This window comes from Caretta caretta, chromosome 5, assembly GCF_965140235.1.
Source record: "Caretta caretta isolate rCarCar2 chromosome 5, rCarCar1.hap1, whole genome shotgun sequence".
In the NCBI taxonomy this organism is placed as follows: Eukaryota; Metazoa; Chordata; order Testudines; family Cheloniidae; genus Caretta; species Caretta caretta.
The window spans coordinates 109,004,357-109,076,445 of NC_134210.1; the positions used below are offsets into that span (position 1 = coordinate 109,004,357).

At 42.5% G+C, this 72,089-nt stretch overlaps 1 protein-coding gene across 3 annotated transcripts; it reads left to right on the forward strand.

Moving 5' to 3' along the window:
- Window positions 1–30,749: 30,749 nt before the first annotated feature.
- On the forward strand, window positions 30,750–43,780 carry TYRP1 (tyrosinase related protein 1). Of its 3 annotated transcripts, none has more exons than XM_048850044.2 (8): window positions 30,750–30,921; window positions 31,262–31,726; window positions 33,765–34,087; window positions 36,384–36,588; window positions 37,644–37,811; window positions 40,929–41,108; window positions 42,689–42,835; window positions 43,414–43,780. In XM_048850044.2, the coding sequence occupies exons 2-8, from the start codon at window positions 31,345–31,347 to the stop codon at window positions 43,617–43,619; spliced, it is 1,611 nt and encodes a 536-aa protein (XP_048706001.1). In that variant the 5' UTR covers window positions 30,750–30,921; window positions 31,262–31,344; the 3' UTR covers window positions 43,620–43,780. The 3 variants fall into 3 exon arrangements, with proteins under 3 accessions (XP_048706001.1, XP_048706000.1, XP_074984886.1); XM_075128785.1 differs by having other exon boundaries at window positions 30,767–30,856; XM_048850043.2 differs by having other exon boundaries at window positions 30,750–31,726.
- The last annotated feature ends 28,309 nt before the right edge of the window (window positions 43,781–72,089 follow it).

The following is a 72,089-nucleotide window of genomic DNA, read 5'->3' on the forward strand; positions in this document are numbered from 1 at the left end:
CCTCCCCCATGCCCACAGAGTTTTCATGCACACCCACTAAAGCAACAATCTGATCCCCCAGAGCCATCCCAAGGCTCAGTGCTCCCATCACATATTACCTACTTGGGTGACTTAATGTCACATAGGCAGAACACATTTTCTGTTTTAGATAAAACCAGGTAGTCACAGAGGTAAAGAAACGTTTAAAATATCTTGTACCTTATCAAGATCAAATTACATTTTGATGCAAGTTCTCCAGTTTTGTTGATAGTCTCTAACTGGTCATCATCTCAAGATAGGTAGAAACTTAATTAAGTTCCTTGTGTCATTATAGCTATCGCACTTTCTGGTATCAAAAGTGGGTTCTTAACGGCTGAGAAAGGAGAAGAGTTAATAACAAGCCCTCTGGTCACAGGTTTTTCAGATGGCCTCTTCAGAGTGCCACCATGAATCTCCATTCTTTTACACGAGATCCAAATGGTTCTTCAACTTTTAACACCTTAATGTAGCCAACAGACACAAGTGAAAATGACTTCTTGTAAACATAAAGCCAAATCCTCAAGCAATGACATCAAAATGACCATGAAGAAATAAGATTATGCTTCATAAATGAAAACAAAAAGATATGTCCGACTTTTCTAATAGAACATCTGATCCACAAAGCATGCTTTATAGGCTGATTACTAAAGGATTTTTTCTTGAGATGCCCATACATGCATCTTTTCTAAGATAACATATCAGTGCTCTCATGAGACAAAAAATAGCTATAGAAACCGTAAAAGGTCATAGCAGGAAACAGTTGTTCTGTCATCAGCATCGTGGTTAATGAGAAATTGGCTTTTAATATGCCACAAGTAACTGAGCTTCAGTTTTTTTAAAAATATTGACTTTTAACAATCAACATTTGACAGACGCTAGACACATGGTTTAATTCATCCTTCCAATACTCTTAAATACCATGTTCCTGTACAAGGGGTAAACCTGAAGAGAAGAAAAATATTATTTTAAACAATGTTTATTACAAAGAATATAAGGAATGTTTAAGATTTTGTAAAACGATATATTAATAAATTATATTTAATTCATCATTTTATTCACTGTGTGAGACTACTGTATAATTCACCTTCAAAGCACACCACATACAGTAAAAACAGCCTTGTACCAACCGGAATGCTCCATAAACCAGCATTTCTAATCTTCATAGAAAGTCCGGTTTAAAAGTCCAGTTGGCATGGGGCTGGCAGGCTCCCTACCTGGCTCCACGTGGCTCCCCAGAAGTGGTGACAGGTCCCTGCTGCTCCTAGGTGGAGGAACAGCCAGAAGGGGTTTGGAGTGCAGGAGGGAGTGTGGGATGCAGGCTCTGGGAGGGAGTTTGGGTGTGGGAGGGGGCTTAGGGCAGGGAGTTGGGGTGCCGGGTGGTGCTCACTTAGGGTAGCTCCCTGCAAGCGGCAACCTATCCCTGCTGCTCCTAGGCAGAGGTGCGGCTAGGCAGCTCTGTACGCTGCCTCTGCCTGCAGGTGCCTCCTCCACAGTTCCCATTGGCCGGGAATCATGGCCAATGGGAGCTGCGGAGCTAGCACCTGGGGCAGGGCAGGTACAGTCACTGGTGAAACTTGAACCCTACTTACAGGGTACTCAATCTGACCAGCTGGCTAAAGTAGCAACATGGCAAGAGGCAAAAGGGCAAAGACTCAAACCCTTGTACCAGGGAGGTCACACTGGTCAAGGTAGCAAAGGTCTCAGTATGTGCCCTAAACAGAGAGGCACTGGACATGCACATTAATTACAGATTTGTCATGCTGATTAGACTGCCAACAGAGACCTGAGCCCTCATCACAGGTCAGATGGCTCAGGGTTCCAAAGAGCTCAATATCCCCCATAAGTTGTGGGAAGGTGACTTGCACCCTAATTACAGGGTAGTCACTCTTGCTAGTCAGCTACAAGAGCATAATGTCAAGAGGCCAAAAGGGCCGACCTGAATTCTCATTACAGGGCGGTCACGCTGCTCAAGGTATCAAAGAGCTCAGTCTTCCTCACATGTGAGGAGTAAGCGACATGCACCCTCATTACAGGGTAGTCACTCTCTCTAGTCAGCTGCAAGGCAGAGACCTTACCCTGAATTACAGGGAGGCCACACAGCTCAAGGTATCAAAGGCCTCAATCTATCCCATACAAGAGAGAGAGGCTTGTGACATGAATCCTCATTACAGGGTTGTCACGCTGACTAAGTTGCCAACAGGGCATAATGCCAAAAGGGCAAGAGGGCAGAGACCTTACCCTGAATTACAGGAAAGTCACGCTGCTCAGGGTTCCAAAGAGCTCAATATCCCACATAAGCTGCAGGACAGTGACATGCACCATAATTACAGGGTAGTCACTCTCACTGGCCAGTAGAAGGAGCATAATGTCCAGAGGCTAAAAGAGCACAACCTTAACCCTCGTTACAGGGAGATCACACTGCTTAATATATTAAAAGTTTCAATATTCCCACAGAGTACAGCTACATGACTGAAGCCCTAATTATAGGTGCTCACTCTGTCCAGAGTCCCATTCCTTCTCCTCCATCTTCAGTGACTTGTTTTTCTCTGATGTGCTCCCCATTTCTTAGATGCTTCCTTCTTCTTGTCCATTTGTTTTGGAAGTTCCTGGAGCAGAGAGAGAGAGTGTGTATGTGAGTTAAGGGAGCCTTAAGACATAACTGAGCTGAGTTCATGTCTCCAACACAAACTGAGAATAAACCAGAGAACCAGCATTGTATCTCCTGGGTTTTCAGCAAACCTGGAACTCTCACTCCAAGACAGTTCTCACCCCTCTACCTTACCCATAGCTACCCCCTACCTCAGCGCACCCCACCTCCGCCAAAGTCCCCCAACCCGAGCCCCACCTCAGCCAGATCCCCATCTCTCTTCCACTCTCCCAGCCTAAGCACTTCCCGCCTCAGCCATAGCCCAGTCTCTCTCTCACCCCCTGACTCAGCACTTCCTGCCTCAGCATGACCTGGACCTCTATCTCATTCTCCATCTCAGCCACCTTCCCTCACCCGCTGCCTCATCCCTTCCCAACTGTCTGAGCTGGCTCTCTGTCATCCCCTGCTTCTGTGCTTCCCACGTCAGCCTGAACCCCCATCTCTCACCCCCTTATCTCAGCACTTCCCCCCCTCAGCCTGAACCCCCATCTCCTACCCCCACACCTCATCACTTCCCACCTCAGCCTGAACCCTCGTCTTCCACCACCTGCCTCTGTGCTTCCTGCCTCAACCTGAGCCAGTCACAGCCTAAGCCCGCTAAATCTCTTACCCCAAATCTCAGCCCCCTTCTCTCACCCTCCACCTCATCGTTTCCCTCCTCAGTCTGAGCCCGTAACTCTCCCCATGCCTTCACGCTTACCTCAGCAGTCTTAGTCCTCTTCTCTCTCACACCCCTGCCTCTGCACTTCCCACCTCCACCTGGGCCAGGTATTCCTTTCACACACCCCACCTCAGCCCCTTTATCTCAACCCCACCTCAGCGCTTCCAGCCTCAGCCTGAGCCTCCCGGTCTCTCCGCCGTCACCTCGCCACAATCCCTCCAAGCCCTTTTACATTCCCCTTCTCAGCCTGTGTCCCCCCATCTCTCATCCCCAACTTCAATGCTTCCTGACTCAGCCTGAACCTCTTGTACCTCACCCCCTGCCTCAGTGCTTCCCGCTTCAGCCTGAGCCAGGTATCTCTGTCACTTACCCCCGTCTCTCAGCTGTCCTTCAGAGCTTCCTGCCTCAGCCTTAGCGTTCCATCTCTCACCCCTATCACAGTGTTTCCCACCTCAGCCTGAACCCCTGTCTCTCACCCCGTGCCTCAACGTTTCCTGCCTTAGCCTGAACCAAGTATCTCTCTCATCCCCCACCTCAGCTGCCATCTCTCATCCCCTGCCTCAGAACTTCCCACCCTCAGCTACTGCCACCTGTCTTTGAGACCCACCCCCAGCTCATTCATGTTCCTGCTTCCTTCTAAGCCCTGCCCTTGGCTCGTGCCTTTTCCATGTCCCCCTCTAAGCCACTCCCCTGGCTCGTGCCTGGTCCATGCCTCCCTCTAAGCCCTGCCCCGACTTATGCCTGTTCAGTGTATCCCTCTAATTAAGAGAGACAAGGCCATTGAAGAGAAACTAAATGAATTAAGGAACACAAGACCATTGCAGAAAAGCTAATTGAATTCTTTGCAGTGATCATCACTGCAGAGGATGGGAGGGAGATTCCTACCCCTGAGCCACTTTTTTTAAAGGCAACAAGTCTTAAAAACTGTCCCAGACTGAGATGTCCATAAAGAAGATTTTGGAACAAACTGATAAATTAAGAACTAATAAGTGCCACAACCAGAAGATATTCACCCAAAAGTTCTGAAGGAACTCAAATATAAAATTACAAAACTGCTAACTGTGTTATGTGACCTATTGATTAAATCAGCTTCTATACCAAATAACTGATGGTTAGCTAACATGACACCAATTTTTAAAAAATTGAGTTGAATTAAATGGCCAGTTATTGCACATTGGACAATCCACTTTGAAAGTGGATTAAGTTAATTTTGGAGTGAGTTAATGCAGAATAAGTGGTGTGGATGCATCTATATTTTGCAATGACTTGACAGTAATCCAACCGCTATCCCATGCTACATTGCATCACACCAAGACTGACCTATTTGTCTACCCATGTGTCTTCTAGTATTCTGAGGTCATCTTGACTGGATGTGTCCTCCTCATTTTAAGCTGGCCTGCAGCCAGGATCTCTCCCATTTACTATTGGGAATATCTGAAGTTGCATATATCAGCATTATATCACTGTTATAGCAGTCATGCCTTGTGCATCTGAATGGAACCATGTAGAAGTCACAGACTTCTCACCATCTGGGGAGAAAAGATGTTGCAGGCATGCTTTAACATCAGCCACTGTGATAAGTAAATACACACATTTCTGAGCAAATGACTGAGGGGGTCACTCCAGGTACGCTGCTCAGTGCCACAGCAAAGGCAAGGAGCTCCATCAGCCTTGTAGAAAAGCAAAGGGTGCAAATAAAACCTCTGGCAGCATTCCAATTATCTGTCCCTATTTCAAGAAGTTGGACAGGATTCTTCCTCATAGGTCAACACCAAACCCTGTTTGATTGTGAATGCCCATATACCATCTGGGCCTGTTTTTTGTTGTTGTTGTTGTTGCTTTTCTTTTTAATGTATCAGTTTGCTCCAGAATCTCTTCTTTTGACCCCTCACTCCCTGACAGTACCTCATCTTGGTTACAAGAAAAGAGTAGGAATCTCCTCAGTATCAGCAATGTCCTCTTCCTTAATTGCACCATTTTACACACACACACACACAGGTACTATCCTCTTCTTCTGGAACAAACTATGTTGTTCATTTTGCTGGTAAATTAATTTAGTTTTAATTATTTAGGACGAGATAATACATCATAGAATACATGTTCTAAAATTAGTGTAGTCTTGGTAATATAGAAAACCTCACTACAGCACTCTTACTGTTATTTTTTTCTTTTGAGAACTGTGGAGAGACTGCAGGTCTTTAGGTATGAAATGAAAAGTGAACAAATTAGTGAACTGTGAATAAATCACTTTGTTCTGTGATGGAAGTTTATCTACATAACATTAGTAAGATAACCCTATTTAAAAAGCACAGACTTTGTGTGGGAGTGTGTTTGAGAGCTTCATTTTTACCAAAGGCTGTCAAAAATCCATCACATATTCAGGTTAGTGAATAAGTCAAAATCATTATTTCCAGTTGCCAGCAGTCTGGTGATTTTTCCACACATGGTTAATAAAAATGTAACTTATTTCAATTATTATTACAGTTATACCTATCCCCTGCCCTGGACGCATTATACAATTTAAAACAAATGTTTTTTTCATATCAACTAAACCTCAAATAAAAAAAGACTCCTAAAAAGTTATTCCCTATCCCCTGATACAGTTTGCTGACAAGTTATCCTAAGACGCTGAGTCATGGGATTTTTCTGGTAGACAAAGAAATTAGTTGACCATAGTGTTGCTTCTGCGTATGCCAGACATGGAGCCCATACTCTAGAGATATTATCAGCTGTAGGCTATCTTTGGTTTTTATTTTTTAAATTTTTTCCAAGCTCAGAAAACAGGATGTTCAAAAGTTTAAGCTGATGACTTTCATGTCATATGACCCAAACACAATATTGCTTTCATCCACTTATAGCTCATGATTTACTTTCACATAGTATATTGTATTGCTGCACATCACTTGATGGTTAACCAACAAAATCAGATGTTCAGTACAGTCATGAGAGACCTTCTATTGTGCTTTATGCTCTACCAGCATCCAATTGTTAAAATTTCCTATGTCTTTTCCTTTCCCCCCATAATTAATTTGGGAGACTTGTTAATTTTTTTCCCTGTTCCATTGGAAATATTTTAGCCCTGAATAAGGCTTCCTAAAGTGGAAAAATATTTTTTTTAAAAAAGACAGAAACCTATGTATCCTTAGTGCTACAGACATTCATCAGTACATTTTTCGTTCAGCACACAGGAATTATTTGGATAAATGTCATTGTTTTAATTAAGATTTTTTCACATGCAGTACAGTATATAGAAAACAAATAATAAATCATTGCACTTTTGGGGCCTGATTTTCAGAGTTGCTGTGCCCCTCTGTCTAGAGTTGCTCAGAAACTTTTAGGGAAATTTGTTTTCATTGTAACATGCTGTTTCACCAAAGCTGAAATGTTTTGCAGAAATATATCTGTTTCAACAAAGTTTTTGACAAGGAAGGTTTCTTGGATCCAGGTGCTCTCTGGTAACTTCTATCCCCGGAGAGAGAGATCCAAATCAAAAGCCCGACCTTCTTGGTCTGAAAACTGATGTTTTGACATATTTCCATTTTTCATGTCAAAGTTTTTTTTCATTCCATTGAGGAAAAAAACAAAATTTGAAATATTCAAAGGCATTTTAAAATAGAATTGATTTCTCATTGTAAGCCATATTTTCTTTTCCAGATCACAAATCATTCTCATAGCTTTTCTCATAAATTTTTTCCAATTTTTTAAATATCCTTTTTGAAATGTGGACACCAGAACTGGACATAGTAGTCCATTTGTGGTCTCACCAATATCATATACAGAGACATGACCTCTCTACTCCATCTTGATATTCCTCTGTTATTATGTTCAAATATCATGTTAGCCCTTCTTACCACAGTATAACACTCGGTGCTCTTGTTGAATTGGTTTTCTTCAATGACCCTGAAGTCCTCTTCAGACTGACAGCTTTACAGAATACAGATCCCCTGTCCTGTAAGTGTGACCTACATTCTTTATTCCTAGATGTTGACTCTACATTTGGCTATATTAAAATATACATTGTCCAATTGCTCCCAGATTACCAAATGAACCAGTTTGCTCTGTATCAGTGACCTGCCCTTTTTGTTGATTATCACTTCACCAATCTTTGTGCCATCTTTGTTATCAGAAATTATTTTTTTCAGATTATTTTTGAACATGTTGGATAGCATTGGGCCTAAACTAATCCTGCAGAACTCCATGAAAAGTACACTTACTAATTGATAATTCCCCATACTGCCTGCATGTTGAGATCTATCCTATATCATATCCATACACCTATGACTTTTGGAAAAATTTGAAATCTAGATTTGAACTTTGTAGCTGTCCCCTATCTCTACATTGTATTGAACCAAAACTCCAGAGCAAAATACCTCACTCTTTTGGTATAGATCAAATCCAAAGTCTGAGACTCAAGATAACCTTTAGGTTTGGGGAGAGAGAGCGAGTGAACAGCACATAACAAATTCTATTCGGGGAGGGGGAACACCGTTGCAAGACTTCTTTCCTGAGTTTATTGTTATTATTATTTTAACAGCAATGATTAACCCTTATGATCATATCAGAAGTGGCATGATATGGATTTTTCTTTTCTCCTAAGAGCTCAGTGATTTATTTTAATGAAATGCATAGTGCTGATTGCCATATATGAGATATAAATAGTGAAACTAGATTTTTGAAATATATATCACTGAAATCTGAGACTAAGGACCAGATTATTGGTTCCTTTTCCAGTCACTCAAGCAGCATAAACCAGCTGTGAAGACACTTTGAAACGGAAGTGAAGGATCCTCCTAGTATAGGAGACATGTTGGGTGGGGAAAAGGGTGTGTTGGGGCAGCAGGGTATGGGGCTTCAGTGCACAGTTCCTCCCCTAATCGCTACCCAATGAAGTAGTCATATGGGACTCCTGTAGCCAGTGCAATTTTTGAAATATATATAAAAATATATATATAACATCATATTTTCATTTGAAAAGATGCACTTCTTAAACATTCCTTGTACGATGAAAGCACAATCTATCTTTTCTATTCAGCGGATATAGTACCTGACATTTTTTCCATTTAAGTTGTGGTAAATGTAGGTTAAAAAAATCTGATGGCTTCTACCATTTAACTTTCACTTCTCCCGTCCCTGTCTATCTGGTTGGAAAAGGTCTGTGAACTTAGCTTTCATATGATGAAGCCCATTTTGTTTTTATTATTTATATTGCAGTATAAATTTCCTCAGTGTAGAAATGGCAGAAGATTGCTGCAGGCTGTCCTCTGATGACCCCTCCGCCAACCCCTGGTTAAGGAGTGTGATGGGGTGGAGCTGCAGTAGGTAGTAGCTCTTAGAGGTGCAGTATGGGCTGTCATATGTAAGTAGGGCTAGCAGGAACATTTTCTGTCAAAACTGTTTTTCAACAGAAAATAAAGTTTTTGAGTAATTTTTTTTTCCCAGAAAATATCTGCCTTCCACAAAAAACTTTGATATTTTGATGTTCACATGCTCAGTTTATTGATTATTTGTTCTTTGGCTGAAAACTGATTTATTGACCAAAACTGATCTATTTATTTTTTACCAAAAACTGAAACATTTCTATTTGAAAATGTCTCATGGAAATTGTAGTAAGGTGATTCATGTCCCCATTCTCTTTATAGGTAAGTTCCTCTATGATCTCCTATGATGCATCATGGCCATTGACTCCCATGATGCATTTCAGTTTCTCAGTAATAGGGGAAGCCATGGTGCATCATGGGAGCTGTAGTACAACTAGGAAGACCAGTCCCAGAAAGCAAAATGGAGGAGAGACACACAAACTATAAATAGCACCTTGCACGAAAGTTTTTCAATTTCTTGTTTAAATTTTCCAAGTGAAAAATAATAAAAACTTCAACTAGCTCTACCATATATTTAATGTATTTTATTAATTATTATTATTATATTATTACAAATAAAGCAAAAACCAGTTTACAGCTGCTGCTCAACATAGATATAATAGCTTTTCTGGTTTCTCTAAGGTATCTTAAGAATTGAATAGAGATATGAAGGGGGTAATGTACTGGAGGAAATAGTCTTACAGATGTCCTCAAGGAGGGAGGTCAGTACATGTATAAGGGTAATACATGTGTAAGGGTATGTCTTAATTGCAACTGAGAATGTGCTTCTCAGCACAGGAAGACAAACAGATGCTATTTCTGCTCAAGCTAGCAAGCTAGAAATAGCCATGTAGTTGTGGCAGCTTGGGCTACCTGTCTGATATGTACTAAGGTGGCTAGCCCAAGCCACTTCCCATGCTGCTATGGCTACACTGCTATTTTTACTGTGCTAGCTTGAGGAGAGCTAGCGCATCTGTCTACCTGTGGTGGGAAGTGCACTTCCAGCTATCATGGAGATGTACCAGAAGAGGCCCCGTGGAAGCAGGTGAAATGATGTTTGTGTGAGAAGCAAGTGTAAATACAATGCATCTTCAATAACCGTTCCTCCCATTAGAGCTAATTAAGTCCTCATTTACTACTGATCCACCATCAGTGAACAGACTGTTAATCATATATGTCCAAATCCTGAAGGCTTCATTCAATTTCTTGCTTGGGGTAAAAACTTCCCTTAAGTCAATGTGGATAAGGCGCTGTACTCTGTAAGGACTTCAGTATATGGCTATTACATTACCAAAGTTTTGAACTGAAAGTGAAAATCTTTTCTTCCTGTTTGGTCTTTCGTGTTTACATTTTACTTTGCTTTTTAATTAGAGACCTGTTTCATTAAAAAAAATTGTTTGTACAGCAGTGAAGCCAAAATAAATATGTTGTTTGGCATCTCAGTGAGAATGTGACTGACCTACATTATTCTGTGCCAGAAAATTGCCTAGAGGGACATAAATGGCTCACAAGCACAGGACATGAAGACATGCCGAAATTATAAAATGGCTTCTGAGAACAATAAAAGGATGAAACTCTCTCTAAACAAGTTCAGACAATGAGGAGCCAGGGGGTGATTCTACACTGGTAGGTAATATGGACATTTTAGAAATTGTTTGTAAAAATGTCATACAAAACACACATCATCATCAGATGGTCTGCATTGAATTACACATGCTACACATTAAGTTAGAGATACAGATTTGAGCTCAAAATATGCTGGGAAATGAAAAATAAAAATTTAATTGTTTTTACATTTTTTTTTAGGTCACTGGAAGAAATGGGGGTCCTCACTCAGGAAAACATCCCTAGTCAGGAAGGACAGTTAAGTCTGTGAGGTAATATTTTCTAAAGTGCCTAAGGGACAGATTTTTTTAAAAAATGGTTTCAGTGGGAGTTAGGCACCTAAATATCTTCCACAAATTTAATCCTAAGTGATTTAGAAGCATAAATCCCATTTTTAAGAGTGACATCACTGCTTAGGTGCCTAAATCACATTGAAATTCAGTTGTCAACAAATTGCCTATTTCTAAATGCCATGAAATTCTCATGCTAAAGTCCTTCCCAGTACAGTACATCTGTGTATAAGTAAAGTATAAGACTCCTGGGACCAGACTCTTAGCTCATGTAAAACTGCATAACTTCATTGAATTAAATGGAGTTATACTGTTTTACCTCATCTGAGGATCAGAAATTAAAAGTATTTTTTCTTCTTGTATTCTTAACAAGAAATCCATCTTTTTGCTTCTGGGAGGGATTATGTGCTTAAGTAGTATGATCAATGTTTCCTATTGAACTCATGGTCTTGATGTACAGAAAATCCTCTGTAGTAAGATCACGGTATTGATGTTAATCCGCCACATTGGCCCAATTTTTGCTTCTGCAGAATAATATATATATATTCAATGGCAGCTCTTTGAAAACCAAACATTTTTAATTGATCAGTATTGCCTCTTTGTATAATGTTGCATTAAAAATTGTACACTGGAACTACCAAGTAAAATCTTTTTTTCTTGTTTCTGTGAAGAATGAGTATATTTATAAACTGATTGTAACAGTCACATGTTTGACATCTTATAAACAGAATATTTATTTCCAGACCACATTGTAAACACAGACCAGAGAAGCACCATTCCAAATGAGATCCAGATCTGAGTCTTTCCAGTTTGGGAGTATTTGCATCCATTAGTTTGGTTCAGACTTATCTCTTTTTTTAAAATAAAGGCTACTTTCTAGCCTTTCTATGCAATACATATTTATTAGACCATTACCTTCAGCATCTCTGAAAACCAGACCATCAGTGTCCTTTAGGGAAAACAAAATAGCACACTTTATAGATTGAAATGCCAATTAAAGCAGTCTCAAATAATAAGCAGCCTGTAAGCTTAATGTAGCAACAGGGAGTTTGATGGCTCAGAATCAATGTTTTCAGTTCCCCAGTTATTATATTAGTAGCTGCTGCTTAGTTTAATAAACTCACTTATGAAAATAATGTGAGATCATATCATAAGAAATGCAATAATGATTTTGATTTCAAGCCGCTTTGTCATCAAAATAAATTTGTGGCTTTATTGCATTTATTTTCAGTGACAAAAGAATATTTCACATTTTTCCTGTTTTCTGTACTGTATGTAAACTCCTCCATGAGGTAAACTCATGACTGGTGTCACAGCCTGCTCTTAGTTATTTTAATACCTACAGGAATTCTGATCTCCTAATCTACCCATCACATGACTAGAAAGAATTCAAACATCTGATTTTTACAGTGAGTACATCTCACTTGCTGCCAGTGATCACTACATAAAAGCAAGTGATGGTAGTATTCATACAGAGGGCCAGGAGTGCAGGGTGGGGAAACAGCCGTTTGAATTCTAAAGCCGTCTTAAATATTTAAGAAAAAAGAGCCCTGAAATACTTACAGAAAGAAAACAAAGTTCCCTTTGTTTTTTCCAAATCAAGCTAAAGTGCTACATATTCTTAAGGCTGTAAAGAAAAAAAGATAAGCATTTACTAGTTATTTTAGATTATCAAATTATATTATTACTATTTTATAGTACGCTAATTTAATTAATATAGATTTTGTACAGTGTATTTAGAGAATAAACAAACATTATCCTGGTTTGATGGTTGAGAAAGCCAAGTCTAATTGATTCCCTGAAATTAAAAAAATGCAGTTCTCTCTCTTCTTTTGGATGGAAACAATTGAAGCATCCAGAGCCTGACTGTAATAGGCAATATAATAGTCAGGCTCCACACTGTTTCCCCCACTATTCCCTGCTCCTTATCTACAGGGAATGGGTATATTGCAATTGTGTGCTTGCTTCTGCCGAACGTCTACTCCAAGGATGATTGTAGATTAATTGGGTATATTGATTTTGATTTGATAGTCAGATGTTTTTCCATACATTGAACCAGATCTTTGGGTCTAGCTAAGCTACACTTGGCACAGAATGTTATGGACAGGAGAGGGAAGGAAAAGTGGTGTTGTGTCATCTTTCTGACTCCTAGCTGAGCGCCAATTTGGCCTCCAGCACAAATTAGTGTAGCCTCAAGGCTCTCTAAATTGCACCAGCAGTGATATCCCCTCGGCGGCCATTTCACCAGTAAAGGAGTGCAGCAGTATAGCCCACTCTGCCCAGGCATAGTCCCAGCATTTACTTTAAATGTCCGCAGTAGATTTCGATGAGGCTAACCTTCCTGAAATTAAAAATCTCTTAGTCGTTATGTAGCATTTACTGCATCTCAATCAACATTCCTAGAATCTATTATCTGTATCAAACTTCCTCCAACCAGCTGTTTTTGTCTCTTACTTCTCCAGTTTCCAGCTTTCAAGTCATGTGTTTGTGACTAAGAACAGAAACAGATCTAGAATTTCCTTTACTTCCCCATATATAAACATCATTCCTGTAGCTACGTGTTGAGAGTGAAGCACAATCCAGCATTTTTTCATACAAAGATAATATGAGATTAATCATGGTTGGAGCAAGAATTGCCTTTATCAATTATTTTTCAGGATAAAGAAGATATTGGGCCAGATTCACCAGTGTGCTCCAGTGGCACAATGCAACAATAAATCAAGTTTAAGCAGCCAGTTACATAAGGTTTATGGAGGCCTTACATTGCTAGAGCAGTGCAAAGGACCCAGAGCACACTGATGAATCTGGCCCACTAATTTTGCAAAGTCCTTTAAAATAAACCTTCATGGATTAGGGGATATGGATTACTATAACAAGCTGTTGGCTTTCAAAAAGTACTTATCACCCACACCACAGCCATTCCAGGAATGAATATTTCTGCTTTTTTGCTTTGGGTACCAGTGGCCCGAAATAATACATCTGAAAGTGAGAACACCCTTTACCCAATTGATTACACATGCCAGGCAAATGTTTTGCCTGGAAAGATATGCTTTATATTAAGTGATGGGTGATCCTTAAAAGGTGTAGAGATTTTGTTCAGATAAACCCTGAAAAGGTGAGATCCTTATCCAAACAGCTGAACTTTCTTTTTCCTTCCGTACCTTCTATACTTCTCCCCTCTTCCTCCCAGCTCAACCAGACTTTTTTCTTTCCCCAGTCCCATCCTTCCCTTCCTGACCCCTAATTTAACTATTCTGTCCCCCAAGAATGCCAGGAGGCATCCCCACCCTCTCTCCAATCCATTCTTTAGACCACTTCCCCTACCCTCAGTAAGTATTGCTGAGATTCCATCAGATTGTTTTAAAGTCTGAAAGGTTCATTGGGTTATAGATGGGCACTCTGTTCAGATCTTGAATACTGTGGGATTTCTAGGATGATGTACACAGCAATATGTTTTGAAACATATCTAATACCAGGGTAGAACTGGAATTTGATAGATCCTGACACCAACAGCTGTCTCAGCAGGGACTTCCATAACTGCTGATACTGTAAGATGGATTTCAGTAAAGATACTGCAGAAATAAAGGTACTAAAGTGGGAGAAAAGGAGCAGTTACAAATAAAGTAAGAACTGACCCAAATATTTATCAAAATCTTAAAATGAACCTAATATGAACCTCTTTGATATTCAAAGAAATGTATTAACTTTTGGGTGTTGTTTTCATTTTCACGCACGTCTGCATTTTCTGGATTTGGCCATGAATGAAATTTGAAGTAACAAAATGTAGTGTTGCAAATCAGGCCATTCTCTGATATTCTAGACCCAATAAGAACAAGAACTCTCCTAAACATAAGCTTTGAGATGAGATTTCTAGCTCAGTTTCAGATAAGTTTTGATAAAAAAGTTATGATAGCACATTTCAGTTGCTAAAGTAAACTAGCTGCTTTATAGATCTTACAAAGACACAAGTTCCCTGCCAAGTTTAGAGTAAAAAGCCCTGATACTCCAACTGACTCGATGCAGGTAATCCCTGCACCTAGGCAGAACACTATCTGTGTAGAGCCCCGTTGACTTCAGTAGGGCTTTGCAAGGATGCAGAAGTCTATCCACATGGAATATTTTACAGGATTGGGGCCTTACATTGTATGTGGAAGAAATTTAACTATAAGGTAAATTATATTAAATACTGTAAAGCATGCAGTACAGTGGTGATTTCCCAGCCTAGGAGCACCAGTACATCACTATTTATTTATTTTGCACATGGCAGTTTGCAAACATATTTTGCAGACAAGAGGTCTGATTCTGATCTCACACTAGTAAATCAGGAATAACTTCACTGGGATTATACCAGTGTAAACCTGGTGTTGGTGAAATCAGAATAAGGGTATCTTTACACTGGCAGAGTTAGAGCACTGGCAGTTACAGCACCCCTCAGAGAGCGCTGAAGGGAAACCGCTGTTGTGTGTTCACCCTGTCAGCTGCCTGTGCAATAGTGTGTTCACACTTGCAGCACTTGCAGCGGTATTCGGGACGGTGCACTCTGGGCCTCTGGGCCGCTATCCCTCAGAGCATCTCTTCCTCTTCTGCCACTAAGAGTTGTAGGAAGGCGGAGGGGGTCGCGGGGCATCCTGGGTCCTGTCCCAATGCCCCGTGATGCATTGCTTCGCATCCCAGCAATCCTGTGCTTCCATCTGCATTTGGCACCATCTCTCAATGGTTTGTGTACTGCACGTCCCGCCTCTTCGGTTTGCAGGAATGGATCCCGAACTGTTGACCAGCATGCTGCTCTCTCTGACCAACACATCATGAGAGACAGTAGAATTATTCCTTAAACTATAAAGGCAAGAGGAGTGCAACATTGATCTCATCACGCTTAGTAGCTATGACACGAGATTGCTTCTGGCATTGATGGAGGTGCTGACTACAGTGGAATGCCACTTGGGGGCTCAGGAAACAAGCACTGAGTGATGGGATCACACTGTCATGCACATCTGGGATGACGAGCAGTGGCTGCAGAACTTTTGGATGAGGAAAGCCGAGCGCAGTGGGTACTGGCAGTCCGCAGGGCTGCACTGTGATGAGGCAGGAGTGGAATGCAACGGGTACAGACTGGTGCCAGGAGGTTGATAAGCGTGTGTTGGCGGTGTGTGGGAGGCACAAGGGAAAGAGTTTTGTCACAGTGGCTGCAGGGGACGGGGAGTGCGGAGCTGCTCAGTTTGCACTGCTCGTAGTGCCTGGTCCACTTGGTGCTCCATAACGTTTAAGAGTCGCTTCATGGCTTCATTCTGGCGCATCGCATTCTCCTTCTGGTCATCTCTTCTTGATGTCCCGCCACTCCTTCAATCCCTGTTTTTCGGCCGTGGAGCACACCATCACCTCACGCAGAAAGTCCTTCTTAGTTCTTCGTGGCCGTTTTCTAATTCTGTGCAGCCGTTCAGCCAGCGATGACAAAGAGGGAGGCTGGGCTCCCAAGGTCATCTCTGTGAAGCCAAAACGCAACATTTTATGGAAGGAATATTGTTTGCAACACACAGACCACTGATTCAGTGATTTAAAACACAGCCACTATTCCCATACCTGTCACTAACTGGCTGACCCCAGGCAAGCCCACATGAGCCACAAGACCCCAAAATGGTGAGTAGCCACAGGGGCAGGGGAAATCAGTGTTCCCGGACTCTGTTGTACACTGGGCACATGACTCCTGGGGAGAGTCAGCACTACAGCAGGGACCTGATGGTCATTCCTGTCCCCACATTTTCCACAGGCTGTGTTCATCATGGAAGATATCTCGCTGCTGAGGGTGATCAGGGAATCAAGGGAGGGTCTTCTCCAAGACTGCGTCTTCCACCCAGGCCTTTATGCGGCTCACCAGTGTGCAGCAATGGTCCCCACTCCCCAGTGATGGCAGAGTGGCACAGGAAAGTTACCCTTAATGGGGCAAGAAACAAAGTAGCTCTGCCAAAGAACCTGTGACAGCAAATTGACCAGTAACTCCATGAGAGTTTCCTGGAGATCTCAGGCAGATTCCTGTGAAGTGAGGGAGTTAATCAACGCCCTGTTTTGCTGCTGAGACTAGGCATGTGGTGGTACGTGCATCATACAGACACAAGCCTGTTTTCTGCAACACTCCTGCCCCCAACAACTTGCTTCAGCGATTCCCAAAATCAAAGCCACTTACCAGGGGCTTCCTCTCCTGTTTGCACTTCACCGAGATCCGACAGCTGTGACTGGCTAGCCTCCGCTGGGGTAGAAAAGAGATCCTGGCTGTATGCATCTCTGACCTCCAAGTCATCCTCTGCCTCTGGGTCCCCCTCCCCCCTCCACATCCTCATCCAAGATTTCCTCCTCCTGGCTCGGTCCACTTTCGACTGGCATGAGAGCCACAAAGTATCCACAGTGGCCTTTACAGTGGAGGTGGGGTCACCACCAAGTATTGTGTCTAGCTCTTTGTAGAGCCGACAGCTTGTGGGCGCAGCACCAGCACAGTGGTTTGCCTCCTGCACCTTGTGGTAGGTGTTCTGCAGCTCCTTCACTTTGGCCCTGCACTGCAGTGTGTCCCAGTCATGGCCCCTTTCTGTCATGCATCATGAAATCTGACCATAGGTATCATTATTCCTATGGCTGGAGCACAGCTGGGACTGGACAGCCTCCTCTCTCCAAATGCTGATGAGGTCGAGCAGCTTGGCATTGCTCCAAACAGGGGATTGCCTGGTGCATGGAGTATGCATGACACCTGAAAAGATGCACTGAGACCACTCACGCTTCACCAAGCAAACAGGAAGGGGACTTTCAAAATTCCAAGGGAATTTACGGGATCAGGATGGCGGTGGTCACCTGAGGGCAGGGCAATAGCGTTCAAACCAATGACCAGAGAGGCAAGAACAGGCATTGTGGGTGGGACACCTCCCAGAGGCCAATTGCAGTGCTGTAATTGGCCAGGGTGTCTACACTAGCACCGCGACGCTGTACCCCTGGTGCAGAAAGCTGTACGACTCTCATCGGGGTGGTTTTTTTACAGTGCTGCAACTGTACAGTTTCTGCACACTAAGTGGCTTGGCAGTGTGTGAACCTCGGGAGTTACAATGCAGAAAGCTGCTTTACTGCACAGAAACTTGTATTTGTAGACAAGGCCTAAGTCTTAATGTCCCTGCCTGAGGAGTTAGAAATGGTGAAAAGACAACCTTAAAATTTTTTTGTAAATGATATAATAAATCCATTGAAATTGTCTCATTTTTGCTTCTGCCTTACTTTAATACTATGCAATGAAGTCAATGCGTGTTTTGTTTGCATTAGAATTAGGAGATAAGGCCCAAAGGGTCACCACTTTTCAATTGGATCCTTTTTAATGGTTAATATGTTGCATATGACTCAGAACAAAACTAAGAATTGTCCAAAGGAATTTGCTTCTGGGTTGAATTACATAAATGTTTTTTAATAGTCAAATAATGGACAACAGCGTCTATTCGATGAGGCTAGAACAGGAGTCAGGAGATCTGGTTCCTATTCTTTCCTCTGGTACTGACCAGCTGTGTGAACTTGAACAAGTCAATCAATTTTCTATGTCTCTCTCTTTCTTCCTCTGTAATATGTGTGATTCCCCCTCAAGCCACTTCCAGGAAGAAGAAGAAGAAAAAAAAAAAAGGCAAGAAAGCAGTAAAAACCTGAAGACATAGATGCTCTTAGCAATATGCATAGAAGGTTGACAGATTTAGGGTATGTCTATGCTTGAGCTGGAGGTATAATTTCCAGTTTGGATAGACGTACGTGCACTATCTTGGTTCGAGCTAGTGTGCTAAAAATAGCAATTTAGCTGCAGTGGCCTGTGTGGCAAGACAAGCTAGCCCATCATGCTGCTATGGCTACTCTATTTTTAGTGTGCTAGCTCAATCAAAGCTAGTGCATGTGTATCTACCTGATCTGGAAATTACATGTACAGCTTGGGTGTAGATGTACCTTGTGTCTCTTTCAGACTAAGTATAGAAACAAGTTCTAGTGTTGGGACTGGTAAAGGACAGCCCCCATATGTTTTACCTCTCTAAGCTACTTGCTGAGATCCTACATGATGTTTTGGTTGTACAGTTTCTAGCTGTGTTTCTTTAGAAGATCAGATGTGGCTATTATGTGCCCATGTAAAACATTGTGCCCAGAGCCTTGCAGAGATCCTTCTGCTAATCCAATCCATAGTGCTGTTTTAGCAAACAGTTTAGGTTAATGAAACAATTTTTGCTCTTTTATCACTTTTGGAATAAAAAAACTAGACCAGATGCTCAGCTGTTGCACATGAGCTGAGGACTAACCCCCTAGGCCTTAAATGCTGTTCACCTCACTTGCAGCAGAACTGCATTGGCTTCATTGTATTTAGGGAATTCTATAGTCATAGAAGTTAAGGAGAACTTTCTCCTGTGTGAATATCAGCCAAAAGACAACTGATATTGCTGTCATTTTTGTGCTTAAGTAATGCTTTTCTTTCTCTAAGTACTGTATTTTGCCATGACAGACATTAATTGGAAGGATATGCAAGATCAGGGTTTTTATTTTGCGCTTTAAAAGAAACTGACTAGGTGAAAAATTTGAAAGCTTGGATAAATGATTTATTTACAGCTTGTTTTACCTGTCTGTCCTTCTCAATGAGAGCTTTCATTTTTTGTTTCTGTGACACCCTGAAAAAGTGGCAAGATTACACGGACATTTTGGTAAAATGAGTTATTTATGTTTCCTTTTAAAGAAACAAGTTAAACAACATCTAACTGCACTACACTTTCCATGTCAATAATCCCTATACAGGATAAGACTTGATAGCAGAACAAACAAGGAAACAAACACATATCTAGTTTTCTGTTATCTCATTCTTTCAAATCCACAATGGGTGAAATTCACCCCTGTACAAAGCGTGAGCAGAAGGTCAATGAACCCTTAAGCCCTCACTCTATTAAATATTCTTTTAATAGTACAGTTTGTTCATAGTATATTATAGTCAATGGGTAAGAATATCTTGGTCATTGACCATATTTTCTTTAATTTGGTGTGTAGTTCTCTCTAGTCATGCACATGAGGAAATACCATTTACTTATTCTCTTATAGATGCTGATATCTTTAGGACAGTAAGACATGATCCATTTTCTTTGTACCTTTAAGGTGACTCAAATTTATTACTATTGTTAATATTTTGGAAAATAAAGGATAATTTTTAATTTTGATTGGGGACCAACTATTTTGTGTTGCATGTGAACATTTTCTCTTCTCTGTTTGCCATCACTACTTCACCAGTACATATTTCCTAAGTTGTTGCATGAAGACTGATTATACATTTGAATTTCAGCATGTATATTTTCCTGTGGAGGATGGCTGATCTCAGCACAATCCTGAAAGAAAACCAATATATTACATGTTCAAAATCAATTGGCAATCCCATGGCAGACAGCAAAGGCATTTACTTAAGCAAAGTGTATATAATGAGGAAAAATAAACTTTAAAATGAAATAAGAAATGCATCCAAGTTCACTGACTTTTTTCAAGAAGTAATGAAAAGTTCCAAGGAACTTCAAAATTAAAGAGAATCAAAAACACTTAGTTCTGAAAATTTTGTTAACTACTATTAATTAAATAACATTTAAATGAATTAAATAAAAGTAGCTTCTCATGGCTTATCCTGCTCCTATCAAAGTAAATGATAAAACCCACAGTGAACTGAATGGTAGGAGAATTTTATATATATATATATATATATATATATATATATATATATATATATATATATATATATATTGTTTTTAAAGATGACCAAATAGTAAAAACACATAGCCAGCAACTGGAAAATTCAGTAAGTGGAAAAACTGAAATATATATGCTTACTTTGTTTGATTTAATACCTTTAGTTTTAAATATGACACTAGGATATTATTATTAGTTTTATATGGGAAACAGACTTTTTTTGTTTGTAGATTTGTTAGAATATTACTAATATATGAGTTGAAGATATGGATACACACCAGATATCATTTGGAAGGTAATTTCTCTAGGTATGCTCCAGGGTTTTAAACATGGTATCTAACCTCTATGTGATGACAGACTGGTGAAATTTTCAGAGTTGCTGAGCACAACAATTCCTACTGACTTCAATTAGAGTTTGAAACACTGTACCTTTATAAGAATGAATAGCTTAATAGCAACACCTCAAAACAAATTGGGAAAGCTGATTTCAGTAGTGCAGGATCAAACCCAAAAGGCACTAATACACACACAAACCTATATAAAAAGTCTGGCCTTTTGATATATGCCTCGTTGTGGGTGGAGTGCAAAGAAATTTGCTGAAAGTAGGATCCCTAGGACACTGTAGGTTAGAGTATGGCACATTGTGCTCTGTGATGCATCTTCTAATAGGAGTTTCCTGTATTCCCTGTTGTTCCACCCCACATGTGCAGGGTCCCTTGTGTCCATGTGAATTGCTGCTTTCAGACCAATGAGCATGTGGTGAGTTAGCCAAGCCCTTCCTCTCAGCACTCCAGAAAGTGTGAGAAGTGTATGCTGCCCTGCTGTCTTTGCCGTGTCCTGGAGAAGTGCCGTTCACCTTCTCTCCCCTGCCATACATGCACACAACAAAGAGCCAGATTTACTATAAGTGTGTCTAGTTGGTCTATGGCAGTTTTGGCTTCCTTTGTCATGTGCTGCAAATGAAGTCACATTCCAAATGCTCTGTCATAAATATAAAGGGAAGGGTAAACACCTTTAAAATCCCTCCTGGCCAGAGGAAAAGTCCTTTCACCTGTAAAGGGTTAAGAAGCTAGGATAACATCTCTGGCACCTGACCAAAATGACCAATGAGGAGACAAGATACTTTCAAAAGCTGGGGGGAGGGAGAAAAACAAAGGGTCTGTCTCTGTCTGTGTGATGCTTTTGCCAGGGACAGAACAGGAATGGAGTCTTAGAACTTAGTAAGTAACCTAGCTAGATATGCGTTAGATTATGATTTTTTTAAATGGCTGAAAAATTAAGTTGTGCTGAATAGAATGGATATTCCTGTCTGTGTGTCTTTTTGTAACTTAAGGTTTTGCCTGAAGTATTCTCTATGTTTTGAATCTAATTACCCTGTAAGGTATTACCATCCTGATTTTACAGAGGTGATTCTTTTTACTTCTATTAAAATTCTTCTTGTAGGACCTGAATGCTTTTTTCATTGTTCTTAAGATCCAAGGGTTTGGGTCTGTGGTTGCCTATGCAAAATGGTGAGGATTTTTACTGAACCTTCCCCAGGAAGTGGGGTGCAAGGGTTGGGAGGATTTTGGGGGGGAAAAACGTTTCCAAACAACGCTTTCCTAATACAAATAAACCCAGATAAACATTTGGTGGTGGCAGTGGAAGTCCAAGGGCAAAGGGTAAAATAGTTTGTACCTTGGGGAAGTTTTAACCTAAGCTGGTAAAAGTAAGCTTATGAGGTTTTCATGCAGGTCCCCACATCTGTACCCTAGAGTTCAGAGTGGGAAAGGAACCTTGACATGCTCAAATAAATTTGTTAGTCTCTAAGGTACCACAAGTACTCCATTTCTTTTTGCGGATACAGACTAACATGGCTGCTACTCTGAAACATTCCATCAACGGTCACTTACAATTGAAATTTTTGACTCCATGCACATTGTCTGAAACTTTCTGTCAGTTCATAAGAAAAGTCACCTTTTTATGTTGTGGAAGCTCTCGCCAATGTTTGTGCTTATGTAAGTTAAGCATAAGTGTAAAACACTGCTCTCTCACAGTGTGCAAATAGCATCCAGAGGCAACGGTGACATCTGTTATTTTGGAGCCATTTCAAACTTCTAGACAAGAGCCACTTAATTTTAATTTACACCTATTTGCTACATTCTTCTAGGTCTCACTCAGGCCTCAGTAAACAACCATTTGTCACCTATATTGCATCATTCTGAAGATCCAGCTCTATCTCAAGGCACTAACACAGCACCTGGTGAAAGTAATAAAGACTGCAATCATTAAAACAAGTTTATCTGCCAAGAAGGTGAACTCTTTAACCAAAGTTCCTGCACTTAACTTTGCAGAAGTTGTCCTGGGAACAATGTTTTCTCTAGATCATACTAAACCTCATAACATACAGTTTGAATGGTCTGATAATAATAATTCTTCAGAAACATGAGAAACTTTAGGTAATTATTTACTGACAAGACATCATCAATATTATACAAATTTAAATACAAGAGACCAAAACTCCCAATGCTTTCAATGGAAGCAGTATCAGACACTTAGTATAAAGATTAACTGAAAATTGCTTGTTTTGTACTGTTATATTTGCATCCTTTGCAGTTGACTTCTGTTAGTTCAGTGCTGTAAATAAAATAAAATCAGATTATTAATTAGCTATAGTTTAAAAACTGAAGTCCATTTAATTTAGTACCTCTTCCACTGGAGTATACAAAAGTAAGACATTTTTATCTTTTTCTTAGTTTTTTATTATTTGAGGAGGCATTTCTGCTCCCACTGAAGTTAACAGGAGTTTTGTCATTGCCTTCAGTGTAGGCAGAAAGCAGGCCCTTTATGAGGTAACAGTTTAAAATCAGTTTGATGGGAAAAAGCCAACAATCAATGCTGCTGTATGTGCGGAAGGAGATTTCATTTAATACAGAAGTGACTGACCAGTGCTAGTTTAAATTTACACTAGGCCAGATTCAGATCCTCTTATTCATGTTTAATAGAATATCTAAGTACATATCTAAGTAGTCCCACTGAAGCCTTATGGAGACAGCAGCTACTAAGTGAGAATACCAACAAAAGAAGAGGGGTAAACATGGTGCTGTGTGAACCTCTCCAAGCAATATAAAAACCTTAAAAAAAAGATTCAAACTAGAAATTGAGAAAAAGAATTGTGGACAGAAGAACCTTTTTGTTCTTATACTTGGGATTGGTATTTCTGATTCTGTATGGTATCCCTGAGAGTTGGAGTTCTTTATTTAGCCTTCCCCCCCCCCCGAATAAAAGGGAAAAAACAATGATGATGTATAATAATACATAATAAAGAATAAAGTTGGAAATTATTGAAATTTCTGGAAAAGAAGCTATTTTATATATTACTTTTTTCAGCAGAATAAATGAACCTATTGTTTAAATCAGAACAACTCAAAAGATTAAGCTAGATTTTAATAACCCAGATCTTCATAAGGTGTAAAGCACCATAGCTCCAGTGGGACCATTAACTCCATCTCTTATTGAAGTCAATGGATCTTTGCCAATTTGCATTATCTGAGACTGGCCCCCTCACTTTAAAGTGAAAGCAAATTAGATATTTTATGACAGGTTTCAGAGTAGCAGCCGTGTTAGTCTGTATCCGCAAAAAGAAAAGGAGGACTTGTGGCATCTTAGAGACTCAAACATTTATTTGAGCATAAGCTTTCGTGAGCTACAGCTCACTTCATCGGATGTATTCAGTAGAAAATACAGTGGGGAGATTTATATAGACAGAGAACAGGTAACAGTGGGTCACACTGTATCTCTTTGGTCACTCGATTACAGCCTAAAAGTGGCAATTCTTCAACAAAAAAACTTCAAAAACAGACTCCAAGGAGAGACTGCTGAATTGGAATTAATTTGCAAACTGGATACAATTAACTTAGGCTTGAATAAAGACTGGGAGTGGATGTGTCATTACACAAAGTAAAACTATTTCCCAATGTTTATTCCCCCCCACCCCCTGCTGTTCCTCAGACATTCTTGTCAACTGCTGGAAATGGCCCACCTTGATTATCACTACAAAAGGTTTCCCTGCCCCCTCCCACCCCCCACCCTCCGCTCTCCTGCTGGTAGTAGCTCACCTTACCTGATCACTCTCCAAGTGGGCTCTTTCCCTGTTCTTTGTTTAACACGCTTGGTGGTGCCAGCATAAGGTCCAAGGACAAAAGGTAAAAGTTTGTACCTTGGGGAAGTTTTAACCTAAGTTGGTAAGAATAAGCTTAGGGAGCCTTTCATGCAGGTCCCCACATCTGTACCTTAGAGTTCAGAGTGGGGAAGGAACCAATAAATTTGTTAGTCTCTAAGGTGCCACAAGTACTCCTTTTCTCCTTATAGTGTATATGGTAACACCCATTGTTTCATGTTCTCTGTGTATATAAATCTCCCCACTGTATTTTCCACTGAATGCATCTGATGAAGTGAGCTGTAGCTCACAAAAGCTTATGCTCAAATAAATTTGTTAGTCTCTAAGGTGCCACAAGTCCTCCTTTTATTTTTGTAAATATTTTATGGCTCACAATAGTGGAAAGGGTGCAGCTGCACCCACCAATGTAGTAGGAAGTAGGTTTGCCAAGAGCATGGGGTTTGGATGTGAGCACTATGGAGAAATGAGACTTTTATAGCCCAGTTGTGAGTACACAGCTTTGTGTTTTGGGTATTTAACATTGATAAGGTCTGAAACACCATGTGTCAACACCATTATGTGTGCTGAACTGAGTAACTGGTTTCTGACAGTGACTTCTCCATGTGTTATATTTTCAAAGCGAGGAACAGGGTTTTAGTTCTGTAACTCTTATTAAAGTCAGTGTTTTTATTTCTATGCCATTTCATCACTTATTATAACTACTTGGAGTGTTTCTACATTCACAGAGTCTGCTAATGAGACTCCAGTGTTTACACCAGCTGTCCATGTTTCAAAAGCAATCTCTGCAGCTGTCTTTCTAGTCCTAAAGACTGTTGTTTTAACTATGTATTGCTTAGTATGTGCTAGAAAAAGAAAAATGAAGTAAACTATATACTTTGTATGCACTTTCTACATATGCTTGCACATTTTACAGTAAAAGGAGATGCACACAGTTCTGTATTTCTTGTTCACTGCCTTGGTTTGCAAAATCAATGTACCAAATAAAGTGAACAAGAAATGCCAACGAAGTTAAAAATACACAGCAGTGTAAAGTAAATAGGGATACATATGTATAATTAAGCCCCAGCCCACTAGAATTAGTGAAGTCTAAAAAGATGATCTACCTGCAGGGACAAATTTGTTTCACTCACTACTCAGCACAAGTAGAGCTAATAAAGATCTCTTTCCTAATGACGATCTTTACAGCAACAAGAAAGACATGGGAATATATCCTTACAATTATATGCCTTTTCATGTGTTCTGGGATGGATGTTCTCATATTCTAAATTAATAGCTTTGTGAATTACATCTCCGTTCAGATTATATAGATTATAAACTGACTTCTAAGAACTGAAGCTTGTGCAAAGGTTTCTGGGAGGCAGGGATTTTCAAAGGAGTCAGGAGCCAAGTATCCACTGAAAGTCAAAGGGAATTGGATACCCAACTCTCTTAGGGCCCTTTGAAAATCCTAGCTTCAATTCCCAAATTCTAGGCACATCAAGTTTATGTCATTGAGCAGTGACATTATATGATGGAATTTCACACTCTGTAGCTGCATCCTGATTCTTCAAGAACTGACTGTTTATGAATGGGTGGCAGTGGCATGGTGCGGTATGTTAGCACAGGTACATGTTGCTGACAAGAAGAAGAACAGCAAGGTTTAGGCTGGTAGTGGAGGATGATCCTGGAGCTGAGAGAAAGAGGTTGGGAGGGAAAAGCTGCTGAAGAGGCACAACCAAGTTAACAAGGGGCTCCAACAGAGTCACTGTCTCCTGATACGGTCTTGCAAGGGGTCTCTGCTTCTCCTGACTGGCCCTACTTTGTTTGCTCACAGGTCAGTTCCTGGACCTTCACTTCCAATTAAATCTATCAGCAGTTCAATTTTAGGGCTTGCTGTTTTCTTGGATGCAGAGTTGCTGTAGCCATGCTGGTCCCAGGATATTAAAAAGACAAGGTGTATGAAGTAATATCATGGAGGCTGACTGGTGCAAGGGCTCTCACCACTTTGCTATCTCAGGCCTTTCTACCCCCTCTTCCATCTCTGTACTTTCTCCTGTATAGCAGGTCTTGTTTTCTCTATTGTTTGCAGCTATGGGTGCCTGCCTCCAAGATTGGCAGCTCTGGCATCTGTATGGGGTGTTATCAAGCTGCTTGCTTGTAAACAGGAGAGGCTCTTTTTGCCTCCTCTGTCTATGCTCAGTATGCAAGTTTTAGACCCCATTACAACCCCTTAATGATCTAATTTATATTGGTTTTATACACCACGGGCCAAATCCTCAGCTGATGTAAATTGGTATAGGTCCATTGATTTCAGTGGACATGAGCTGAGGATCTGGTCCTGTAACTCTTATTTCAGCTGTCACTCTTAACTATGGTGTTAATGAGATGAGAATCAGGCCCTGTTTAGGGAAGGAGGGACCTTAGGTCCCAGATCTACAGGAGTGAAAGATGGGATAAAGATTCAGAATGGCCAGTTAAACACACACCCAATATGGTTTGGAAGCAGAAAGAAGAGTTTCTGGAGCCTTTCAGAGAGAACGTGGAGAAACAACCTGGGTTCAAAAGAAAGGTCTTATGATCTTGAGGAACGCAGAAAATGACTTTAGAATACGAAGATGGAGTACTAAAAGTACAAGCAGAAGGAGGAATGAGGTCAAAAGAATCAGAAAAAGAAATATGGACGTAAACAAACAGAAAAAAGGCAGAGATGAAGAAAAGTGAAGCAGAAGCAGCACTCCTTTGGCAAATAGCTTCACATCAGGGAAGAAGTGCCAATTTTTATAAAATAAGACAACAACAACAAAATCACAGGATCCATGACCTCAGTGACAAGCGTATTTCCCTAATGGCGTAGAAGCATGTGACAGGAGATTATATATTTATGCTGTCAAGTACTGGCATCGATGAATACTAGCCATTGTGTTGCATGCGAAAAACTCCTTCTGTGTTGTGAATAGCCAGAGGTGTCACATTTTTTTTCTTGACTTCCACAGTTCATGAGAAATGCCTTCAAAAGTAGCTAAAGAAAAATGTGGAAACTGAGAGAATAAAAGAGCGTGATGAGCTTTTAAAATATTGGGGCTGTCAAGATGGGAGCCTGAAACATATTTGTAAATGCATATGACACATTAAAGTCATTTGAAAACTCTTATGGCTGTCACTGGCTTGTCTGTGCCTTAAATCCCTGTGTCAGCATTTCAGGAAACTGTGCTCCATTTGAAACTCAAAAGCAATGCTGTTTCTGGAAATGGCCTTGCATTGCTTCAGGAACAGATGGGTCATTAATCATGGTAAGCTTTGGTAACAGGAGATTATCAAATGGGTCTGAAGTTTGGTTCATTTCACAAACACCCAGAAGTTTTTTCCATCCTCCTGTATATATATTTAGTCTGAAAAAAATAGGCTTGATTTCTTGGGGACACAGCCTTGCTCATGATATTTCATCACTTTCAGTTCCAGGCAGGCAAGAAAGCAGGTAAGCAACAATTAAAAAAAAATAAAAATATGCAGAACCAACCACGTGTTTTTAAACCAAAAAGGTACTGGGGAACATACTGAATGGCACCCTTGCTGCCACCTTGGCCTCTCCAGACATATGAGACATAGTTTGTTCAACCTTCGTAAGAATATTATACTACTTCCTGAAAGTAAAGCTCCTTGGCCTCCAGTAATACGTACTGTACTTTTAATACTGAAGGAAACCATTTTCAAGTTATTTACATCCAAATATTTGACCAAAACTAAAGTTGTTACAATCAGAGACATTATTCTAGCTTAGTGTTTTTTAAACTTCATAATCACCAAGATTTCCTTTAAAATGCTTTTAAAAGAAAAATAAAAAGCATAAAAAGAAAAAGGGCCCCAAATTGCCCAAACTTCATACCAGATGCCCCAAGCCAGAAACTCTATATACCAAAGAATGAGCAGCACTGGCTCTGAAGGCACCATAGCTGGCGGTTTGGGAGGATGCATCACAGCCATACAAGAGCAATAGGCATGCAACCAGAAGGTTTCTATGCCAATCTGGACTGGCATAAACCAGTGTTGCCCTCTTACCAGCAGAAACCCTAAGATAGGGTGACAAGGCAACACCAATGCCATCTACTTTTTTTCTGGGGTGAATTGCCATGTAACCACAGGACGAAGTCATGCGCCATTCCACCTCTTCCTCCTCCTTTCTTATCTAACACAGTAGCAGCCTCTGAATCAGCCTAGGATGCTCATGCTCCCAGCAACTTACCCATGGGGTTCTGATTAATGAAGAAAATGATAAAAAAATATGTCCAGGGTTTGAATATGGGTGACACTTTGTATGTTAACTTTATGAGGAAAAATTTGATTAGCGTGTTCATTAAGGACCACACATAAAACTCCAGCTAAACAACTTGGATCACCTCCTCTACCCTTTTTCCCCACTATTGCAACTGAGAGCCGCGAAGACAGCGAAACAGCAGAAACAATCAATGATGAATCCAATGACAATATGCCTGTAAAAGAGGAAGATCGATTTAATCAGTGAGTCAGCTACTTTTGAATTGAGACCCAAAATCCATATGTGAAAATACACGCACAGGTGCATGCCCCAAGTGTATTCCTACACTTGAGTGATGTTACAATATAAAAATTGTTCTAGTGAAACTACATGTGAAACTCAAATGTAGTGCGTTAGTATAATCTCTAGGGCCAAATCCTCCAAACCCAGAAGGGCAGTAGGAGGATCCAAGAGCAACAGTACCAGAGGTTTCAGAGGAGCAGCCGTGTTAGTCTGTATTGGCAAAAAGAAAAGGAGGACTTGTGGCACCTTAGAGACGAACCAATTTATGTTTATGAAAGATAACTGTGTGTGTTTGGGGTGTACCACAGAATGCAGCTCTGCTACAATCTCTGTATCAGGTCTGCAGAGGGGAGATTTGGGAACATGAAATGCACATAAATCCGCTGACCAAAATCCACACGTGGAGCGGCTGTAGAAAAGTTCTACCCTGTGCCTGCCAGCATAGGGGGAAGACACCTTCAGCCAAAATACATAAAGTAGTACTTCTGTGCACTGTTTTGAGGGAGCAAGATTTAGGATTTCAGGAGTTAGGGTTGCAGGATTGATTTAAAAAAAAGCAGATAGATTAGAAGGGAGAAGATAGGGAGTGAGCAAGATGGAAAAGGAGAGAACATAATGGAAGCCCTTGTAATGTTAGTAATTGGCACTGGTCTGCTGCAAATGGCAGAATGCAGAGGAGCACTTGAGGGTCACAGTTAATTGAGTAAGAGTTCATGGGTCTTGACTGGGTCATAGGACTCATAGGCTTAAGGCTTATTGGGAATATCCACACTTACCTGGCAGTGATAGGAACAATAGTTTCAGTAAATGAGCTCTCATCCTGAGGCTTGCATATCCACAGAAGGGAAGAAGGGATGGGGCAGCAATTTCTGCTATCTACCAGGTACACCACCTTTGAATTGTTTCCCAGAAAATGTTACATGTTATCTTGATGCCTTTTCCTGTCAGAACTTCCCATCTTGCCGCAGGCTGTCCTCTTCCTGACAACAGGGGTGGGTGAGGAGGGGATTCGGAAGAGAGGGGATGACTGAGTAAAGTCAGTTTTGGTCAAAGGGAAATTTACCTGAGAAGGACTGAGTAAATATTATGGAAGGATCTCAGGATATGTCCCATGCTGGCAGGAGTGATCTTGAAGCAACTTTAGCATAAAACTAATTTTCGACAAATGTGATACACCATGACTGATTGCTCAAAATTGCATAAAGTTGAGCTATGAGAGTTCTCTATCCATCAACAATCAGAGACATGCTAGGATGAGTTATGGGTCACTTCTTGCTACTTGACTGAACCTAACCTGAGGATGAGACCTTGGTGCTGCATTGAATGACAGTGATTGGATTTCACAGGGAGAGGAGTATTACCTAGAAAAAGTGGCTCTGTCTTCCCTACAGTGGGACCATGGTGGCTCAGCAGGTTTAACCATTAGCTGAACATGGACTATTTGCTTGCTATTCATTGTGTGAAATTACAGCCTTTTGCTGTGTAAGTAACATGTCTGTGTCCTTTGTTGTGGCCTGCCCTTTAAAATGTCATTCTTAGCATTTAAAGGAATACCATTAAACATAAGCTTTCTCATTTTCTTTGTCTAAAGAATAGTCTGTTTTCAAAGAACCTTCCTTAAAAATAAAAGCCTCTACTAGTGCTCTGTTTTGATTTCAATTACTTGCCTCTGACCTTTGCTAAACCATGTAAAATCACAAGGATATCCGCATGAAAGAAATCATATGCTGTTGAAATACTTAAAGCCTGGGGAAACTCACTGAAGTAGAAACAGATTAGAACAAGAGAGCGGGAAAGGCCAAGCCAAACTCTGTTGGCAGAGCCAGGATTAAAAAGCAGATAGAAACAGGAAAGTTACCACTGTTTAGTTCAGGGTAAGAGCAACTGTAGAACACATTGAGACAAAACAGAAGCTCAGCAAAGAGGAGTTCAGAGAAAGGTACAAGGCAGAGGCCGTGGGTTTCGTAGCTTATTAATCATAGACTTTTCAATGGAGCAGACAGTAAGAGCAGGGAAATACTAAATACAGAACAAGAGAGGTAGATCAGATTAATTCAGAAAAGGTGAAGGTAAATCAAAGACCATTAGAAATACTTGGATTGAAGATGCTAGTCCCTAACATTATTTAGTGACAGTGAAAGAATATCTGTCTGGAAGGAATGCAATGAGAATTATGGTTTGGGAAGCACCTTCAAGTCTGTGAGTGGAGGATCTGAGACTGAGGGGACAGTGTGGAGTTTTGTATCACCTTATCTCCTCCCTCTCTCTCTTTTCTTCAGTGTAGCTTGTGCTTTACAAGACAGAAGAGAACAGAGTGTGCTGGCTGCTGGCTTCTTCTTGCCACCTCTCCTGGATTATTATTATGCAGCACTCCATACTGCTGTGCTTCTTCTTGCCACCACTCCTTACCCTGCTCAGCCAAGCTAGAGCTCAGTTCCCGCGCCAATGTGCTACGGTTGATTCCTTGAGAAGTGGCGAGTGTTGTCCGGATTTGTCTCCGGAGTTCGGTCCCGGTACGGATCGCTGTGGTTCATCTTCAGGAAGGGGTCAGTGTGTACCAGTGATAGCAGACTCACGGCCCCATGGCCCACAGTACATGCATGATGGCCAAGATGACCGTGAGCAGTGGCCCTTACGCTTCTTCAATCGAACCTGCAGCTGCAATGGTAACTTCTCCGGTTATGACTGTGGGTCTTGCCGACCTGGCTGGAGTGGAGCTGCCTGTAACCAGCAGATCCGCACAGGTAAGGGCATCAAAAATAGAGAAGAGACTCTGCTGGTCACCAATGCTAAGTGTAAAGTGTATTTGGCTTCCTATCGCCTTTACAGAGTAAACTATCCCTGACACCCTATTTAGAAATCTATATTGCAACAGGACTGTTAAACTGGGCTGTCAATTGAGCCAATAATGCCTTGGATTTTCAGAAGTGCTGAACACCCACAAACCCCAAAGGAAGAAGCAGGTGCTCAGCACTTCTGACAATCAGGCCCTAAATATATTGATAGTCAATAACAGTCGGTTTGAAATGCATAGGTGAGTAAGAATGGAGAGAGAATTTAGTAATATTTTCTCTTATTTAACTTTCTGAACTATGTAAATACTTTTAGGGTTTAAAATTATTAGTCATGGGATTTTTTTAATGTTTAAATTGTTGGATTCTGTAAAAATATATATGTGTGAGGAACCATAAACAAGCGTTTCTACCTAGGCGCCATGAAGGACTCTATCTAGAGTGGGTGAGATGTGATAGATCTATAATATAAGTGAGCAGTGGCTACTGCAAAAAAAAATCCACTCTCTTTATTTTCACCATGAAAGTAACGTTAAGTGCTCTGTACACTCCAAAACAAAGGTTAAAATAAGGATTATAAATTAAAAATCTTTACAGTTGAATTCCTGAAAGCAAGCTTAACTAAAGGACAAGAGACCCAAAAATCTTATTCAAACTCTATGCCTGAACAGGCAACGGGAAAGCAAAAGTTAATGCTCATTAATCAGGGCTTGCTGAAGACAAGGGAGTTATATCAGCTTTTGCCAGCTGATCTGGCTCTAGCCCTGTACCAACTACTGAAAGTGACAAGTAACAGAAAAAGAAACTTTTAACAGACCCACACAGCCCTGATGAAATAAACATGAGTTTAGAATTGTAAAATTAACTGCTGTATGATCAGTTTTAAAACAGTTATTGGTTATAGTTTGCATATCCATCATCGATACCACAAATAATTTTAAACTATGGGTTGATAGAATAATATATTTTGAATTATATATTTTTGTTGGCTCCAAAATAGCTATTATAGTTTGTTGGATCAAACATTTTGAAGTGCAAATAATGTAATGTATGTAACTAAATACAGTACCACGTCTAAACATTTCTAAAGAGCCTATTTCTCTGTGTTAGTGTGTATGTGTAGTATTTTATATATAGAGATGTGTGTGTAAATGTTTAGGTTTTCAGTTAAACTCATAAGAATCAAAAGCACACTTTTCTGTATATGAAGTTACTGGCAGAAGTCCACTGAAGACTAAGAGAAAACTCCCATTGACTTCAGTGGGCACAGGATTTCATCCACTGTGTCCACAACTGACTGTGTATAGAAATGTAGTTGTTTTAGAATTCAGGATAGTTGTGATAACTAAAATGGGTGGCTGCTTGCTGGAAAATAGAGGAACTTTTATCTCTGACTCAAGAGGTAACTTGAACTCTGTCCCACTAGTAGATAGTGAAATTCTTCTCAGCAGCGATATAATCCAGGCTTTTGCTTCTCAAGCTCCCTCGTTCTGCCTCACAGATTCAATCAAAATGATGGGCTTTTAAAAATGTTATAATACAACATGAGGAGGCAAAACTTTATAATGTAAAGGCCGGTATATAGCACTCTCTTATTTATGTTAAAGTGATACCATGAAAAAATGTGTACTGGATTTACCTTTGAAGTGTGTCTGACAAAGAACTCACCCTTAAATATCTAGCTGCTATCAAATCTAAAAACAAATAATAATAATTAATAATAATTAATAAGTAAGTATGCGATAACTCTTCCAAAAGCACTAAATCCTTTTTCCACCATGTCCATTCATCCTAGTCATGGGTCAGATTCTCCTGCCCTTACTCATGTTGAGTAGCACCCTACCTCCACAGTGGCCCCAATGAAAACAACCGGGCTGCTTGAGGAAAAAGGAGGTACTTATAATGAGTAAGGCTAATAGACTCGGAACTTGTGAAATGAGATGTGGGTATTCACTACCTTTATAACTGACTTCTGTTTAATCCCTTAAAGTCAGGAGGAACCTTCTGGACCTGAGTGCGGAGGAAAGGAATAATTTTGTCAATGCCCTACACCAAGCCAAGACTACAATACATCCTGATATTGTCATAGCCACCAGGAGACATGAGGAGATACTGGGACCTGATGGCAACACACCACAATTTGAAAATGTGTCCATTTATAACTACTTTGTGTGGTCCCATTATTACTCTGTCAGAAAGACTTTCCTTGGTGCAGGGCAGCAAAGTTTTGGAGGAGTGGATTTCTCTCATGAAGGACCAGCATTTCTCACTTGGCATAGGTATCATCTACTGCAGCTGGAGAGAGACATGCAGGTGAAGTTTGCACTAATATTGAAATTGTTTTTGTTCATGTTCCATGCTGCCCAGTTAAAGAGCAGACTGACTTCCCCCACATTCCAGTGCAGAGAGATACATTGGAGATCTTTCTAGATGGTTTCCATTACTCAATTTCAATTCCAGTATTATCAGACATATTACATCATTTGAGGGTGTTTTTAGGTTGCTAGGAGCATATAAAAAGTAGAAACACTATTTCAACTATAGCAGTCTAACAACTATAAAATTTCTCTCAAAGCTTCCTTTAAAAAACAGCAGTATTCCCTATATATTTCCTTTTAAATTCTGTAATTTATGCAATAAACACAATTGTTAATGATACTTCTAAATTGTGGGGGCCGATTCTTGACTCACACTAGTCGAAAGCAGGAATAATTCCAACAAAATCAATGGATTTGTAGTGTGAGATCAGAATCAAATCCTAGGCATGTGATTAGTCAAACAGCTAGAGAAAAGAGCAAATCAGGAGATCCTATTACATAAATCGGTGGTTCTCCATCTTCCTCATTCTGTGGACCACTTCATAAGCGCAAGAAAGATCTGCTTATGGAGAGACGCTCGTCCCAGTGACTCAGTTCCCCAGTGAGAACATTTAATTCTCAAAATGTTTCAATATGAGGAAGAAAATCCATGGTTCACTGTTTGTCCATGGAACAGAATATGAGCACCATAGATATACAGAATCACATTAAGAATATAAGGAGTACGTAGATGTTTCACCCCCCAGTTCTTTTCAGGTTTTTAATTTATGGTTGCCTGTCTTATTAAAATTCCTGAGTGAAAAAAATACACGTGTGGAAAAAACATAATTTCTTAAAATCTAGGGGGGAAATAATCAAATTGAGTTTTCTGTGAGCAGTTCACAGACGATTAAATGAATGCACATGACAGTATGTGATTTATATTTTGTCTTTGATTTCTAGCAAAATATTTGGTCGATTAGCTGTAGGTAATTCTGTCTTGTGTAGTTAATTGCAGATCTCTGAAGCCTTCACATAATGTTCTTGGGTTCATCAGAATGGAAGGACAGAAGGAAATAGACTAAAAGCTTCAACATTCCTTGTGTACATTCCAATCCTCCAATCCTATGTGTTATGTATCAGTAAGAGGGATTTATAATACATGTGATAAATTAAATATCTTAATTTAAGGAGAGAGAGAAATGTTGCCAAAATAGACAGGTGTTTGAAGTAATTTAACTATCAATCCACAAACTAAGCATTAATGACTAACTTGGAGGTCATTACTAGTTAGGTAATGACTGTCTACTGGCAATTCCTACCTGAAGTGGAATAAAACATCTCATTAGTAAAGGCCACCTATTTTTAAAAAATAAAGGTAAAGGGGAAGATAGAATAAATTAAAATAAGTTAAACCCCCAGAAAGGCTAAACCCACTTTGAAACCAGAAATTCCCCTGAAGTCAATAAGATTCCTGCATATGGAATCCTTGAAAAATCCTAGCCCTTAATGGGTTAATAGACTAATCTAGTATAGGTTAGTAAAGTACATCATTAGTGAAGTTAATTTGATGGTCATTGTGTCCTAGTGAATTTCACAGTTGCCCATCTCTAATCAGAAATGGAACTGAATCCCAAACACTGAAAGAGCAAACCTCTTATCGTCTTTCCCACTACTCTGTAGTCCTGTAGTTCACTGAAGGTAATTTGCTTTTATGTTTGCTTTGCTTGTCAAAAGCCAGTGCTATCATGTTTGATTAGCCTTAAGTATATTTAATATTAAAATAGAATTATTTGGAAAAAATAGGACAGCAGTAATGTCTTATGGTTCTTAGTACAGATAATCGGGCTGCTTTCTAAAATACTTCAGGAAAGCATCAAGCTACGGATCAAATTAGATAACATATGCAGTGCTATTAATGAGAAAATTCAGTGACTCAATGTAACAATTTGACTCTCAGTGCTGTCAAAGGCCCAAAGTTCATAAACTGAGAAATTAAGGGAAATATTTGTCTTTATTCTCTTTCAGTTATGGTAATCCTAGGGGGTTATCTGTAACAACAGCAGGTAAACATTTTTTGGACATGACTGTTGGGGGGCTGCATTTTTTTAAATTGATCAAACATAGCACTTTGATTTTGTTAATGGGGACATGTAGGATGAGATTCCCCAAAGTACCTATATCAGTTTGGATCACAAGTCTCATTGAGAGTCACTGATGCCACTGCTCGTAACTCATTTTGGAAAATCCCTCTCATGAATATTACATTGTTCCAGTGAAGGCACACGTTAACATAGTGTTCTCTTGGTTAGGAGATGCTACAGGATCCCTCTTTTGCACTTCCCTATTGGAATTTTGCTACTGGTGGAAACACCTGCGATATTTGCACAGATGACTTGATGGGCGCTCGAAGCAATTTTGACATCTCTCTTATAAGTCAGAATTCCATCTTCTCCCAGTGGCGTGTGCTCTGTGAAAACCTAGAAGACTATGATAACTTGGGAACCATTTGTAACAGTAAGTTTGTCTGCTGACAGATTTTTTTGAGTGAACGGTCCTATAATAGTAAATAATCACAATCCTTTGCTTTCAAATGCACTTTCCATCAGAGGATGACAGAGTGTTTTGCAAACATTAATGAATGAAGTCTCTCAACACCCTTCTGAGGAAGGAAAGGGTTTGTCTCCCAGTTTCACAGACAAGCAAACTGAGGCACAAAGGGGTTAAGCAGTTGCTTTGGAAGCTTGTTCAGACCAGGGGAAACAGAAGAATTCATTCTGAACTCTTACTCCCTTTCTTATATGTTAGCCACAAGTATATCCTTCCTAGAAGAACAATTAATACTGTTTTATACATTTTGTTAACTTTGGTGCCTGAATGTGGTCGTGTCCACCTAGTCATTCCTTAGCTTTGGATATCTTCCAACTCACTCAGATAACCACGCTCATAACACCTACGTTTAAAGGGGAGAACACATAACAAACCGTACCCAAGGGTGGGTAGGCAATAGCAGGGACTGAACCTCAGATCCCTGGATCTTAATACATGAGCTTCTACTGCCTGAGATTAAAAAGAAAGGCATTTGCTTAGCCAAGACTGTAGCCTTTGTGGTCCAGCTACCACTAGAGGGGGACAGAGCACCACACTGAGTGGTTTACAAGCACACTGAGCAAGATCCTTGACTCCTGGCCCAGCCCCTTTGTTCAAAGGAATCAGAAATCTACTCTATTAGGCTGCTGAAGATTCCCAACCAACTCTCAGACCTGATGAAGCAAGGGGGATTTCAGGAGCAGGAAGAGGGTGTGAACAAAATGTGTTACACTCCAGCTATCCCCAGCCCTAAAGAGCCATTGCAGCTTGTATAGGTGAGAGCAACACTGAATACTCTAACATACACTGGCCCTCGACTTCCCACAGGCCTAGGGGGCACATCGATGGCTTTGAATAGTCTTTGCCCTCTCCCCAAATTGGATCCTGAATCAAGTCAAGTTTAGCCCATCCCAAGGATCTGGCCCACTGTTCTGTCAGAATGTTGCTTCATCATGCCTTTCTTTCTTCTCCCAAACCCCCAGGCACAGAAGGTGGTCCAATTCGAAGGAATCCTGCTGGAAATGTTGCCCGGCCCCTGGTTCAGCGTCTCCCAGAACCACAGGATGTTGCTCTTTGTTTAGAAGTTGGTTTGTTTGACACTCCTCCTTTCTATTCCAATTCAACAGACAGTTTCCGTAATACAGTAGAAGGCAAGTACCACAACTAAAAGTGCCTGGAACCAAAACAAAACGGGTGAGGGGACTAGCCCATTACACTCACCAGTTTTCCCTGCAGTGTTAAACAGCAGTATTGGCTCTGTGATGGGACATGGGCCATTTAAATTGTTTTACTTTTGTTAGCTTAGTGTAGTGAATAACTGTTACAACTTTGGGGCTGATCCCTGAAGAATACCAGACTCTGTCTGACACCCGTATGTGTGTGCAGGGGAGCCTCACCTTTCCTTTGAGCCCCTGCCCAGATACAAAGAGAGTCCTTACACAGGAGGCACAAAAGCTTTGTGGAGCTGCTGATGGTGCTGGCCTTTGCGATATAAGCTGGTCAATCAGTGGGGAGGATCCAGGGTCATGATCCAGGGTCCAGGTCCCACTGATTGTAATAGCTCCCTCTTCAAGGTTGACACAGTTGCTACAGGTTTCACTCCTTGGAAACTCCAGGAGGCATTTTGCCCCGGAAGACTCCCAGCGTTCCCAGTGGGCCCGGGTGGAAATCAGGGTAGCGTGAGACCTGAGAAAGTACTAGGGTTGTCAAACAATCAAAAACATTAATTGTGATTAATCACGCGATTAAAAAAAATAGTTGTGATTAGTCACATGATTAATCACACTGTTAAACAATAGTTGAATACCATTTATTTAAATATTTTTGCATGTTTCCTACATTTTCAAATATATTGATTTCAATTACAACATAGAACACAAAGTGTACAGTGCTCACTTTATATTTATTTTTATTACAAATATTTGTGCTATAAAAAAGAAATAATATTTTTCAATTCACCTGAAACAAGTATGTAATACAATCTCTATCATGAAAGTTGAACTTACAAGTGTAGAATTATGTACAAAAGAATAACTACATTCAGAAATAAAACAATGTAAAACTTTAGAGCCTACAAGTCCACTCAGTCCTACTTCTTGATCAGTCGGTCAGTCAGACAAATAAATTTGTTTACATTTCCAGGAGATAATGCTGCCCACTTTCTTGTTTCCAATTTCACCTAAAAGTGAGAACAGGCATTCTCATGACACTGTTGGTACCGGCATCGCAAGATATTTACATGTCAGATGCATTAAAGATTAATATGTCCCTTCATGCTTCAACCACCATTCCATAGGACATGTGTCCATGCTGATGATGGGTTGTGTTAGATAACCATCCAAAACAGTGTGAACCAACACGTGTTCATTTTCATTATCTGAGTCAGATGCAACCAGCAAAAGGTTGATTTTCTTTTTTGGTGGTTCGAGTTCTGTGGTTTCTGCATTGTAATGTTGTTCTTTTAAGACTTCTTAAATCAAGCGACACAACTCATACCTCTCAGATTTTGGAAGGAACTTCAGATTCTTAAACCTTGTGTCAAGTGCTTTAGCTATCTTTAGAAATCTGATATTGGAGCCTTCTTTCTGTTTTGTCAAATCTGCAGTGAAAGTGTTCTTAAATCAAACAACATATGCTGGGTTGTCATCTGAGATGACCATAACACAAAATATATGGCAGAATGCTAGTAAAACCATGGAGCAGGAGACATACAATTTTCCTCCAAGGGGTTCAGTCACAAATTGAATTAAAGCATTAATTTTTAACAAGCATCATCAGCATGGAAGCATGTCCTCTGGAATGGTGGCCAAAGCATGAAGGGGCATACGAATGTTTAGCCTATCTGGCATATAAATACCTTGCAATGCCAGCTACAAAAGTCCCATGCAAATGCCTGTTCTCACTTTCAGGGGACATTGTAAATAAGAAGCAGGCAGCAGTATCTCCCATAAATATAAACAAACAAACTTGATGCACAGGATAAACAAGTGAACAGATCAATCATTAGAGATCTGCACGGATACAAAATTTGTATCCACATCTGATCAACAAACATGGTCTGCAGTTATCTGTATACGCACCTACATCCGTGGATGTGGATATCTGTGGATATAAAGTGGATATCCACAGATTTGCAGAGCTCTATCAATCGTTACCCCAACTGGGCCATATAAACCACTTTCTATCTTAACTCTATAAATCAAATTCAGAGTGAAATTTTCAGTCATAAGCACCTAAATTGCATGAAACAAAAAAGAATTTGGGCATGTACATCTGAAAATTGGCCCCATGTGCTTCAGTCTCTGCTCAACTTAACTCTTCTTCTTTGTAAAATGCCAAAGAATTAATTTCAGACAAGGCTAGTAACCATGATAGGTTACCGAACAGTTAACTTCCAAATAATGGGCCAGATCCTCAGCTGGGATGAATCATTTTAGCTCCATTAACTCCAGTGAAGCTATGCCATTTTACAATAGCTGAGGATCTGGCTCATTGTGTTTATCTTGAAGAATACATCATTGGAATCTGGGTGAACATGTGAAGTGATTGAGAGCTGTGGATGCTCAGCATCTCTGGAAAAACTGGCCACCACTATCTAGTACCTGATGGATTTGAAGACAGATTTTTATACATCCAAGTTTGAAAAATTTGCCCCAGATTTATAAGTTGGAAGAATTTTCATTATGATTTATTTTAAACCCTCTGACATGACATTTTTCAGATGTTAAGTGCTAATGGTGCTAGGGTATCTACACTGGGAAATCTGAGACTACTACTCCAGAAGGTAGTTTTCCAAAATCAGTGTGTTGGCAGTCAATGTGTAAAAGACATGTGGAAAGCTGAAGTAACAGCTGGCCCATTAGGATACATGGTAGCATCGTCACACTTGTGTCAGATAGTGGCTGCATTGATGGTTTCAATTATGTCCGGAGCCATTTAGAGCTGAAAACTATAGTTTCAGTGTCATGCTAGAAAATGTTTTATTTTTGCCACTGTTGTGCTAGATTCCACTTTGCTCCCATGAGACACAGAAGCAAGCTCATTCCATACTCACAGCATTCTTTTGCAAAGATTATTTTGATCTGAAAATGACATACTTTTGGGGGTGTAGCAGCCACCTATTTAAAATATCAATAGGTAGAGAAGGAGCAAGTCAGTTATATTAAACAAGGCAACAGAGAAAATAGCATCCAGCCTAGATTGCTGCTTCTGAACAAGCTTTTCAAGCTTAGGATTTTCACTGTGTTCCTCTTTATTTGTATACACAGGATACAGCGATCCTTCAGGGAAGTATGATCCGGCAGTTCGGAGCCTTCATAATTTGGCTCATCTGTTTTTGAATGGAACAGGGGGACAAACTCATTTATCTCCCAACGACCCTATTTTTGTCTTCTTGCACACGTTTACTGACGCTGTTTTTGATGAATGGCTGAGGAGACATAATCCTGGTGAGATGCATTTGTTATTTTCTGATCTTAGCAAAGTTGCTACCGATTCAGAATAGCTCACCTGGCTCTTGGTGGACAGTGAGTACCCTCTGCAATTCGGATGTGAAGGTGGAATAAATGTCAATCACTTTCAACAACATTGGGATCTTTTTAGTAAAAGCTGCTCATTAAGGAGGGAATCCTACCACACATTGAGCCTCCACCCTTTATGTGTGTGAAAGAATGTGGTTGGTGTAAGTCAGGCACAGGTCAGGAAAGAAACCTTTGCAAATACATTGTATCTCAGAAAATTCAGGCAGATAAATCACGTAATCTATTGAAGCCTCAGGGTTCCACAATCACTCTGTGGCCTGGGAGGGAGAATTTCTTCTTGTCTGCCCAAAGAATACCTCAGTGCACACCCCCGCTACTCATTTGGAGTTACATTGTGATCTGCTGTTTCATGGATGTTCAAGAAAGACATGCAAAGACAACCCATCCACCCTTCATGATTCACGCAAGGGCCAATTTACAATCGCTGCTCCTGCTCCCTTCAGGGAGCAAATGAGCCAGAAAGGGTAAGAATAAAGTAGACAAGACTGGGGCCAGTGCACCAAGAGACAAATCTGTGCCACCCGAATGGTCAGTGCAGAGTGCATTCACCCTTGTCTACACAAAATTGGAAATTGTGCTTCACTTGGGGCAATGCAGCCCTCCACAACTCCTTACACAGGGATCTGTTGCAACCACACAACAGAGCCCTTTTTGTGCTGCTTCCCAAGAAGGGAGAAAGAATTTTCCATACATATTTTGAGGGAAGCTATTCTACATCTTGATGGTACAGAGTGGTTACATAATTTACCACAAGATCTTGTAGCATTTCCCATGACATCTCTAATGAGAAAAATAAAACCTGCTCCAATTATAAAAACTGACTCCAACTGACCCTTTTTTAATTTGACTAGGTCAATCACGCACTGCTATCCTATTGCAGCAAGTGACAAATTCAAAGCCCCAGACACTTAAATTTAGCGCAAGATTTTGCAGTTACTGTGCTATAACAGCTAGCCTTTCAAACTTGTACAGTAACATTCAACGTTCATAGTAACATCAAATGGCATAACAGAACTTTTCATTACTGTAGTAAAAGGACCCTGGCCCCAGAGATCCATCTATATGCACATCTCTCTTCTTGTACACAGGAAGAAATCAATCATTAGTTCTGTAAACATAGGCCTACATTTTCCAAAGAGATTAGCAATTTGGGGTACCAACTTGACACATTTTAAAGGGTCTGATTTTAAAGCCAGAGCTGAGCAGCCACCTTCTCAAAATCAGACCCTGTCTAAAGTTGGGCCCTAAAATCACTAGTCACTTCTGAAAATGTACATTTGAATAATACTTTGTTTCATGCAGTTCTTCAGTCACTTGAAACATACCTTTTTGATCTCTGGTGCCACTGTGAAATAAAGTAAGCGTGCCTTCAATATATTGTCCTTTCTGCCTGTTTTAGACAAGTGTTCTCAGAATGCCCTGAATAGAATTTCAATCACTTTCATTTTTATTTCTTTATTAAAATGAAACCTTGTTTTCCAATTTAGATATTTCAATATACCCACTGGAGAATGCCCCTATTGGACATAATCGGCAGTATAACATGGTGCCTTTCTGGCCCCCAGTTACCAATAATGACATGTTTGTTCCTGCTCCAGAAAATCTGGGCTACAGTTATGATGTTCAATGGCCAAGTAAGTAGTTAAAAGCTTCATTATGTTGTCCTCTCTTCATTTTGTGTATGTCTGGGTGTATGTGGGTCATTTAGCAAAGTTGGTTTCAAATTTCAGAAATTTTAATTTGACACTGATCCAAAAGGTTGTTTACCTGTCCAAAGCTGGCTTTTAAAGGACTCATATTTGGACCATTGTACCATACTATTATACCCTGTGCATGTAATTAATCATAACCAGAGATGGGCCTGAACCAAGCATCTAAATTTGGACATCCCCAAGCTTTGAAGAAGTTCTGATCTAGAGTCAAACTTTAGCCCTGATCCACACACAAGTAAACTTTTCTGCCTGTATGGAATTCCAGTAAGGTTAGTTGGTTCTGCATGGGCTCATGAGTTTGCCTATATAAATCAGATTGCAAGAAAAATGTCTTTGTAGCTCGGTACCATCTTAAGTCTATAATGACAGGCACTGAAGTGGACCTGACCTAAAGCATTTTGTTAAATAATGATGGATATTGAGATTTGGTCTAATTTTCAGCTGTATCTCTTGAGGCTTAACTTTTTTCTCTCTCTCTCTTCCTGCTTCCTTTCCACTAGGCCGGGCTCTGCAGGTCACAGAGATCATAACTATTGCAATAGTGACTGCATTGGTTCTGGTTGCAATTATTTTTGCTGGTGCTACATGTATTGTGCATGCTAGGAAAAACAAGGATGAATTGCATCAGCCTCTTCTCACTGACCAGTATGACCGGTATTCAGATGATTATGATAGTATACCAACCCCAGGCCAGTCTGTGGTTTGAAGAGGTGGGTTTTTTTTACCTACATCCAATAGAATCTATTCCTTCTGCTGTATTTTATAAATTCCAATAACTGATCTGCCCTAAAATAAAGGACAAAAAGTGTCAATTGTCTTGATATAGAAAAGGAGTACTTGTGGCACCTTAGAGACTAACCAATTTATTTGAGCATGAGCTTTCGTGAGCTACAGCTCACTTCATCAGATGTACATCTGATGAAGTGAGCTGTAGCTCACGAAAGCTCATGCTCAAATAAATTGGTTAGTCTCTAAGGTGCCACAAGTACTCCTTTTCTTTTTGCGAATACAGACTAACACGGCTGTTCCTCTGAAACCTGTCTTGATATATTTGCTTCAACTCCAATCTCCTCTTTCATCACACTCCAGGACCAGTATATCACCTCTTAAATACTAAGCGTGTGCTTATCTTGATAGACTTTCACTAATTTCCCAACCTTCACTTTGCTACAAGATGTTGTGGTATATTATGCAACCACTTTGTACCATCAAGATGTACAAGATGGCATTTTTGAGCACATTTCAGCTTGTTTTCTTGTAACACAATGAATCACTGAAGGTATTCAGGTGGTGTGCAGTTTATTTCCTCTTTAATTATCTACTGAAGTTTTTTCAACTTTCAAATAGAGGGAATATAAATTTTTCATTCTGAGAAGAGGAAAAGGGCTTTTTAATTTGCATTGCTGGATTTCCAATTCCTATTGTACAGTGACTCTCTTTACTTTCTGGGGGCACTGTTTGTACGATAAATTGTTTGTTCTGCTTCATATGTTCTTTCTTTATTAAAAACTAGAATTCCTTAAAACAGTAATAAATATTTTTAAAATGTTCAGTAAATATTCCTTTTAGTCCCTGTTTCATCTGTAATCACCAGTCCACCAATGTAAAGAAAATTAATTGAATAGGGTGTGACAAAGTTCCTCCTTTACTTCGGTGGGTCTTGCACCTATTGGTGGATTTGCTCGCCTTGGAGCTTCACGGCAGCCCTCACTTTGGCCATTTTCGTGAACCCACAGTCCAGGTCAACTCCTCCTGTGTCTGACCAGGAGTTGGGAGGTTTGGGGAAACCCGGGCCCGCCCTCTACTCCGGGTTCCAGCCCAGGGCCCTGTGGAATGCAGCTGTCTAGAGTGCCTCCTGGAACAGCTGTGCGACAGCTACAACTCCCTGGGCTACTTCCCCATGGCCTCCTCCCAACACCTTCTTTATCCTCACCATAGGACCTTCCTCCTGGTGTCTGATAATGCTTGTACTCCTCAGTCCTCCAACAGTATGCGTTCTCACTCTCAGCTCCTAGCACCTCTTGCTCCCAGCTCCTCACACACACACCTCAAACTGAAGTGAGCTCCTTTTTAAACCCAGGTGCCCTGATTAGCCTGCCTTAATTGATTCTAGCAGCTTCTTGATTGGCTGCAGGCATTCTAATCAGCCTGTCTGTCTTAATTGTCTCCAAAAGGTTCCTGATTGTTCTGAAACCTTCCCTGTTGGGAAACGTAACGTCCTTTACTTGCTCTTCAGCTATCTGCTTTCTATTCTTTCCTAAAGTCCCTTGGCCTGGATTTTTCTTACTTTTGGACCCTGCCTTAGTTCCCCCCCACCCCCTGACCGGGCCAGACGCTTTTTTGCTTTGTTTTGATTTTTTGTTATTTTTTTTCTTGCCATTTACGTGCTGGTCGGCCTCCAGCTTGCCGCCAGCACCCGCCCCCCCCCCGCCCCCACACCTGCTTTCGGGCGCAGCTATTTGCCTCAGCTGAACCCCCCGGAGCAGGGGGGGGAAGATTGCCGATTTTGCTATCCAGAGGGGGGAGTGGAAACCCCCAGACCCAGCCGTTTTGCTGTCTGTTTGGAATTCCTTTCTTATCTCAGCCCGCCAGAAGCCTTGGTACACAGCCAACAAGCCGGAGAAGAAATCATCGTGAAGGGGGCCGTACAAACTACAAATCATCGTGAAGGGGGCCGTAAGACTGAGTAATTTTTTGAATTATACTCTCGTGGGGGGGAGTTTGACTGTGTTTTAATTGTGTCTGTGGTGGCACAGGGGGTGTGGCACTGCCCCCCGATCCATCGGTGCCCCTAACCCCCCCCACCATTACTACAACTGACACGGCCCCCCCGCCATCCGTCCCTGCTGGCAACCTGCCATCTGCCTTCGGATCCAGCTGTTTGCTTTGAACTTTGCCTTTCGGACCGGACTTAACAGCCAACCAAACGAGACTCTTTGGACAAACGTGCGTGGGTCTACACACACACCCCCCCTCGGACTGCTTATCCCACAGCTTGCCCCTATCACTGGACCCCGATTTCTGTTATTCCCCCCCACCCAGTCCAACCCATTTGGCATTTCCCCCCCACCCCGCCTGCAGCCCAGCAGGAAGGAGTGGTTAATTTGCTTCCCCCTCCTCCTTGCGGTGTCTCCCCGTCTCTCCCTGCTCACAATGGTGGGGAATGAGAGGGGCGAGGCCCCTCTAACAATATTGGCTGTCCCTCCCCATCTCCCCCCCGCCCGACCCCCAAGGCTCACCCCTACCACTATTGTCAAAATATTTGCCACCCCCCCCCCGCTGGGGCACCGGCAGCAGGAGGCACCGGGGTGATTGCTGCTGCTGCACCCCCCCCCCCCCAGATTCTAGGAAACCCCCCCCCAGCTGGCCAGAAAGGCCAAGGCGGGAAGAAAGGAAAGGGCCCCGCTGAAAGCACTAGGCCCTCCATGGCAGGGGCTGCCCCCACAGCTGTGGCCCCGTCATCAACCGTGGCACCCCTCCCTGCGTTTCCCTCCACCAGCTCTGCGAATGTCCCTCCCCCGGCCGCCAGGACGTATGCCCGGGCGGTGACGGGCTCCCCCCTGCCTGCCGCCTCGTCATCTCGCCCTCCCCCCAGCCTCCGCTACCATCACCGGCGGCCGGGGCCCTTTCCCCACCTTGACCAGGAGGCACGGTGTCCGTTGCCTCCTGGTGCCTGCCTCGCCCCACGTGGAGACATATGTGCAGGCGTTGGCGAAGGTGGTAGGACCCACGGCTATTGTGGCGGCCTCCAAAATGTATGGGAAGGTCGTTTTTTTCTTAGCTTCAGAGGCTGCTGCTCAGGAGGCGGTGGAGAAGGGCCTGGCGGTGTGGGGGGGTGTTTGTCCCCCTAGAGCCGCTAGAAGACCTGTGCGTTCGCCTCGTCCTCACCTCCGTTCCTCTCTTTTTACCCAATGTTGCCCTGTTACCCGCTCTCTCCACCCTGGGGAAACTTGTCTCTGTCATCAGCCCTCTCCCGTTGGGCTGCAAGGACCCCAACCCTCCGTCACGTCCTTTCGTTCCACCGGCAAGTGCAGCTTCTACCGCTGGCAGCAGTGCGTGATGGAGAGGCGCTCGAGGGGTCCTTCCTAGTCCCCTACCAAGGAGCCCGCTATCGGGTCTTTTACTCCACCGGAGAGGCCCGGTGCTACCTCTGCCCTTCAGTGGGGCATGTCCGCAGAGACTGCCCTTTGGCCCAGGGGGGAGGGGCACTCGAGACCCCCGAGACCCAGCAGGACATCGGCCCCATTGTTGCCGACGCCCCTGGCCGCCCGGCACCTGAAACCAACCCTCCTCCTACTCGATCCACCGCTGCTCCCGTCCGGGCCCAAGAGATACCTTCCCTACAACGCCCAGGCGAACAAGGGAGTCCCACCCTTGCTATTACCAATCTGGTAGAGCCTATGGAGAAGGGTGTGGCAAAGATATTACCGGGTATAGGAGAGGGCCCGCCCCAAGGAGAACCCCCCGCCCCTCATGCTGCCTTACCGTTACCCCCCCGAACCCCTGAACCATCGCCTCCGCCTCCCGACACAACCCCTGCTAACCAACCCCCAGACGACGCTATGGACGGCTGGACCCTAGTCCAGGGGAAGCGAGGCAAGCGGAAGGCTCGAGTTCCGCTGCACCCATCCGATGCGGAAGCCCCCCGGAAGACTAGGAAGGGAGGCACTGATATCGAGCCTTCCGCTACAGCCATGAGTGAGATCCATCCGCTGGTGTCGGGAGGGGAAGATGGACTGGCATTGGAGGGCAGAATCCCCCCTCCATGGGAGACCCTCCCCTCCGAGACTCCTGAGGACGCCCCTTCTGCCCGGATACCACCCGAATCCCCCGCGAACCCCAAGGCGACCGTTGAGGTGGGCCCTAGAGGAGAGGCCCCCGGCATAGCAGGATTTGGCCTCTCCTCCGTGTATGCGGAGATTGAGGCCCTAGATTTGACCCCGGTCACCCAGGGAGATGATGATCTACTGCTGGCTGGCCTCGATCTGCGTAGCCTCACCCCAGCCCCCCTTTCCCCATGCTCCCTCCCGCTAATTGCCTTCCTGGGCGAGCACACCGCAGAAGGTGGTCCACCACCTGATGCCATGGCCACCAAGACCACCACGGAGCCAGCACCTAGCGTCACTGGGAGCCCCCTCCCTTACCCCTTAACCCTCGACTCTGCTATGGAGGCACCTTCTTTTAGCTGCTCACCTCATGAAGTCCAGAGCCTTACCTCTGCCCCCGCCCCCACCCCTGTCCCTGCCCAATTCCCCTCCTCCTGCAATGCTAATGCCGCCCCTGCGGTTATTTCTTTCCCGCCTTTTGCAGATTCCCCCCAGGGAGCAGTCTTTGCACTTTCTAGTCGCGACCCATTAGGAGTTGCAATTTTTTCCCTGCCATCCCCTTCCACCCCAAGGCGTGAAATGGATTTAATAACCCCAGCCTGTCAGGCGCCCCGTCGGTGGTCCGCACCCTGTCTACCCGCCTTAGCGGACCACGAGGCTGCATTAAGAGCCCCACCAGGGAATACCCCGGAAATCGTAACCCCACCCCCCCATGAGCTGCAGCATGCACTACGGAAGTTCCTAGAACACACCCGTGGCGCCCGCAATAGGGTACAGCTGGCTCTTCAGCTATGGGGGGACTTTGACCAAATCCTCCAGGCCACAAGGGCCCTTATACAGGAGGGCAGGGGGCAAGGAAAGCGCGGTGCTGCGGCCTACGAGCGGGCCTGCGGCTTCCAAAATGATCTACTCATCCATGGGATGGGTCACGGGTTGCTGTGCAACCCGCTGGGGGCCACGAACACCCCCACCAACAAGAAACCCCCACCCCCCCAGCCCTCCGCATGACGCCTCTTATTATTGCGACCCTGAATACCAGGGGCTGTAGGATGGCTCTCCGCAGGTCCCAGGTTCTCTCTTACCTTCGGGAAGGGGGGTACTCTGTAGTTTTCCTGCAGGAGACCCATACGGACCCGACCGCCGAGGACAGGTGGCGGCTGGAGTGGGGGGACGGGGTATACTTTAGCCACTTCACGACTTGGCAAGCTGGAGTGGCGACCCTGTTCTCCCCCAACCTATGGCCCGAGGTGCTAGGGGTCACTGAGGCCGTGCCAGGCCACCTGCTGCACCTTCGAGTCCATATGGAGGGGCTCGTGGTCAACCTTGTTAACATCTATGCCCTGCAAACAAGCCCAAAGCTGCCACAATTCTATCAGCGGGTGTCTGACTTTCTCGGCACCCTAGATTCGCACGAGTGCCTGGTCCTGGGAGGGGACTTTAACACCACCCTCGAAGAACAGGACTGCTCAGGGGCCGAGCCGGGCCCGGCCGCCGCGAACATTCTCCGAGGAATAGTCGAACATCACTCCCTAGTGGACATCTGGCGTGACCATCACCCAGATTCCACGTTCACTTTTGTCCGGGTGGAAGCCCATCGGTCACACCACTCTCGGTTGGACCATATTTACTTATCCCGTTTCCATCTTTCACAGGCCCACTCCTCCGCCATTCGGCCGGCCCCATTCTCCGACCATCATTTAGTCACCATAACGGTCTCCCTCCGTTCAGAGAGACCGGGGCCGGGGCCGGCCTATTGGCACTTTAACAACAGCCTGTTGGAGGACGAGAGCTTTGTGACGTCTTTCCGGGAGTTTTGGCTGGCCTGGCGAGAGCAGTGGCGTGCCTTTCCCTCGGTGCGGCGATGGTGGGATCTCAGGAAGGTGCGCGCCAAGCTCTTCTGCCGTGACTACACTCGGGGCACCAGCTGACGGAGAAATGCAGCGAAAGAGCAGTTGGAACGGGAGGTCTTAGAGATGGAGAGGTGCCTGGCCGCCAACCCCGAGGACCTGTCCCTCTGAGGAGTGTGCCGGGAGAAGTGGGAGGAGCTCCGGGCCCTCGAGGACCACCGGGCCCGAGGTGCCTTCGTTCGGTCCCGCATCTGCCTCCTTCGGGAGATGGACCGCGGCTCCCGCTTCTTCTATGCCCTGGAGAAAACGAGGGGGGCCAAGAAACACGTCACCTGCCTTCTTGTGGAAGACAGCACCCCCCTCACGGATCCGGAGGAGATGTGTGGGAGGGCCCGTGACTTCTACACAAGCCTTTTCTCCCCGGATCCGACCGATCCTGGCGCTTGCGGGGTGCTCTGGGAGGAACTCCCCACGGTCAGCGTGGGCGACCGAGACCGACTAGAGCTGCCTCTCACCTGGCCAAGTTCTCGGAAGCCCTCCGTCGCATGCCCACCAATAAATCTCCAGGCATGGACGGGCTGACCGTGGAGTTTTACTGCGCGTTCTGGGACATCCTCGGCCCAGACCTAGTCACTGTCTGGGCTGAGTCCTTGCAGAGCGGGGTCCTCCCTCTGTCGTGCAGGCGAGCGGTGCTCGCCTTGCTGCCGAAGAAGGGGGACCTTCACGATTTACGAAACTGGCGTCCCGTCTCACTCCTTAGCATGGATTAATTGGATTTAATTGAGGGGAAGAGTGAGAGACTCCAGCCCCAGCCGTTGCCGCTGTGGATACCATCATCTGTAGAGTAGATGCTAACTGCAGGCTAAAATTACAAGAAGAAATTCAGAAAACAGACTTAACCATGTTTGATTCATTCATATTTTCTGAATAAAGATTTTTATTCACACATCTTATCATCAATCCAATGAGTGTTGCAGAACTATCTCTTTAACTCGTTCTACAAATATTTACTTTCATGGGGATTATTTGCTTTCTTAGCTTTATTCATTTACATTTTCATGGACATTAAGATGTCCTTCTGGAAGAAAATGTTCATGACTGAGAACCACTATGAAAAAATAGAGAGGAAATCAGTAGGCATAAATGTTCACTGTGGCTTTTACTCTCTAGATGCCAGTGCAGTAGTAGAAGGTTTAAGCCCATGTCATATCAGTCATGAAAGTTGAGATTGAATTAAAATGAATGTTAAGGAGTGAAGTCACTTATGAACATATGTAAAGGTAGGTCCAAAATTTGTTCTCAGTTACACCACTGGCTATATGGAATGACTACAAGGAAGTCCGGTTTCTATGGGCTGAGCTGTGCTTTCCTGGCTACATTCTGCATCCCAGAGCTCCTGTGGACCACAGATACTACTTAAGAAAGCAAAGCACGTGGTCCTTTCTGAGGCCAGTAAGCTGTGTTAGCCAGTGGTGAGAGGAGATAGGACCATGGTACAACTTCTTCCCAGACCCTTTCGGAAAGAGTAGCAGGTGTGAGGGCACAACCACAAGCTGTCTTTGGGGGAGTGCAATGACTTTTATGGAGTCTTGGCTGGAGCCCTCCATAGGGGTGTAAGAAGAGAAGACACGTTTAAGTATGCATGTAGCACCTGGCCATAATCTTGCCAGATAAGGGAACATAGGAGCAATGCCACGTAACTGATCTGATCAACCAGAAGCATGAAACACTGCTTGAATTTAAAATACATGTGACCAGTCTATACACTGAAAACTCTGATAAAGAATATTAGCCAAATAAATTTGAATAATAAATAAATTCTGAGAAATAAGGATATGCTTACAGATCCCCTACAATCCAGAAAAGGAGGTAAAATCATTAAGTTAATTATTACTAGTTCTTCACTCAGGGCAAAATTCACCCCTATGCAGAAGGAAAGCACAAAGACTTATCTCCACTTGAGTACTCAAAAAATAATTTGAAAAGGCCTTACATATTGAGTGCAAGGGCTTCATGCATGCCCTCCGCACGGGTGAATTTCACCTATACTTTGTGGAAAGTTTTTATAAAACTTTTTTTCTGACAAAAATGGTCTTTCATCGTAACAAACATTTTCCATGAAAATTTTCATTTCACAGAATTTTTCTAGTTTGCATTAAAATATTAAAACTTAATTTTTGTTAGTGGAGGTTAGAAAAGGAAAAGGGGGAAGCGAAGCAAAAATGGGAAAGATGGAAACCTCCAAATTATTTTTTTTTCTTTTGCAGAAAATTTGGGAAATACCAGATGTTACCCAGCTGTAATGTGGCCCTTACGCAATTCCATGTTTTGCTGGCTCTCTGATTCAAACTACCCACTCCTCCATATCTCTACATTCATTTGTTTTGTTTCTTTTAGGAGGTAGTATTTCATAAAAGAGTTTCTCTCCAAGATATCCCTACCATGGCAAACCTGCTTTAATTGTCCGAGCCCTACACATTCAATGTCTTGACAGCATCCCCGCCTGCAGAGAAAGAATATTGCTGTTTTTCTGAAAGGTTTTCAAATATAAAATAAATGTTCACACGCAGAGGGAAGATTTAATGACCTCTTCCCTCCCTTTTCTAAAATCTCAAGGAAAAGCTATGAAAACAAGAGGGCAAGGTGATGTGAGTCCTCTTTGATCTATAACTGCTGAAGAAAGTCCAGAGAACTCAAGATGACACCCACATCATTCTAAGTCTGCATCTGCTTTTGGGTCTTCATTCTGTAAGGGACTGAGCTCTCATGAGAGGGTCTGAGTGCCCTTAACTCCTTGTGATACCAATGGACCATGAAGACTCAAGTCCTTTATTATTCTGATGCCTGTTCAGATAGGTGTCATAACCCCAACTGCCACATGATGGCAATATTTCAGAGCATTACTCCTCTATCTGAACAAGCACCCAATGCACAGGATTATACTATTTTACAACACTTGTTGTGTGTATTTATTTTATGTACTTATTGCATTTTGTAAATGCCAGTGTTTGAAACCCCCTTTAAGGCTTACAATTTTTTTTTCTGCAGCCATATTTTCCTGACTGTCAGGGGAGTTAAGCAGGGGAAACACTGGCAAACATTAAGAGATTTGTTTTCTCAACTAATTTGTGCTGCCTCCACAGAAGCAGAGCACAAATACTTCAGGTCCTATGTAAAGATATGTTATTGCTTTGTTGCTGTCTTAATTTCCCAGGTACAGGTAGCATGGCCAAGAAAACAAGAGAAAAGATATTATCACCAAATAACAGGAGTTTTAAAGGAGGCATCATCTGAACCTAAACTTTTTGACAGCATCCCCCTTCTTGAGAACCCTATAGAAGTCCCTCTATGGATTCATTGTAGGGATGCATTTGGGGGGGAGTGGAACTAGGGGGAGGCAGAAGGAGGAGCTACTGTACTGAGCATCTTTCCCTCCACAGATGCAGATATTTGAATGAGTCTCTATGCGTAAGTTAATATATTTTGAATCCACATTAAATCTGCTTCTGAACCTTCACCTTTTTTTGAGAGGAAGATTTTGTCCTTCTAAGATGAACATATTTTCAAATACGGTGTCACTTTCTTAAGAGCCACAAAATAGTCATAGGACAGACAAGGGTGCATGTTTTTAAAAAAGTCATTGTTGCCAGCTTCTGACTCAACAGAACAGAGTCAGTCTGAGTGGGGGCTTTTTCCCAATAATTTATTGCCCTGAATGAAATTCTCATGAAACACTGAGTACAGTTATGTTCACCTTGAGCAAAAGAACAGCTTTGATAGAGTCTACACTCATTCCTTGTTTCTCGTCGCTCCAAACATGGTTCATCACACGAAATATATTCATTCCACTGCAGCATCAGCACTATTTGTTCCTGGTTAATACAGAACAGATTCTATTCAGTGTAGCAGTACATTTTAAACAAACTGTGATGAGGTCTGCACCCCCTCCTGGCTCTGACAGGGTTAATGTGGTCTGGTCCTTGAGAGTCCAATAGCTGTTGCACCTGGAGGGGGATCCAGGCCTAATTAAATATTAAGTGCAGATGGAGATGAATAGATGGTGCAGGAAGTGTGGAGCAGAGAGAGCTCTAGGGAGAGAAGGGAAAATGTATTAGTTACTCTCTTAGTCGTAGGGAGTGAAGGAACTGGTCGGAGTTAGTGTGGAGAGAGTTATGATGAGTGAAGAGCCGAAAGCAGGCAGTGGAGCTCTAGGGAGAAGCTCTGTGTAGTGTTGCTTATTACAGGAACCTGGGAAAATGTGTGGGGTGGGTGAGGTTTGAAAAACGGCTCGAGTAGGAAGAAGTCTAGGGAGCCGGCAGCCAGGCGTCTGAGGGAGGAGCCCCTGGCTGTTGGTTACTGTATCCCTGGACTGGAGTGGAACCTAGTGCAATGAGAGGGCTGGAGATCCACTGCGAGCTACCGAGGAAGGTGGTGGGAGGCTTCTCAGAAGGGGACAGGGATAACTGAAAGCCAAGAGCAAAGGAGTGTAAGGACCATAGAACCCAGAGTTGATGGCCAAAGACTGAATGTAAGAATAGGGATTTTTGGTTGTAATTCTTACCCTGGAAGAGGTAGAACTAAAACATGACCTGGCCGGCGGGCTGACAGGCATAAAGAGGCACCGCGCTGCAGGACAAGAGTAACTGAGAGCTGGGGGTACTAGAGTAAAAGAGCCTGCTATGCCATACTCCGCTATAAGGGTGTGTGCTAGTCCTTCCTTCCACAGAGCCATTTGTAGTTACTACCAACAAAAAAAAAAGTTTTGAATAATGACATGAAAAACAGATTTTTTCCCAGGTGTTTTGAAGGAAGTTCCCAGGACACTAAAAACATCTGAAAGAACAGGACTATACTGGTCAAAAGGGACATATACTGGATAATGGGTTACACATGTGCCTGAGGTATGTAACACATTATCATAGAAGGCACCTCAATAGGTCATTAGTCCAGTCTCCTGCACTCAAAGCAGGACTAAATAATGACTAGACCATTCCTGGCAGGTGTTTGTCTAACCAGTTCTTAAAAAACACCAGTGACTGAGATTCCACATCTTCCTTAGGGATTCTGTTCCTGTGCTTCACTCCCTTGACAGTTAGGAAGCTTTTCCTAATATCCAGCCTACACCTTCCTTGCTGCAATTTAAGCCCATTGCTTCTTGTCCTATCCTCAGAGGTTAAAGAGAACAATTTCCAAATGCAGAGGTAATATAATTTCTCTACTCCTATTTGATATTCCCCTATATATATCCAGTGATAGCATTAGCCCTTTTGGCCACAGCATTGCACTGGGGAGTTCATGTTCAGCTGTTTATCCACCATGACCACAAGTCTTTTTGCGAATCAGTTTCCCAGGATAAAGTATCCCGTCCTGTAACTGTGGTCTACATTTTTCCCTAGGTATATATATTTACATTTAGCAGTATTAAAACCACGTATTTTTTGTTTGCATCCAACTTATTGAGTGATCCAGATCACTCTGTATCAGTAGCCTGTCCTCTTCATTATTTACACTATCCCAATCTTTGTCATCTGTGAACTTTATCAATAGTGATTTTGTTTTATTCCAGCTCATTGATAAAAATGTTCAATAACCGAGCCAGAACCAAACCCTGCGGGACCCAATTAGAGCTATTGCATTTCAGTGACTGTTCCCAATTTATAATTACATTTTTGTCAGTTAGCCAGCTAATTTTTAATCCATTTAAGGTATGCCATGTTAATTTTGTATACTTTTAATCAAACGGTTGAGTGGAACCAAGTCAAATGCCTTCCAGAATCCATAGAGGGACTTCTCTGGGGTTCTCAAGTAGGGGGATATTGTCAAAAAGTTTAGGTTCAGATGATACCTCCTTTAAAATTCCTGTTATTTGGTGATTGATAATATCTTTTCTCTTGTTTTAATCAACACTATTGCCTTTATCAAATTTGGAATATCAACAAAAAGATCCTTTGACGGGCTCTAGTTTCCATAAACACATGTTGATAGGTATCATTTACATTATCCTCCTTTAATTCTTTATTAGTCAAGTCCTGTACCAGCTGTTCCATTATTTTGCTCAGGATCGATGTCAGGCTGACAGGCCTGACATTAGCGAGGTGATATGCCCTTTTTTCAATATAGGTATAACTTTAGTTTTCTTACCCAGGGGTAGGGTTTGCACCAGCAGAAGGCCCCAGGCTACAATTTGGGGTGATGTTTGCAGAGGGCCTTGGGCAAAGATTAGGATTGAGGTGGTTAGGGTTGGGACCACCCAGGGAGGTTTGAGGATTAGGGCCAAACCCTAGCTTAACATTATTCCTCAGAAGCTACAGCCCTTAGTGTAGCCTGTGGCTGACAGGCATTAGTTTCATGGGAGGTGTCCAAACAGTGATATTGTTTTTGCTATTTGTGTTTACAGAGTAATAATATTCAGAATTAGATCCACATTTAGGACCAAATTGAGCATCCTTTGTTATTGAGCATATTTCTATTGACTTTTATGGGCTCTGGATTGTGCCCTTATTTTATTTATCCATACTAATCTAACTTTACTGCTTTGTAAAATGTTGTGCAACTAGGCTAAAAACACACATTACCTCTGCCAAATTCAAATGCTGTACTTTCCTCAATTAGTGAGAAAACCTACTGGAGTGCCTAGTGATTCTCCTGCACCCTGGCTTATAAATTTGTTAGTGAGCATGCATTTGTTTTGGGGGTTGTAGTTTGTTTTTTTTAAAGGATGATCCATTCCACAGTCTTGTTCCATCTGTAATATTTTCTAATTAAAATCCATTTTAATGGCCTGAAGGATGTAGAGATATTTAAAATGCGAAGGTATTTCCGTTCTTCTCAGCACTAAAAATAATTATGCTGGGGAGGGGAGGCATTTCTGGCAATAATTAAACATTTTCTTTTTGTATTCCTTTCAAAAATATCAAAGCTGTCCTTAATAAATGAGCCTTCCACACCTGACAGCTCTGATAACACAGTTCAGCTTCCATAATGAATAGGAACAGCCTTCAACACCACTCTCACAGTACCACAAGATAGATGTCAACACTTTACATCAGTAAAGAGGTGGGATGTGTGTATACCTCAACTGTGACATGGTTAGGCCTGCCTGTGCAATTCTGCTACTGTAGTGAGTAAACATTCTACTTTGTACCCTTTGCTGAATGAACAAAAGCTATTGAAGATTTAGCTGGTGGGCAAGGGGAAAGAGGTGAGAGGGTTGCAAGTCACCACTTTCTGTAAGAGCTAGTCAAACCTTTCAACAGCAGGACAAAAAGCAGAGCAACATCATGACCTCCACACATACAGACACTTCCCTTTCCTCCCCCAGGCAGCAGAAATGGAGGTCCATGGAGAGAAGCACTATATCCTCTCAAGAGTTGTAGCCGTGAATGTATTCTCCCTGTCAGGGGATCCCAGAAGTTTTGTGCCTTGAATTTTGGAGAGCCTGCTAGTGGTGTTAGTCTGTCCTACACTCAGTAAAGGCCAGTGCCAATGATGCCCACCTGTGTCTTTGACTTTCATACAAGTTTATTATCAGCACACTCTTCAGGGCTGGTTTAAGAGCTAGTAGCCTATGTTAGGTACGAGCATTGCTTTCCCATCTTTGAAAACAAAACTCTTTTCCTGCTAGCAAATTGAAAATCCTTGGCTGTACTGTCCACATAACATGCTGCTGTTAATGTAGGGAAAACCTGTAACACAAATCTTTGAATGAAATCCTGCTTCTCAAAAGACTATTGCAATGTACTGGTCATTGCTCATATGTGTATTTCTGCCCTTGACTGGACCGAGCACCACACCTGCTCTAGTGTATGTAGCTATGTTGCTCTCTGGTGGCTGAATTCACTGGAGTTAACCAAGGATGAACCTGACCCACTCTCATAAAGAAAAAACAGCAGCTCCCTTCATTCATTTGCATTTATAATGCAAGTGAATAAAATATGGGGGTTATTTTTAGATTTAGGAAGACATTTGAAAAAGGATATACAACTACCTTCTGAAGTGTTTTAAGCTCTGCTGTTAGTTAATATGAAAGCATTCTTTAAGCTTTGCCCTGTGGAATTATGGTGTAACATAGATGTATAAGGAGATAAATGCTACTCTTTTTCAGGTCAGATCTTCAAAGCTGTTTCTTGCCTGTGTAGTTGTGTTCAGGTTCCTGAAATTAAATCTAAAAGGAACAAAGATAACTGTATAAATTATTTCCCCATTAAAACCTATAACAAGACACGATTGGCTCAACGCACAAACATACGGATTTTGATAAGTCTAAACAGCTCTGCATTGTTAAGGGACGAATACTGTCCCCAAAGCAAAGACCAAGTAAAACTGCATTTTGCAACATGGGTGCTTTGTCATGGATGGTAGGGGCCAAAGCCTGCCCCGGCCGCAGGCTGCAGCATGGCAGAGGAGACACTGTAGTTTGAGTCTTATGTGGTCTCTGTGTCCCGCTCATCACCATCCCCACATCTCTCTATCGCCACCAGGTAGTTCCATGAAATTATTGATCCCATTTGCCATGCCATTCCCCTCTGCTAGCTCATACCTCCCATACTACTGCCAAAGCTTGGCCTGTGGCACCTAGTCCAGAGCCCCCATGTACAACTTCTCTGAACTCTGACCTTCCATGCAAAGAGGAGTCATGACTGTTCTGCTATACTCAGAACTTTCCATGGTCTTTGCATAAACCAGAGGACTTGGCCCTCAATAACTACTACATGTAAAGGGAACCATCAACTAACTCTGGGCTATCTTTTTGAGAACGGCAAATGACATGCCTTGAAGATAACTACAAATAGCAATGTAGCCAAACTGGGTTTTATTTTGAAATCTAAAACACATTGATCCTAATATTCTTCAGTGTTGATGACTACAAGCACTTTGATGTATTGTGGAGCTAGGGCTATCTTTCAGCAGAATGTATCCTCTTCCTTAGCATTTTTCTGAATGTGATACTAGCGTGAAATAAACATCACACCCACACGGCTGGGATAGCAAAAAAATGAGAATGTGCAGTTTGATTCCTGTGCTGTAACTGTAACTAAAAATATACCCTTTCGCGTTCCTCACTTTCACGTGACGCAACATTTTCAGGCACGCTGACTGCCTTTTATGGTGCCAGTGAGTAGTGAATCAAGACTTTCTGGCTTTGTAAGCCAATTGTGTCCTCTGTCCAGCCAAGCTTGACCAGAAGAAACTTGAATGACTTTACTAGTAAATCATGTGTTCATTATGAATCAGTGCAATAAATGGAATCATACACTACTCTAGACTGGCACAGCTGTATGTGCTATTATTGTGATCATTCTGTGCATTAATGATCTCACTTCCCATGCCGTCTCTCTTCATCTCTTACTCCAGAGTGAATTTAACTAGTTTGCTACCCACTCCTAAATACACATATTGCATTCCCAGAGACAGTCCTAGCAAGGCATTTCCATCCAGCCCTTAAACAGAGGCTAAAGGCATATAGCACTAGATTCACAAAGGAACTTAGGAGTGGCAATACTCAGTATCACCACGACAATATTTTAGGTGCCTAGAAAATCACCAGGATTCACAAAACCTGAGTTCAGTACCTGGGCTCCCTACCCATTGAAGGAGGAGAGATAAGCACCTATGAGATGGATTCACAAAGGACAGCACATTAGGTTGCTCCTCACCTAAACTGGCCAATGGCAGGTGCCAAGCTAAGGGATGTGTGCTACGCCTCACTCCTCCCATGGAGATAGGTCTCCCTGTCTTGTGTGTATGTCAACATTCTAGAGATGCAGTTGTAGGTCTATAAGCCATTTCCAGGCCTCCTCTGTGATGTTGTGGATATCATCCAATTCATCTTTGAATCCATACTTGGGGCACTGAGTTATGATGTTTGATGGTTTGGCTGTTCTCACCACAGTTGCACAAAGGGGATTCTTTGATTTTCCACTTGTGCGTCAAGTAGCCACATCTTCCAGTGTGGCCCAAGGTCTGTGTGGGAGGTCGAAACCAGGAGAGTGGCTTGTTGGGTCAGAAAGAATGTGCTTGTTTGGAACGGTAGATGAGATCCAGACACTTTGCCATTCCCTGGCCAGATCCAGGGACGTGGGGTGGTCACGTGTGGTCCATAGTGGTTTTCTCAATGTCAGGTATTGTTGGGGTATGTTGTCCATAACCTTCCAGATGGGATGTTCTGGTTAGTCCTTGGTGCATTTAAGTTCTCGTGCTGTGGCTATATCTTGATGGATTGCTGAAGGTTCGATGTTTACTAATACAGAAAGACACTATAGAGGTACTGATTTTAAAGTTCCCATGATGATTCATATGGTCTGATTCAGCTGCCTACCCATGTGCTGGCTATGGGAGCTTCTTGTCCACACTTGTGCACAGTACTCTGTAACTGAGTACACCAGGGCCAAGGCAGATGGTCGTAGCACCGGGACAGTTGATCCCCAACTTATTCCCTCTAACTATTGAACAATGTTGACATGAGTCTTCACTTTAGAGGCTACTTTCTTGAGGTGGTCACAAAAGGTCAATGTGAAGTCAAGAATGACAGGTATGTTGGCCTTGGGTCATCAAGCATAGTTTCACCACAAAACTCGACAATGTTTTGTGCAATTCTATTGTCGAGGTGAAAAATAGAGACCATCAATTTGCTTCTCAGGCCCAGTTCACTCATTGCTAAGAATTTAATCCTCTCTTCCCTTACTTAATCTGGAGGCTGTACCATCATTCTGCCTTGCCATAAAGCAGTTTCCATTTCTAACTGGATGAGTGTCTAAGTCTGGGATGGATGGAGGTTCCTCCCTGTGTGTGGGATTCTCATCTGAAATCGCTCTCTTGGAATTAGGTGCCTATGCTGTTTTAGCAAGAAGCTGGGGGCAGGGGGGATGTCCTCAAAATTTTAGCCTTGTAGTTAAAATACTTGCCTGGAATGTGAAAGATCATGGTTCAGGTCCCCAGTCCAAATCATAGGGGAGAAGGGATTCAAACTAGGATTTGCCACTTCTAGCTGTGTGCCCTAAGCAAGAAGCTACAGTCATTCTTGTTCTCTCTCTCTGGCCCAATGATTATTTTCATTATTTATGCACAGTAGAACACACTCAACAGGAGAGATTGATGGAGCCCCATAGCTCAGTTAGAGCACCCTCCAGAGCCGCCCTCCAGGTGGCAGATCACTGTTCAAATCCCATCTCCCTGTTAAATGGTGAGGGGACTTGAACCAGGGGTCTCCCACACCCCAGGTGCATACCCTAACTACTTACGTTATAATTTATGAGGGAGGCTGTCCTCCTCCCCCCAACCACCCACCCCAGCTCTTTTGTGGAAACTTGCCTATAGGGGCCTGATCGGGTAGGTGTTCTGGATGGCTGGCATATGGCTAGAGCGCACATGCACAGAGGAAGAAAAATAGGATCCTAAAGAATTTTTACTGCAAAATTTAAGGCACTGAATGACCTTAGGCAACTATAGAGTTTGATAGTGGTTGAGTGGGGATTTTGTGAATCCCAGTGGGGTCTGAGTTTGGGATTTAGGTGCCTACAGTAGCAGTTAGGTACATAAATTCTCTTGTGAATCTAGCCCACTGTGCATATCCATACACTTCTGTAACCCAATAGGCGGATTCTGCCTGGCCACTACATGAGGTTCCTATGGTCTCAGTCTCTTCTACTCTAGCCAAAGAAGCTGGCTAGACATTGGTGGGAGCACACTCTCTAGCCTCCAAAAGTGTAGTGCAGTGGGCATAGTCCCAGGACCTCTGAATGCTGAGAAGCTCTGGAAGTTTTGTCTACAATGTGAGCTGGTGCCTAACTGGCACAATTTGGCCACAGAAATACATAAACTTATTAAGCTGTGAATGATAAAGTGCCATGGGGTTTTTATTTGCATAAATATATATTGCATATATAAACTGCTTCCAAACATGAGGAACAATAAGTCAACCAGATGGCCTGGAAATTTCTAAAAGCAGGCCTGGGATCTGGAATAATATTGGGATCTATACAAGAGTAATCCATGCTCCAAAGGCATAATATAATTGGGCTCACAAGGAAGCCAGGAGAAGTATCAGTCATAGCATTAAAACAGCCTTTTGGCCCACTTAGCACATTCCAATGACAGCATCTTCAGCCAAAACTGTGCAGCTCATCATCCAGTTAGAGATGGAAACTGCTTCATGGCAAGATAGAATGATGGAGCAGCCACTGAATTAAGTAAGGGAAGAGAGCATTAAATTCCTAGAGATGAGTAAACTGGGCCTGATGAAATAAGAACCAATCCAAGACTTCACCACAAACTTGTGGGGGAAAAATCTTTTATTGGAGTTTGGAAAACATATGCTAGCTTTTTCTGTTCCTTGTTGTTTTTCATTTTTTCACACTGCTGCACTTTTATATTTCAGCCACTTTTGGAAGCAGAGATAACAAACAGCATCAGTATTTGCAGCCCAATCAAAAGTAGGAAGTCTTACATGGCAGTTAATTCTCATTTTGTCATGTTCTCGTTGATCTAATTCTGCAGAACCTATGGAATAAATTCATGCCTGGCATAACTATACTGCAGCTGATGGCATTGAGACCCGAGGTGAATTTGACTCAGTAGATTTGGAGAACTTGAATATGCATGTGAAGTTTTGGGTGCTCATCCAGACGAGAAAGGAGCAAACAGAGGTGGTGACTGACATATGTTAGACTTATGAGTTATAGTATATCTGCTGCCATGTACAATACATACACTTAGCATGCAATTCTGTTGCTTAACATCAACATTATGGACCTATATGTAATGCACGTTTTACTAGCTACAATTAATTGACACCTAATCTTTAGTGTAGTTATGATTTTGCTTCTCTATTTAATACATATATTTTTGCACAGGTGAAAGTAAACAGGTTCTTTGTTCAAATGCTGGTGACTAGAAGGCAGTTCCCTTTTTGTTATGGTGCACTATAGTTTGTAGTATATCAACAAGTTCTTCCCCACTTACAAAAACAACTTTACAAGAAGACTATAGCCTAATAGTTATGAAACTCAAATGTGCAGCACTTTGGAATTTTTTAATTAAGCTCATCAGTCGATCTTAGTTCTCATTAATTTATACCAGAAGTAAGGCCAAGCCATGAAATTTAGATATAGATCTGGACTACGTTAGACTTCAAAGACTTTGAAGCCAATGTTCTGGTTCAGATCCATTATCTAAAGATGGGCTTGAACTGTGGAGTCTGGGATCCAGATCAGAACATCCCCATTGTCAAGGAGTTTGAATGTAGTGTTCTGTTGTTGGCATGTTTGTTATTTAGCCTTAAGCTCAGGTTGTGGCTTTTCAGCTTCTTTCTGTTCTGTGGCTTTATTATTGTTGGAGCTGGAATCAACGCCTATTATTAAAGTTGACTGACACTTCCCATTACAAAACGCTGTTTTCAGTTGCTTATAACTTTGTGATACTTTAATCCTTTGGACTGATATTTTCCAGATCGGGTGTCTGCCTCAGATTGAATTTTCTGGAAAATTTCAGCCAAAATGGTAAGTCATTTCCAGGAGAGGCTAGAAGAAAATACATTATTTTGCCCATGTTTAAAAAAAAAAAAAAGTGGAGACCTTTTCTTTGAAATTCTTTAGTGCTCTTATGCTTTGGAGGAGGCACTCAAAATTTGGAAAGGGATGGTTTTTTGTTCTAGGGATGTGCTTTTTGCTGTCCCTATGAAAACCTGCCCAAGTTTGGCCAAGTTCTAAGCCTCTGTAAAAAGTGTAGCTCATATGTTTAATAAAACTTCTTTGATTTTTAGCAACTAAAATCTCCAAAAATTCTATCTTCACTGAGCATGCTCAAGCCTCTCCCCCTGGAGACTAGACAGTGCATGCACCATCCCATAGGGCAACTGAGCATACTCCATGCCCTCACAGATCCAACCAGTGATTGGACTGTGCATGTGCCATCCCTATAGAACAAATGATCATGCTCCAGCTGAGAGCTATTGGGACAAAGCCAGACTTTTTCCTTAATGGCCCCTCCCAGTTGCTCTGTGCCAGGGCTGGGTACTGGAACTGAGAACAGGGAGTCTGCATTTCCTGTGCTCTTAATGATCTCCTACTGGCACTGAGATAGCATGGAGGATTTGGGGGTTAGGAAGGGGAGGAAGAGAGGAAATTGGGACTGGCTTAGTAAGGAGACTGAGACAAGGAGCTATGGGGCAGGGAAGGATTTAACTGGTTGGAAAATAAGACTGGGAGCTGGTGAGCAAAACGGAGGAAGGATTAGTAACCAGGCAGCTAAGGGAGAAAAAACACTGAGATCAGATCAGGAGCTGGGGAAAGGGAGGAGAACGTGAACTGGCTGGGCAAAGAGACTGGGACAAGGAGCCAGGGAGAGGGTTGGTGGAGACTGAAATTGGATGAGGAACCTGGAGAGGAAGATTAGGATTGGGAGCCAGTGGAAGAGATAGACAGTTCAGATGAGGAGACCTGGGATGAGAAGCCTGAGGAATGGAGACTGGAATGAGGTACACAAGGAAAAAGGGATTGGGATAAGGAGCGAAGGTTGGAGAAGACACAGGACTGGGATGTGGCTAGGTTGGAAGAGATGAGGCAGATGGGATCAAACTTGGGTGGAAACAAATAATATGTGATCATGATCATTACATATATGCAAAGGGGGATCAAATTAAAGTTATACAGAGTATGTTAATTTTGGAATTTCCTAATTTTTGAGTGCTTGACTTTGCAACCTTAATAATGTACTTATAAGAGGTTTTTGTGTGTGTAATATGATCAGAACATATATCTCCTACAAAAATAAATCATATGCAGTAGTAAGACTTATAGGACTAAATTCTGCACTTACACTTCATGGAATCCCAGGGACTACAATTAAAAAGTAATAGGCAAAATGAGAAAAGATATGTTTTGAGTTAAGATTTGAAATGAGATTGAGAGTCAATGATACAGTATAGGGTTTTTATTGTTCTGATATACACAGTTACCCTTTGAAGTTTTGTCATGAATTGTTGGTTAACTGTACAGCTTGAAAAATTCATTCTCTTGCAGCCTGTGTTCTGGACAATCACAAACATGGTCATCCCAGATCCTTCTTAGCCAAATACATATACTGTAAATATTTCTGCCATGTGAATGACAGAGCACCACTCCCACACAACACTACACAACAAAGATGCTGGCTAGGGATAATGCATTGTTTTGCAGGCCACAAGCCACCGGTGGAATGTTTTTCAAATCTGATTTAGGGCCTGTTTACATATGGAAATTATTCCAGAATAGGAATAACTCTGCAGAAAAGGATGTGGGGATTACAGTGGATGAGAAGCTGGATATAAGTCAGCAGTGTGCCCTCGTTGCCAAAAAGGCCAACGGCATATGGGGCTGTATTAGTAGGAGCATTGCCAGCAGATCGAGGGAAGTGATTATTCCCCTCTATTCAGCACTGGTGAGGCCACAACTGTAGTATTGCATCCAGTTTTGGTCCCCGCACTACAGAAAGGATGCGGACAAATTGGACAGAGTCCAGCAGAGGGCAACAAAAATGATTAGGGGGCTGGGGCACATGACTTACGAGGAGAGGCTGAGGGAACTGGGGTTATTTAGTCTGCAGAAGAGAAGAGTGAGGGGGGAACTACCTGAAGGGGGGTTCCAAAGAGGATGGAGCTCAGCTGTTCTCAGTGGTGGCAGATGACAGAACAAGAAGAAATGGTCTCAAGTTGCAGTGGGGGAGGTCTAGGTTGGATATTAGGAAACACTATTTCACTAGGAAGGTGATGAAGCACTGGAATGGGTTACCTAGGAAGGTGGTGGAATCTCCATCCTTAGAGGTTTGTAAGGCCCCACTTGACAAAGCCTTGGCTGGGATGATTTAGTTGGTGTTGGTCCTGCTTTGAGCAGGGGATTGGACTAGATGACCTCCTGAGGTCTCTTCCAACCCTAATATGCTATGATTCTAATAAGGCAGGGTGTAAATTTAAAGTGTAATAGCTACTGCAGAATAACTTTGTGTGGACCCTTTTATCCTGGAATAAAAATGCCTTTTTTCTGATTTAGTGTAATCCACTTCCATAGAATAAAGCTCTCTTAATGCTGTTTGAGTATCCATCCATGGAGGTATTCTGGAATAGCTATTCCTGAGTAACTTCATGCATAGAGAAGCCTTACACTACGTTCCATGTTGCTGCACTGCAGGCTAAACTACAGTCTCACGACAAGAGAAAGGGGAAATAAGCATGCACCACCTCAAGAGGGAATAACAATAAAGAATGCAGGGCAAGTCCACACAACTGTTACTTTATTGTTGCTTTCTTTATTCTCTTTCCCCCACCCCATAAAAGTGTGATGTGGTTCACAGAGGAAACTGGACAACGGAGATACAGAACAGAGATCTTTGCTATGCTGCCCATGTGGGGGAAAGAGAAGAAAGAAAGCAACAATAACATAAAAATTGTGTGGACTTGCCCAGACAAAGAATCAGTTGGAAAGTAATTAAATGGCATCATTTAATTACTTTCCAACTGATTCTTTCTCAGTAGTCCCCACCTCCCCCAGCATGTCTGTGACCGGGTTAGTCAGTCCCCTTATGGGTAGTACAGCCTAGGGGTCAGCCCACCCCGTCCGATAGTGTGGCCCTTTAAGATTTTGTGTATAGGTTGGATGTATAAAAGTACCTAGGAGATACTGGTAGAGAGGAAGTGGTCCTAGGAATAAGTAGTGTTGGGAGGGTTGAGGGGGGTTACTCTTTCTTTAAGGATCTGGAACCAGAAGCCTTTCAGAATGGTGGGGCAATACTCCCCGCTCTCCCAGCTAATTAGAATAAGCTTTGGGAAGGGGACCAGCATATATACTACCTCTGTCCTCATTGTAAGGGATATACTAGCAGGAGAAAATCTGCCTGCTGAACTTTCCACACCTGAAAGTGAGAGGGCTGATTTTGGGGAAAGGCCCAGCTGGAAGAGAGGCTGGCTGAGGGCCTGTAGTTGGCCTGAATTAGAACCCAGTTCTAAGAGGGGAGCTGAGGAGACGTCTGATCTAAGGAGAGAGCTAATAACTTTCTGAAGTAGAGCCCTGCTCCTGGAGAGGGGGCTAAGGATGCCTGCCTTATGGAGAGCTAAAGAAACAGCCTGAAGCATAACCCAGCTGTCAGAGAGGACTGAGTGAGAGGAAGCTCCTCAGTAGCCACCTGAGAAGAATCCACACTAGGAAACCAAACTGCAGAGTGGGAGTAATGAGTCTGCAGCCCTGTGAGAGATGGTGAGTGTGTCCTGTTACAATGTTAAGAGAAGCTTCGGCATATTCATTGATGATCACTGCAATAAAAAACTTCTTATAGAGAATAAGCAGTGGTACTTCCATTTCCTGCTTTGCATACCATACTCCCGACTTGCCATACAATTTTATATTGAAAGCAAGAGTTGTACTGTACATGCTGGAGAAGGAGTGGTCTTGGCACCTGAGTAGGGTGCATTTGGGGCTTTTGATACCAAGGAAAGTGTGGTTTTTGGCTCCCAGAAGGTGGTTGAGCCTTCTAGCAATGTGAAGGGGAAATATCTCCTACATCTATCTCCATTATGGAAAGAGGTAAGGTTACTTAATATCTTTTAGGGGTATGCTCTTCTCTTCCCCCGCAGTACATTTTGACAGCAATCAGCTGCTTCACTGCCTCCATCCCATATCCACCATGTTATGCTGCCCATATGGTTAAGAACTTTAGATGGATGTCTTTACTAATGTGATAATTAGAGAAATAGTTAATGTTAAAATGTGTGTTGTCATCCATAAGTTTGAATAAACATCCAATTAAGAGGAATATGTATTTAACCCTCCTTAGAGCTATTGTTTCTAGATGATGACACTTTGTTAGGTTACACTTTGACAATAACTTTCCAAGTATGGCCTATCATGAGAGCTGCAATATTAAATGAAAGCTTACATTTTGATCAATACTTGAACCTAAAGTTAATATAAAGAAATACCTTCTTAAAGTAATGCATAATAGCCTGTGGAACTCATTGACATAAGGTATTCAATCGATGCCAAAAGCTTATCAATCAGGATTCAAAAAAGGATTACACATTTTTATGGATGACAAGAATATCCAGAGTTACAGTAAAGATTATAAATAAGAGTTTTTGAAGAGAGAGAAGCCTTCATGCTTCAGGGTATATTGCAAATTCTAACTAAGGAAGTTAAGCAGAAACTTACCCTTGATGAAAATCATCCCATGACTGCCTACGGCAGGGCTTCTTGCAGCTGCTTCAAGGGAAGGTGCTACTGGCCACTGTCAGATGGGATATGGGACTAGGTTGATCACTGTCCCAATCCGATATGTCAATTCCTATGTTCTTAATTCCACAGCAAGGGCTGGATATTTTTTTTTTCTAACAAGCTCCATAGCCATGGAACTGAGGAATCCACTGGCCCAGAGTACTACTATCCCCTCTTCTGCAGAGAGGAAAGCTGGCAGGAAGGTACTAGTGTGACTCACTTTGCCATTAGGGAGTCAGTGTAAAAAGTGGGATTACAAAACAGGGTTTCCTAGCTCCTAGGGCTGTGCTCAGACCTCTCTGAAATGTGCTCACAACAGCCTTTTTAAATGTCCATAGCTTTATTTCAAAAGCAAGTTTATTCACAGAAGGTAAAGGTACAAGTCCTCAATAAAGTGCAGCTAGATTGGTAGCTGAATAACAGTTTAAAAAGTGAATGAGCTTACATGGGGGTGACCCATAGGATCCCAAATTGTGTAGCTCCCCCTCCCTTCCTCCCACGCCTTAATAAAAAAAGGCATTTTGGCTTCATCCTGTACTCCTACTCCTTATTGTCAGGCTCAGATTTTGGGGCACTACTATGCCTCACCATTATTTTTATTGTTACGGTCATGCCTAGAGGCCACAACCAAGATTGGGGCACCAGTGTGTTAGAGGCTATAGAAGCAGTGAAAGACAGTCCCCACTCTCAAGCTCTTGCAATTTAAATAGACAAAAGAATTGCTATTCTTCCCATTTTACAGATGGGGAACTGAGGCACAGGGGGTAAAGTAATTTGCCAGAGGCCATGCAAAGAGTCTATGGCAGAGCCATAAATTGAACCTGGGTTTTCTGAAGCCCGGTTCAGTACTTTAACCACAAGACCATCATTGCTCCCTTACTTTCCCGTTATACTTTTTCGACTAGTTCATCTTATTTCTTCACTTCCTGTTCCACTTCAGGAGAATGTCTACTGGCATCTCTCCGATTTCAGCCTGACATTTGTGTGGCACCCAGTGAAAATTGCCTTTGTATGGATTTTCTTCTATTGATGTAGAAAAACTAGCACACTAGAAATGTTGCATCCTGTGGTGCCATTGGGAGTACAATGCTGAGTAAAATTCAGATTGGTGGGGTGCTTATGGACACTAAAAAAAGTGATGATGCTTGACTCTTAATTCCACAGCCAGTCCTCATGAGGAGTGAATAACATGAGGTCTCCTTAGGAGCCAAAGCATGAGTGGCATGACAAAAAATATTTATTTTAAAAAGGAAGGCGGGGGAGGAACGTGAGAGAAGCAGTGGCCTCATAGGGAGGGGGAATCAAGAAGAAAACCTCCTTGTTGTGGCAGAGGAGGAGGACTGAAGGAGTTGAACTTCCCCAGGTAAATCTCACCCTTCCTGTGAGAACCCATTTGACCAGCAATGGATAATTAATAGTTATCCCATTAGCAGCTGCTGCTCCCTTACCACCTAACCTCCCCCAGGACTTCCTCTATTTTTATACTGAAAGTGCTAGATCCCAGCCTCCGACCTGCTCTACGCTTAAAAAATGTGGCTGGCACAGCTATGTCAGTGAGCAGTGTGAAAAAAATCATTGCCTGACTGACATAGCTGTGGCTGCAAACACTTCGACAGTATAAATGTGTGTACAGTAAAGAGTCCTTTTGCCAATATAATCTATCTTGTTTTGGGGAAACTGGTATGAGTGATACCAGCAAAAGAACTCTTGTCAGTATAAATGTGCCTCCACTCAGAAGGTTTGCTGCCCCACCCCTTTTGAGTATAGGCCAGGCCTCAGTCTGTACACCATCACTGACTGACGCAGGGTGTCCTGGGAGACTCATACACACTTGTTCATAGCCTTCCAGCTGTTTATATTAAAGTTCATCTGCAGGTTCTTTTGTTCAGTGTATTTCCATTGCAAATACTTGTTGTGTCCTTGTATTACAGAGGTAGGGCCAAAGCCCAGTTTACATAAGCAGTGTCCCTGATTTTTGGGTTGGGCTATAAGTACTGAATAAACCAGAAGAGCAGGCAGCAGCAACAGGGGCAGCTGCATAGCAGCAGTGGCTGGGTATCTGGAAAAAAAGACTAACATGTTAGGGAGAGTACTGCAGTCCTTACTTACAGTGAGTAATATTTATTCATATGTGTAGTCTCCCTGAAGTCAGGGGGACTACTGATGTGAGCTAGTATTACTCACTGGGAGTACTCTGCACCACTGGGCCTCTTCTACATAAGTGTAGATTCTGATTGTTGTAAAATATTGCCAGCATCTATTGTCTGCCATTCTCACCTTCTCCCCTAACAAACTAACTTAACAAAATAAAACTCTGTTTGAATACGTTCCTCTTCATCTAGCCTGTGGCAGTGAGCTAGGGAAATGATGCCATCAAGCACTTTCAGAAAGCACTTCTGATGCCATGTGTCACAATTGACAGAAATACGATACTCTCTCTGCCTACACATGCTTCACAGTGTATAGAGCTGTAGGCATGGAAAAATACAGTGGACCAGTATTTCAACTGCTATGATGACAGCAGTTATGCTTGAGCGCTAGGTGCATTTCATGACTGGGTTGTGCAAAACTTTGCAGTTCTCTTTACTGTATGGATGAAAGAGAGCCTACTGTCTGGTGAATTATCTCTTCCTGTCCCTAATACGAGTGTCTCTGACCCAATATAGAGGAGAACAGAACAACAAAAACCCCTTGGGCAAGCAGGATTTTTGTCATATGAAAGAGCTCGAGAGAGTAATATGGTTGTCTTGATCACGTAATTACTAATGGCTTGATTCTACCCAACTCACCTTACTCAGGTTCAGTAGTCTCTTATTCCTAGAGTATCTTCATTCATTTGTAACCCTTCTGCCCATCAGAGTTGGCAGCAACAAGGCTGAGTTCAATATCTAGGGGATCCATTCCAATAACACAATACAAACCGGCTCAAGCCCCCACCCAGTGACCTGGGACAAATATATACCACCCCTGCTGGGCGCCTCCAAGAGGCAATACTTCCCCTCTCGCAAGCACATAGTCTGAGTGTAGTAAAAAGCCTTTTAATAAGAGAGAGAAACAATGTGGCATTATGTTGGGGAAACACCACCAACAGGATTCATAACACAACCCATGAGCAAAAACCCACCCCAAGCAAATTTGGGGCATGCCCTTTCCCTTTGGTTCTTGAGTCCAGCAACCCCAAATCACCCAAAGTCCCAAAAGTCCAATGACCCAAAAGTCTCTGTCCCTGGTCAGGGCAGCCCCAGAGTTCGAAAGTTTATCTGCAGAGCTTTACCTCCCAACCTGGGTGGAGATGGGTGTGGAGGGGGGGAAGAGAGGTAAGGGGCACCTTACATGATCTGAAGCTGGCCGCCCCACAGCTCCATAGGCCTTCGCTCCACTCCGCTCCACCAGCAGCCCCACGAACTGCTTTGCTCGGCTCCACTCCGCAGCCCATAAGCAGCTCCCGCCGTCCCACGAACTGCTCCGCTCCGCGTCCCACAAGCAGCTCCCGCCGTCCTATGAACTGCTCCACCAGCCTGTCCACAAGGCACTCCAGCCGTCCCGCAAACTGCTCCACAATATATCTTCAGGCTCCCCCACTACTTAACACAACGCTCAGTGATTTCAGCTCTTAGTCAGTTCAGCTCTTTTGTGAATTCAGCTTGTAGTAGGGGAGCCTCAGTGCTGGTGCACCATTAGCCCAAAGCAAACTCAACAGCCTGTAACTAGACTCCTAATGGAATCAAAATTAGCTCTGATATTCTACAGCAGAGAGAGGAGGAAGTGCAAGTAGCATGTAAGACTCTCACCAACAAGCCCATGCCACCAAGTATTAATACTTGTCCCCAGCCTCTCTCAATCCACAGACTTTTGGAACCCATGACCCTTGCCTAGAGAGTGCTACTTAGTTGATGATGAGTCCCTCCATCACAACAAAAGGCCAAGTACAGTTCCAAGCACAGTTCCCATAATCAGGCTAATAACAATTTATTCTTTCTGCCCCAATAACAGAGACACTGGGGATTCCACAGCAGCCAAAGTGACCATTTGGGCAGCTATGGCCTCATTCTAGGTGGGGTGGGTGTGCCTATGCAAATGAGATCGGCCCGTGAAGTTTTTTTCCACAACTTGCCACACCTCACCACCAGATGTCAGGGTGGAGCTCATCCTGACACTGCTTACACATTTAATGGGGCTGTGCAAGTTAGACACTATGCAACATGAGTAAGGGTGATAATCTGGCCCCAAGAATTAGCTGCCCAAGTAGCCTCCATAATTTAAACTG

Coding starts and splice junctions, on each gene's coding strand:
- TYRP1 (XM_048850043.2), top strand. CDS start 31,345: ATGCAGCACTCCATACTGCTGTGCTTCTTCTTGCCACCACTCCTTACC. Junction 34,088..36,383: donor AGCTGGAGAGAGACATGCAG/GTGAAGTTTGCA, acceptor TCTCTTGGTTAG/GAGATGCTACAGGATCCCTC. Junction 42,836..43,413: donor TTATGATGTTCAATGGCCAA/GTAAGTAGTTAA, acceptor CCTTTCCACTAG/GCCGGGCTCTGCAGGTCACA.